Source organism: Panicum virgatum, chromosome 6N, assembly GCF_016808335.1.
Source record: "Panicum virgatum strain AP13 chromosome 6N, P.virgatum_v5, whole genome shotgun sequence".
Classification (NCBI taxonomy): Eukaryota; Viridiplantae; Streptophyta; class Magnoliopsida; order Poales; family Poaceae; genus Panicum; species Panicum virgatum.
This window is the reverse complement of record NC_053150.1, coordinates 20,879,975-20,951,323: the sequence shown is the minus strand read 5'-3', so window position 1 is coordinate 20,951,323 and position 71,349 is coordinate 20,879,975. Positions and strand designations below refer to the sequence as shown.

Genomic DNA, 71,349 nt, shown 5'->3' with positions numbered 1-71,349 from the left:
TAATGTATTTGTGAAATGTTATACTCTCTGGACTCACCTTCGTGTGGATTGCATGTAAGCTTTAGGGTGATGGTTAGCGCACTTGAGCCGGATTAATTTGGGCGGTGCTGCCACAAAGGCCTAGAATAATTTTTATGCATGTCATATCGTCAGGTCCGCCTTAGTTCTTGCTTTTACTCGAGGACGAGCAAAGAACTAAGTGTGGGGGATCTTGTTGATGGTCACTAACGACCCATTTTGACCGTCAACTATCGTGCAAAAGTCGAGCAGCAGAAGAAATGAATGTTAGCATAGGATGATTATTTGACGAATTCCACAGATGCTGGTCTGAGAATATGTGCAGATGAATTTGGGCCAAAACTACAGGTAACGAGCATATTATCCAAGGCATAAATTCTTGGGCCAAGCACAAGCAAGCCCAAAGGCCAAAAGGGTCCACTTGGCAGCTGCACATGAGAGGGAAACTCAGCCCACATGCGTGACACGTCATGGATCTGAGGCAACAACTTCTCGACGAATCAGATGCGTTCACGAGGATCTACGGGCCCACCAGAGCACCAAAACCGACTCAAGACAGGCCCTTACCCATATACATGACATGGGGGCCCACCTAACAGTCTTCTGACCAAAGACCGGGGCGAACGGAGCCAGCCCATGGTCGGCCGACCAGCCAGGTCGGCCGGCCCAGTGGCGACGGCCCACGGGCCCCACCGCCTCTCAAATGACACGTGGCGAGGTGTGGTCGGTCCCCAATGGTGGTTTGGCTCATTTCTCGGGCAAGAGGCTGGTGGCTCCCTCCTATAAATACAAGGGGAGGGGGTGAGAATACAACACACAACACACAACACATCACTCACCTCCAAGTGTAGAGCCTCTCTAGCTTGTGTTTAGTAGGAGTTTAGGAGTAGAGGTACTTAGGAGGAGCACCGGCAACGGCACTCTTCTCCAAATTGTACCTCTACGAGAGTGAGGGAGATAGTCGGGGATGTGCCGGACTTGTCGACGCTCTTCTCCGCTTGTACCTCGACGGATGCTTATTCGGTTGTAAGTGTTCGAGACTTTCCTTACTTATTTAGAATTAGTGTTTAGATCGCAAGTTATCATCTCTGCCTTATATTAGTTGATGTGTATGCTAGCGAGTAGCATTTGACTCTAGAGTTGGGCTTCGGATAAAAAAGGATAACCCTGTACGCCTCTAGAGTTAGTAGGGAAAGGCGTAGATGTGGTGTCTAGGCTGGACTATACCACTCAGTTGTCTGATAGTCTCACGGTTTGTACAGGTAGCCGGCAGGTGGTGACAGCCCTGTTCGAGCCTTTTAGTAATCCTCCACGTTCGGATATTGGATAGAGCACATATTGGAACTATCGGCTTGTTTAAGCCGATCGATACCTTTAGCTCGAAGTATATTGGCGACGTGATCTCTTCTTCTAAACATAGATTCTAGATCTTAGAAAGTCCTCTCTTTCCTATCCTCCTACACCAGTGTGTGTGTCCTTGGACTGCCTGAACCCGTAGGCAGTATACTAACGTTCCCTAGTGGATACGATACCCTGGAATACTCTTGGGTGAAAGCTACAGCGGTATTCGTGCGCTTGCGGATTTTATTGGTGACGTTACAAAATACCAACAGGCACTAGCCCACGTCCTAGTTCGTGGGCATGGCGGGAAGCTATCCCGACTCCGTCCACGACCTCCTGTGTTATGAGGATCCCCAGAGAGACTCCTCTAGCACGTGGGACAACAACCTGGAGGGCGCCTCCACACCGCGTCGAGTGTGCGCCATGGCTGCCGCTCCCAGAGCTGCCGCCAGAGGTGGTGCCGTCACAAGACATGCACACCCCCCAGGATCACCGCGACAAGGCGCTCGCCAACGCGCAGGCCAATGCTGAGGAACTTCATCTTCAGTGCCAGCACACACCCCTGTCAGAGGATCAGCCTCCACGTCCTCACTCCGGGTCAAAAGGGGGAAACCCCACCGGTTCCGCACAGTAGCGCGTGCGCAGAGTCAACCGCGACATCATCAACGACACCCACATGCAACTCCCGCAAGAGTTCCATGTGGGCCAGAACATAGCTGCGGCAGCGATCCATCTGCAGACATTGCCGGAGCCGCAAGACCCCGCACAGAGGGACCTCCACCGCCAGGTAGAAACCTGGTGGAACTCACCGCCGTCCAACAAGCGGCTTGTTCCTTTCTGCACCGCCTTCAGGCCGCTGCCTCATGCCCGGTCGGCGGCGCAAGTCGTCCAGGGCGAAAGCCGTCCGAGGTGCAGTGCGTACCGCCGGCACTACAAGCCGACGTGGGTGGCACGCCGGTCGCGGCGCCAGCATCCACTCCTCTCCTACCAAGGCCACCGATTCACGGTCGCGTCACCCCCAACTACGATGCGCGCAGCGTGATCCAAGGCCGACAATAGGCGCGGCATCACGCTGACGTCGACCGCGCAGCCGCCTGTGCGGAAGACACGCGGGCATACACTCCAAACCCGGAGTGCTCGCCGCTCCGGCGAGGGGGACGCCCCTGCGACCCCGACGCCGACCACGACCGGAGTACGAGCCTGGACCCTGCGAGACTGCGCGCCTTCACCAGGTCGATCCGCAAGGCACTCTTCCCCCAACGTTTTCGGCCACCGGCAAACGTTGCAAAATACCCAGGGAGACAAATCCCGGCGTGTGGCTGGAAGATTACCGGCTCGCGTGCCGAGCCGGAGGAGCGAACGACGGCCAGTTCATCATTCAATATCTCCCAATCTGCTTGGAAGAGAACATCCATGCCTGGCTGGAGTTCTTGCCGCCGACACCATCGGCAGCTGGGCGGTACGTACGTCCAACCCGGCAACTCTTGGGACCTCAAGAGTTGCAAGCAGGAGCCCGGCGAGACCCTGCACGACTACATCCGGCGCTTCTCCAAGCAATACAACTCGCTCGCTGACATCGTCGATGCCGACGTCATCAGCGCGTTCCTCAGCGGGAAGAGCTACAAAATCGTAATTCACAAGCTAGGGTGCCAGAAGCCGCGTACCACTCGCGAGCTTCTGGACATCACCACCAACCATGCCTCCGGTGAGGAGGCGGTGGGAGCCGTCTTTGTGCGGAAGCAACCCGCAGGAAGGCAAAGCGGGACAGCCCCGACGGGCCCTCCACGGGCCGCGAAGGGAGGAAGAACAAGAAGAACCACCGGCCACCCGCCGCCGGCGAAGTCGCGGCGGCCGATCGGCAAGATAAGCGCCCTCCCAGGAACAATCACTTCGACCAGCTCCTGGAGAAGCCATGCACCAACCACGGCTATCCGGTGAGTCACAAGTTCAAGGATTGTGTCATGATGAAGCGCCTTCTCCGCAAGATGGCCAAGTCCGATGGTGATGGCCGCGACAAGCAGCCTCCTCCCAACCAGGACAAGGAGAAGCCGGCGAAGGAATTGTTCCCCTAGGTGGACCAGTGCCTCGTCATCATCGACTGCATGGAAGATGACTGTTCTAGGTGCCAGCAGAAGGTGCGACTTGGTGAAGTCTGCGCCGCCGGAAGCGCCGTCCCCAGGAAGCTGAAATGGGTGTCCACGCCCATCATCTTCGACCAGGACGACCACCCGGTTAGTATCCCTCGACCGGGGAGCTACCCACTTGTCGTTGACCCCATCGTCAGCAACATGCGCCTGTCCAAGGTGCAGATGGACAGGGGCAGCAGCCTCAACATCCTGTACATCGACACTCCTGAGGCCATGGGGATCCCACGGGCCTGCCTGCGGGCCTCTCTCTTCCCCTTCTATGGCATCTTGCCGGGTATGAAAGCATACCCACTCGGCAACCTCGACCTGCCAGTCACGTTTGGCAGCAGGACCAACTACCACACTGAGACCCTCACTTTCGAGGTGGTAGATTGGAAGGGGGCATGTCACGCCATTCTCGGGCGCCCCGCCTACGCCAAGTTCATGGCGGTGCCCCACTACACCTACCTCAAGCTCAAGCTGCCAGGGCCGAACGGTGTCATCACCATGAGCGGCTCCTTCGAGCAAGCCTACGTTAGCAGTCATGAGCACTTCGACCTCGCCACCACTGCTGCGAACTCGGTGGAGCTCAGCCAGCTTCGCGCCACCACCGCCGAGTGTCGCCCTAACCCTGGCAAGCCTAGCCAGGCACTGACCTTCGACTCGACCGAGAAGACCAAGTGTGTCGCGGTCGACGACACAGATCCATCCAAGACGGTACGAGTCGGCTCCCAGCTATCAGCCAAATAGAAACTCGCACTCGTCAACTTCCTCTGCGCCAACAAGGACACTTTTGACTGGAAGCCGTCCGACATGTCGGGCATCCCAAGGGAGGTCGCCGAGCACGAGCTCCGCATTTTGCCAGGATCCAAGCCCGTCCAGCAACGACTGCGCCACTTCAACGATAAGAGGCACAGGGCCATTGGAGATGAGATAGCTAAACTGTTAGCTACAGGCTTCATAAAAGAAGTCTACCACTCCGACTGGCTCTCCAACCCAGTCCTTGTAAAGAAGAAAAATGGTCAATGGAGGATGTGTGTTGATTACACCAGCCTGAACAAGGCGTGCCCCCAAAGACCCTTTTCCTTTGCCTAGGATAGATCAGATAATCGATTCCACTTCCGGATGCGAGATCTTATCTTTTCTAGACGCTTACTCAGGCTACCACCAGACAGCGATGAAGGAATCTGACCAGCTCGCGACATCCTTCATCACCCCATTCGGCTCTTATTGCTATGTCTCTATGCCTATCAGGCTTAAGAACGCGGGCGTGACGTACCAGCGTTGCATGTAGGCCTGCTTCTCCGACCAGATCAATCCGCCAACCGACCCCGAACGAGCAGATCCGCCTAGGGCAATGGTCGCGGTCTACGTCGATGACATCATCGTCAAGTCGCCGCGTGCAGACGACCTGGTCACTACCTTGAGCGCCACATTCACTAACCTCAAGAGGTTTAACATCAAGTTGAACACTGAGAAGTGTACGTTCGGGGTCCCAAAGGCAAACTCCTCGGGTACATGGTGTCCGAGCGTGGCATCGAAGCCAACCGTGACAAAATCGCGGCCATAACCAACATGGATCTAATTCGAGGTGTCAAGGGCGTCCAGAGGTTGACTGGGTGCCTAGCAGCCCTCAGCCGGTTCATCGCCCGACTGGGTGAACGAGGACTACCACTGTAAAAACTCCTCAAGAAGTCCGACACCTTTGAATGGATAGAGGAGGCGCAGGCAGCCCTCGACCGACTGAAGAGTCTCCTATCCTCTGCTCCGGTGCTCATCGCGTCGGACCCTTGCGAGACCCTTCTACTCTACCTAGCCACCACTAACCATGTGTTCAGTGCCGCTTTAGTGGTAGAAAGGGAAGAGCTGTGACATGTCCTCAAAATCCAACGACCCGTGTACTTTGTCAGCGAGGTACTGACCGACACAAAGTCGCGGTACCCACAGACACAGAAATTGCTTTACGCCGTCGTCATGGCAACCAAGAAGTTGCAACACTACTTCATCGAGCACGAGGTGTCGGTCGTCACTTCGTTCCCACTCAGCGAGGTAGTCCACAATCGCGATGCCGTAGGGCGGATCTCCAAATGGGCGGTCGAGCTGATGGGCTATGACATCAAGTTCATGCCACACACGGCAATAAAGTCTCAGACCCTACCCGACTTCATCGCCGAGTGGATGGAAGTCCAAGCCCCGACCCCAGAAATCTCCCATGAGTGCTGGACCCTCTATTTTGATGGGTCGGTCATGGGACCCGGCGCGGGGGCTGGAGTGGTCTTGGTCTCCCCAGAGGGAGGCGAATTCTGGTACGCGGTTCGCCTCTACTTCCTCGCGTCCAACTGCATCGCCGAGTATGAGGCGCTGATCAGCGGCCTTCGTATAGCCATCGACATCGGGGCGACTCGCCTCTACGTCTTCGGCGACTCAAAGCTGGTGGTCGACCAAGTCATGAAGAACTCCAACTGCGAGAGTCCTCTCATGGACGCATACTGCTAGGAAGTCCAAAAACTAGAAGGAAAATTCCAGGGTTTGGAGCTTCACCACATCCCGCGAAAACAAAACCCCAACGCCGATGCTCTAGCAAAGATGGCCGTCGAACGCCAGTTGGTGCCCAGTGGTGCTTTCGTCAATGACCTGAACACGCCATCAGCGCGAGAGAAGCTACCGATTGCGGAAAAGACCCCAGCAGAGAAAACAGAGCTTGCGGAGAAAGCAGAGCACGCTCCCACCGACCCAGCCCCCGACCAAGCACCCGGGGGCCCGCAATGCCCGGCCACCAGTCAGCGTGACCCAGGCCAAGCAGACAACACAGACTGGAGAGCTGACCTACTGGCTTACCTCCTCCAGGAAGTCCTCCTTGAGGATCACAATGCAGCTCACCGGATTGCCCGACGAGCGAAAACATTCGCCGTAATCGACGGCGAACTAAAAAACACAGCCCCTCAGAAACCGGTATTCTCATGAAGTGCTTCTCTATTGCCCAGGGCAAGGAGCTCCTCCTTGAGATACACGCTGGGAACTGTGGACACCATGTTGCACCACGCTCCCTAGTCGGAAAAGCCTTCCGACAAGGCTTCTACTGGCCCATGGCCCTCCGCAACATGGAGGAAATTGTCCGTGCATGCAAGGGCTGCCAGTTCTACGCGAAACAAACCCACCTGCCAGCCCAAGCCCTACAGACCATTCCCATAACATGGCCATTTGCCGTGTGGGGTCTGGACATAGTCGGGCCGCTACGAAAGACACCAGGAGGGTTCACACACTTGCTTGTCGCAATCGAAAAGTTCACCTAATGGATAGAGGCAAAACCAATCACTACGATTGACTCCAAGGAGGCCGTCAAGTTCTTCTTGGACATCATTTACAGGTTTGGCGTGCCCAATTCCATCATCACCGACAACAGAACCAACTTCACGGGCCAATATTTCCAAGATTTTGCGGAAGGATACGGGATCCGGATCGATTGGGCATCGGTCGGACACCCGCGCACAAATTGGCAAGTCGAAAGAGCTAACGGCATAATCCTCCAAGGGCTCAAACCGCGAATTTTTGACCAGCTCAAAAAATTCGTGGGTCGTTGGGTGGACGAACTGCCGGCAGTTCTCTGGAGCTTGCGCACCACGCCTAACCGCTCGACGGGGCTAACCTCCTTCTTCCTAACATATGGTTATGAGGCTGTACTCCCTTCTGACCTGGACTACGGTACACCGAGAGTCAAAGCCTTTGACACAGCAACGGCAGCCGAAGCCCAGAGGGATGCCATTGACCTCTTAGAGGAAGCCCGGTTGGCGACATTAAACCGATCAGCCCGTTACCAACAAACTTTCGCAGGTACCACGAGAGGAGGATACGGGAGAGGACGCTGCAGGTCAGAGGTCAAGTCTTGCGACGAGTCATGTCGATGAAGCACAAGCTCTCACCGCCATAGGAGCGACCCTACACCTGTCGATTTGTGCGGAAGCAACACTTGGAACATAGAGCACTTGGAACCGCAGTGGTCATATGCCCAGGCACCTACAGACTAAAAGACTCCGACGGTAACACTCTGACCAACACTTGGAACATAGAGCAGTTGTGTCGTTTTTTCCCGTAACAGCACAACGGATTGCTCTAGCGTCCCGACCCGGCCACTTCCGGCTCAGAGCGCTCGGGGGCCCGCCACCTGTCGATTTTTTCTCCCCGCACAGCATTGCGGGCTTTTCCGGCGCCACGACCCGGTCACGCCTGGCTCGGAAGCGCTCGGGTGCCGATACCTGCACTTTACTTTTCCCAGCACAAACGCTCTCTGGTTTCTAGCACCCCGACCCAACTGCACTTGGCTCGGAGCGCTCGGGAGCCAGACCATGGTCTTCGACCATCCCACTTTTCACTGTTTTTTGCCTATGTAGCCCCTCGACCTGAGCACTCTCAGGCTAAGGAGCTCGGGGCCCTCACTGGGACGAACTATGCAGCGCATGCACACTATTTCCTCTTGTCACACGCGTACTGTTTCCTCTTGTCACACGACACACACTCGTCCCTACCGCTTCGCACTTCTGTTACACTCAAATGTTTTTCCCGAACTACCCGATCGATCGAATCCGTGTAATGGTCTACGGTGACTAGCGATTGACGCCTCTAGGCCTGCTCCTGGCTACACGTCGCAGCCTATGATCAGCACGCTGTTTCGAAAGAAAGGATGCAGAGGGCAAGAATGTTCACGAGCAAGCAGCAAAGCAAACGGCGGAACTCGTTCGGAAAAACAAAAATAGCATAAGACAGGAAATCGAAATCAAACAAAAACCGAACGAGGATGAAAAACGGGGCAAGAACAAAGTAGCAAACAAAGATATTAACATAAACAGGGCGCTGCACACACGGCGAACACCCTGACTGTTCACCCAAGCCGCATGAATGGCTTGGGGCCCCCACACTTACAACAACTTATATTAAAACAAAATAAAAAGATGGCCTCCAGCCGGCCCTGCGTCCCGCCTCCGCTCCGCCGGTCCGCTATGGGCCATCTAGGCCCGGATCTGCACCACGCTGCAGGAGGTCATCGACGTCCATCTCTGTCGCGACGACTCTCCCGAACCCGATGAAGTTCAGCATGGTCACCCGACGGACCGCCGCGCTGGATGTCGCTGAGAAGCCGGGGTCGATCCCCCCGAGGTGCATCTCGATGCGAAGCTAGACGGAGGCCAGCGCGGCGGCGGCACCGCGACAGGCCCCTAGCCTCACCGCCAAACGGATGATGCCGGGGAGGGCGTGGAGCTGGTCGACCCGCATAGGCGCCTACGGCTCCACCACGCGGAAGACAGCGAGCGTGCCATCCTCCATGGTCTCGCGCTGGTCCTCCACTTCACCGAGGTGGTGCTACAGGTCTGTCACCTCGCGGCAGATGGTGTCCAGCTCTTCCTCCAGCACAGCAGATAAAGATTATGAAATGCAGGAAAGGCAAAGGACTGGAAGCACGATCAAGAACAAAACTCACCAAACGCGCGGGCCTGGGCGTCCTCGGCGGTGTCCCTCGCCGCGCGTTCCTCCTCTTCGGCGGCAACTCGAGCCACCTCGACCACCCGCAGGCTCTCCCGCAGGCGCTCGACCTAGAGCGAGGCGGCCGAGAAGTGGCCGCGTGCCAAGTCACGCTCCCACTGCAGGTCCACTATATCCGGATGGATGTCCGAAGGGTTGGACTCCGAAGATGTGGCGGATGCCGCGAACGAAACCGGTGCGAAGGCGGAAGCAACAGGCGGTGCCGCGTCGACCTGCGCCAGAGGCGCGACGGATGACAAAGCGAAGCCGCCGGCGATGGCGGCGGACGCCCCGGCACCGTCCTGTGCCTGGGGTGCGCCAAACGATGATGAGGAGCTAGAGGCGGCGGCGGCGGCGGCGCCCGACGGCCCGACGCTGCCTCGCGCCGCGATCCATTCACAGGGACCCGTCGATGCCACCCTACCATAACCATCATGCAATAACCATAAGAATCTGACAGGATTGAATGCGGAAGAAGATGAAAGAAAGTGGCGCCGAAGGACACCTCCCCCGGAAGGACTCGTGGCACACCCGCGGCAGACCGCGCGGCGGAGCACTAGACTCCACGTCACGTGGGCGCTTACCGTCAGCCATCGGGAAAGCACGGCGACGACAACGAAGGCGGTTAAGCCCTTCCCTCCTTTCTTCCTCCTCTCATGCCTTACTCTTCTCCCTCTTTCTATTCTTCTGCGAACTGGCAGGCAGTAGTGTTGGCAGAGACGAGGCGGCGGATAGGGGGTTAAATAGGCGCGCGTCATCACTCCGCGGCGGTTCCCGAGTGAAGCAATGCCTCGAAGCATGAGCCAAGACACGCGGCCCTCTCTGCGGCAACCAGCGCGATGCTTCATCTCACGGGTGCGTTCCCCATAATTTCAATTAAATGCCTCGCCGTTCCATTCGTTTCTGATTGCAGGGAAGGCGGCGAACCATTTTGATGCCTCAAACGAATCTTAACCGCATGATTTGATTCAAGGTTCAAAGGCCAGTCCGCTAAGGGCTCCGCGCCACCTTAACTGAAAGAGCCAGGGAAGAAAAACCGAGACGAGCACCTAGCAGCCCAAGCCCGACCTGCCCCGGCAGCAAACGGGTCATCTCAACCTTTCTTGTCCGATCCGGCCTCCAGCGTCCCACAGAATCCCCTCCTGGGGGGAGGCCATCGAGGCCCCCCGAGCCGGCGGATGGCTCGGGCATCTAACTAGGATGCGGGCCATTGAGCAGTGGAGTTCTCCCATCGGGGCTCCGTTGACCCTGTCATCCGTGACGAGGACGGACTTCACTCGGATTGTCCTTAATTGGGCATACCCATTATCAAGCTCACAGAATCCGCCATTAGGGTCATCGAGGTCAAGTGGTAGGGTTCACCTCCTCTGATCCCCAGTGATTGTAGAGGAGTTCACAAACCGTTGAGGCACGAAAATGAAAAAACATTGCGGTAAAACATACAAACAAAATGAGAATGCCTCCGGGCAATTTTACTCATGTTCTTCTCGAGACAGTCGGCCAAAACCATTACAACAAACAAAAGCTAGCTGCTTCCGACTCGGGAGAGCAGTTGGTACGATGGATCAAATCTGTTTACTCCCACAAGGGAGCAACAAAAGCGGGCTAAGGCAGCGGTTGCTACACGATAAGACGGAGGACATGGCCAAAGAACATCGCAAGAGTTCTTCAAGCATTCTCGCAAGCCTTCTTCTAGCACCAGCCGTGCCAAGAGACTCCATGCGGTGAAGGAAATAGGTGGCATCGCCGACGAGCCTTCGGAGCTGATGTTAGCCCGGACTCCTCGCCGATGTGGCTCCCTGTCATCTTCCTCAGGCACTGGAAGACGGGCCAAGATCTCCTTGCCCCAGCCGCTTTGCCTTCCAGTCGCCACTTAGAAAACCGCCCGCCTCCAGCTAGAGACGCGAAGACCCGTCCTGGGTGCAAGACCACCCTGCCAACAGAGAGAGGAACCCTTGACCATCCCCCGCTGCCACAAAGCGCAGTACCAAACTGCGCTGTCTTCCCGATAGAGCTGGAAGATGAGGCAGTGGGTCCATAGCTCTGTGCCAACGGCACGTGATGCACCCACCCAAAGTCTCGGGAGAGCGGCACCAGCAAGTGGGACGGGTAAGGACGACCCCCGTGGTATGTTAGGTCCACCACCACCAGGTCACCGGGCCGATGCCGAGGAGAGATCAAGAAGGCCACCAGCAAAGCTGGGAGCCCCCCATGCCAGTTGGCAAGGGAGCCGGCAGACCAGTGGCCTGGCTTGCCAAACTCAGGCAAGCAGCCTTCGCACTCCTCGGCGCCGGACAGCAGTTGGCGAGATGAACACATTGACGTGCCCCCGCCTGAGGAAGATCCTCCGCCGCTCGCAAGCATTCTTCTAGCACCAGAGACATAGGACGTGCCCGCCCTCGTCTGGAGGACGGGCAAGGGGTGTGAGGAAGAGAACTACCAGAAAGATCTCCATGATCTGTTTCTTGTGTGGAACCTATCGTCCACAACGCCCCTATTTATAGGCGAACGTGGGCACGAACGGACACGGCACCCAACGGACCGGTCAAATGTAGCGTACCAAAAGTCCTCATCAAACAGCACGCCCTTCTACAGTGCTAGAGGACCGGGCCCAGCATGCCGAGCGACTGTTGCGCCACTCGGGGTTACGCCGCCGTACGCCCCACCAATAAGAGGCGACTCCCAGCATAGGAGAAGCCGATACACCCTCAGCGCGGTGTCGGGACGCGCCGGCAGGCCTCGAGATTCCGCGGTGCCAGCAGGCCATTGTTGACGGTCATTAACGACCCATTTTGATCGTCAACTATCGTGCAGAAGTCGATCATCAGAAGGAATAAATGTTAGCATAGGATGATTATTTGACGAATTCCATAGATGCTGGTCTGAGAATGTGTGCAGGTGAATTTGGGCCAAAACAGCATGAAAAAGCATATTATCCAAGGCATAAATTCCTGGGCCAAGCACAAGCAAGCCTAAAGGCTAAAAGGGCCCACTTGGCAGCTGCAGATGAGAGAGAGAAGCAGCCCATAAGCAAGGCGACACGTTATCGATCCGAGGCAACACCTTCTCGACGAATCAGACGCGTTCACGAGGATCCAAGGGCCCATCAGAGCTACCAAACCGACTTAAAACAGGTCCTTACCCATATACATGACATGGGGGCCCACCTAGCAGCCATCTGACCAAAGACCGGGGCAAACGGAGCCAGCCCACGGTCGGCCAGCCCAGTGGTGACGGCCCATGAGCCCCACCACCTCTCAAATGACGCGTGGCGAGGTGTGGCTGGTCCCCAATGGCGGTTTGGGGCGATTCTCGGGCGAATGGCTGGTGGTTCCCTCCTATAAATACAAGGGGAGGGGGTCCAAATGAAGACACTCACACACACAACACACTACACACAACACATCACTCACCTCCAATGGTAGAGCATCTCTAGCTTGTGTTTAGTAGGAGTTTAGGAGTAGAAGTACTTAGGAGGGGCGCCGGTAATGGCGCTCTTCTCCAAACTGTACCTCTACGAGAGTGAGGGAGATAGTCGGGGGATGTGCCGGGCTTGTCGGCGCTCTTCTCCGTTTGTACCTCGACGGATGCTTATTCGGTTGTAAGTGTTCGAGACTTTCTTTGTTTATTTAGAATTAGAGTTTAGATCGCAAGTTATCATCTCTGCCTTATATTAGTTGATGTGTATGCTAGCGAGTAGCATTTGACTCTAGAGTTGGGCTCCGGATAGAAAAGGATAACCCTGTACGCCTCTAGAGTTAGTAGGGAAAGGCGTAGATGTGGTGTCTAGGCTAGACTATACCACTCAGTTGTCTAATAGTCCCATGGTTTGTAGAGGTAGCCGGCAGGTGGTGACAGCCCTGTTCGAGCCTTTTAGTAATCCTCCACGTTCGGATATTGGATAGAGCACATATTGGAACTATCGGCTTGTATAAGTCGGTCGATACCTTTAGCTCGAAGTATAATGGCGACGTGATCTCTTCTTCTATTGTAACGAAAATGGCCTCTCATGCCATATTTCAATATAATGTTTTGGTGATTATAGACAACACAACACTTGGACTAATATGATTGTTAAGATAAACATTCCCAGGCTTTTAGGTTCAAGTGATGACAAAGAGAAGATAGGCCAATTTCTTATCCTTTTTAGAGCTACATCCGTGCATGATATGATCTAAGCTTTCTAGTTTTAACATCTAGTTGTGCACTTGATTTTCACATTATCTTTTTGTGCACATACTTGTGGAAAGCTTAGCTCATGTCATGCTAGTTTCGTGATTTTGTGATCCACCATAGTAAATTCTCAATTGATATCTTCATTTGGTATCATACAATTGGATCATGAGTCATGGAACTTACTCCCTAGGTTACTAATCTTCTTTTGAGCTATATTGTTTTGCAAGATCTTTTTAGGAGGAAGACCTTTTAAGTGAATTGATTCCAAAAAGGGAAAAATGTGGATCAAAGAAAGATATTTTCTCAAGGAGAAGAAGCATATCCCAAAGGGGGAGAAATACCTAAGTGAATCAAGTCATGAGGGAGAATCAAAGGGGGAATCATGGTTTTAGGGGGAGGTCAAGCCATCATTGCATGGTGATAAGCATCCAAGTACGGGGAATTTGGAGGCTTGACAAGGTTTGGGATGCATAAGTAGGGATGCATCATGCAAAGATGAAGTAAAGCCAAGTTGTGGATTAAAGATTAGTAACCCAAATTCCCCTCCCCTACATATGAGGTAATGAGCAAGGTAAAAGGATAATCTCAAATTTCATTTGATATCCTTCATGCATCATTGTAGCTCAATGCCTCTCTAAGAATGCATGTTCTCATCCTTACAATTGGTTTTTACAATTGGTATCTTTTATTTGACATGCCTTCCTAGACTATCATATGGTAGGTTGTTTTGGTACTAACTTCTTATCTAGTGCAACCTACATGGGCGAAAAACCGTTGCTTCACCATGACACATATTTTCGAAAGAAAATACCAAAATCTACAATTGGTATCAATTCTATTTTTGGTATTCATTTGGTGTCATGTTTTTCAAGTTGTAGAGGTTGATCCCCATTATGTGAATTACAAGTGCATATATTTGATTAAGTGATTCAAACACTATTGCACACATTTAGGGGGACCTAACTCTATAGCTTGTGTTTTTGTGACTAACATGCTTTCAAAGTGATATTTGTTGTAGTCACACTTCCTTAGTCCACATGGTAATGCATTCAATCCTTCGATATCAAGATGACGCACGTTGCAATTAACCTTATAAATTGGTATCAATTGATCAAGAAAGATTGGACAAGGGAAGAAGACCAAGCCATAACTCCCAAAGGTTAAAGAGATAAATGATATAGGGAGGCATGGCTAGTCACCTAGAGCTATCTCCATGAGTTCAATTTCTTTTGAACACTACCCCTACAAGTCACAATTGGTATCACAATGGATGTCAAGATAGGAGGTGCCACAAGTTTTGAAAAAGGGGGAGCTTGTTCAAACAAAGGGAGATATGCCGGATTTAGTTGGTATAACACTCTATCACTAGTGAATTTCTTTTTGCTACTAATGCTCTTTGTTGCTAGTGGTGATGAAGCTTTTAGGTGTTTGATGACAAAGGGGGAGAAATGTACCCTAAAAGCAAGCAAATATTTTGGAGTAAAATGATGCCATTAGCAAGGGGTAGGAATGGAAAATGCAATGCAAAAGGATGCATGGTGATAGGGGGAGGTACTTAGTCAATGTGGGGGAGAAGTGCAATTTGATGATCCCACGGACTAAGGTACAAAAATCTTTCATTGCTCATATGGTTCAAACCACACACAAGCCATTGTTCTACAATTTTTTCTACAATTGGTATCAAGGGTTTTTAAAATGAGCATTGAAATGTCATCCAAGCAAGCTAAGTAGTTTCTAACTTTTCAAATTGATATCATTTTCATATTCTTGTAATTCATCTTGCTTGCTTTGGTTGTGTTGTCATCAATCACCAAAAATGGGGAGATTGTAGCGAAAATGGCCTCTCATGCCATATTTCAATATAATGTTTTGGTGATTATAGACAACACAACACTTGGACTAATATAATTGTTAAGATAAACATTCCCAGGCTTTTAGGTTCAAGTGATGACAAAGAGAAGATAGGCGCAACTAGGCTTTTTGCGGGTCTCAGGGCAGCGCCCTGAAACCTCTTCGGTCCAAGGGACAAGAATTGAAGAGACCGTGAAGAAATTCAAGTCAAAACGAACAAGACAGAGACAATTTGCTATCACCGGTTAAACCGATGTTATGCACCGGTTAAACCGATGTTAGGCAAATTGTACTCATCGGTGCAATGGACCCAGAAAGCTGAGACTAGGGTTTTGCGCCGGATGAACCAACGATGCCTGAAGACAACTCGTCGGTGCAATGACTTGAAGTGAAGACAGACTCAGAGACACCGGTTAAACCGACGATAAAGAAAAAGTGAGCGTCGGTGCAGTTGTCCAGAGACTCCATTTTTCGGGGGGTTCTGAACTTTGCACTCACCGGTTAAACCGACGTTAATTTTGAGAGTGTCGGTCGATTGATCAAATAGCCGTTGGAAGTTTGTAATGGCTAGTTGCTGGGAAAATACACTCACCGGTTAAACCGGTGATGACAAGAACTGAGCGTCGGTTTAACCGGCGTTAAGGGTTTTTCGTCAGCCTTTTCCCAACGGCTAGTTTGGGGTGTGTGGGCTATATATATGCCACCCCACGGCTCATTTGAGAGTGCTGGAGACCAAGGAAGTATACAAGAGCCAAAGATCATCTCCAACCACCATAGAGCTTCATTGTACATCATATAGGCTTAAGCACACTTGTTAGAGTGCTTAGTGCTTGATTAGGGATTAGTTCTTGCGAGAGCTCCCTCGAGAGAAGTCTTGCTGCGGCAAGCAAACACTTGTACTCGTCGTGTGACCCTCCTACTTGGTGTGGAGAGGCAACGACACTTTGTGCGGGGAAGGAGACCCCTCTTGGTGAGAAGCTCCGATAGTGAAGACAGTGCCGTGGTGACGCTTCGAGATAGACGGTGGTGGTGACCTCGTCTTGGTGACTTGGTGGCACTTAGCCTTTGCTTGCCGGGTGCCTTGGTGGCCAACGCAAGACGGTGATCAAGCGAAGAGACTCGGCATCACACTTGTTCGTGTTGGACAAGTGGCCGTGGACGTAGGGAGGGACTTTGGTGTCCTAACCGAACCACGTTAAATCGTGTGTCTTGGTGCCTTCACGGGAGTTTGCATATCCTCTCCCTTACTGCTTTACTTACCGCATTACGTTTCCGCATTTACTCTTTCTTGCTTACCTTTACTTTCCTAGTTAGTTTGATTAGGTGTAACACCCGGTTTATAAAAGGACATAAATCGAGCAATCATATACGTGCCAGGATCAAGTCACACGTATATACAACAGAATGAACAATATATCATAGCACATATCACGAATAAGACATAATAAATCGAAATACGAATGTTATTTATTACATTAATGACAAAATGTCTGATACAGCGGAAGCGAAGTACAAATACGATAAAACTCTCCGAAGCTGAGCAGGGCGCCACAGGGACGTCGACTGGGAGACGAACGCCTAGAAGTCCTCATAGTCCTGGTAGCGCTGAGCGAACTCCCTCGTGTCGGCAGGAACTGAGCAGCAGTAGCGTATCCCCAAGAGGAAAAAGAGTAGAGTAGACAAGAGTGAGTACACAACTTGTACTCAACAAGTATAACACAAACGATGAGGCTCTAAGGTTGGCTGACTCAACTGCATTAGCTTTTAAGTCTTGGCAAAATTTTATTAAAGCTAATTACTATAAGTTGGTGAATTACCATAAACCCAGTTACATAATAATTAATCAAAATTTATTTAAGAACTACTGAGAACCAAACCGAACCAAGCCACCCGGGGAAACCTGCCTCGTCAAAGGAAGATAACCCCACTAATCAAAAGGAGGATCTGGACCGCTCATGACCGTGAGCACGGCTAGTATACCAGTTTTACACTCTGCAGAGGTTGTACATCTTTACCCACAAGTCGTGAGCTACGCTAGTTGTTCATCACACTTCCTTAGGTGAGATGGCTAGCAAGCACACTACGAGGCCTTTACAAAGAATCTCGTTGGTAAGGCGTAACCGCGAAGAGTTGGATCGGCGACAATGGGGCCCACCTCCGGGGGTACAAGCACAGGTGTGCAAACCAAGCACAGACCAAGCCGGAGGAGCAGGGACCATTGAAGCTTACCACCCTTTGCCCCGCAGGTAAGTTACTCCAAACCAAAAAGACCTAATTAGTAAGCCAAGACCGTCCCATTCCAGTCTTCTGGTAGCGCTGTTGTCCCAGGTTGTCGCTCTATGAACCGGTCCTTATGGAGAGTGGCCAACCCAGCAGTAACCACTGTGCTGGCCCCCTAAACCATGTTTCTAATAAAAACCAATTTTAACAAGACGTGAGCCCCTCAAACGGGCCACTCTCAGAATTAAGTTGCATATACCATTAATCAAATTAATTAAAAAGGACCAAGTGTGTTATAGCGCGGCACCTAGCACAACTAACCAAAATGCAACCCAAAGGATATATATAAAGGATATAAAGTGGCTAGGAAAGTCCTTATAGGCATACAGTATTAAAATGCAGTATGAAAATGTATTTAAAGTGATAGGTGTTGTTCATGTTATACTTGCCTTCCTCAAAAGTTCTCCTGCTGCTCAAACTGCTACTCCGGGTACTGGTACTGGGGCTCCTCAGATGGATCAGCGTCTACTCACGAACACATGGCCAAAACAATGCACAATAATAAGCATACAAGCAAACACTAACAAAAGCTAAGAAACAGTACATCAATACATAAAAACAGCACACTAAACTAGTCTAAAACTATTCTACGCGTTACAACGATAGCGTGGACATAAAGAACGCCTAAAACGGAGCTAAAACGCATAATCTAGGCCAAAAACAAGTTCTAGGGGCTTATCTGCGATAAAAACTAAGTTCCAGGGGGTTTTTTGCAAAAACCGAGGACTAAAATGTAATTAACCATTAGATCTAAGGGTCAGCGTGCAAAAACACAGGGCCTGGACTGCGGGTACTATTTCTAAAGAGCTCAGGGGGCTATGTGTTAAAAACAGGCCTAAACTGTAATTAATTTTGAAAAGGGCTGGACCGCGGGTTGATTCTAGAAAAACTATGGGGCTCTTTAGCAAAACTCCCGGGCCGAACCGGTACGCGTTGTGTTAGTCGAGTCGTATGTTAAACTCGGCTAAGTCGTGAAAAAAAATTGTCTGCTTGTTATTATGCTACATGTTTGATTTGGATTTTTGAATGATTGCATAGCTTAGTAGTTTAAATTTGTCCAAAGAAAATCACTCTTATATTAAAGTTAACTAATTAATAAAATGAGTTAGATCGTTGGGGGTAAAACAGTCCACTCTATCTTGTCTACTTTATCATGACTGAGTCTTTTTCCGCAAAGAGTTATCATATCCATCTGAATTTATTTCTGCAATATCCTTACTCGTGAAATCTTTTGTCCAAAATCAGATGGTGAACACCAGGCGTGGTTCTGACCAGCAGGGGCAGAACAACCAGGGGCAGAACACCCAGGGGACCGGGATCCCGATGCCTCCGCCTCTGACTCCGGAGCAGTACTTCCAGCTCCAGATGCAGATGATGGCCACCCTAAACAACACTGTTCACGCTCTTCAGCAGGCTCACACTCAGCCTCCGCCTCCTCCACCGCCGCAGCCTCGCGACAGGCGTGCTGAGTTCCTGAGGGGTCACCCACCGACGTTTTCTCACACGTCCGACCCTCTTCAGGCTGACGACTGGCTCCGTGCAGTGGAGCGCCAGCTGGACATCGCCCAGTGCGATGATCGTGAGCGCGTCTTGTACGCAGCAGGACAGCTGCGAGGGGCAGCTTTGGACTGGTGGGAGTCCCACCCAGTTCAGGACCGCGAGGCTCTCACTTGGCTCCAGTTCAGGGAGCGTTTCCGCAGCCACAACGTCCCCGCGGGCGTTATGAAGATGAAGCAGAAGGAGTTCCTTGCACTGAAGCAGGTAATCTTAGACATAATCATTCAGCGGTTTCTTTTGAGCTAATGCCCCTTGTTTTATCCTTATGAATCTTAAGTTAATCTTTCGATATCTATCTGTCTTTGTCACTTCAGGGGACTATGACGGTCACGGAGTATCGTGATCGCTTTCTGCAGCTTGCTCGCTATGCCCCTGTAGATGTTGCGGATGACCGCAAGAAGCAGGAGCACTTCATGGAGGGTCTTGAGGACTACCTCCAGTACGCGCTGCTCAACCTCCGCTTCGACGACTTCAACCATCTGGTTGACAGCGCGCTCAACACGGAGCGCTAGCACTTGGAGATGGAGGACAAGAAGAGGAAGATTGTCCCCGTTGCTTCCGGCAGCAACACTCGTCCTCGCCTCCAGCAGCCCCAGCAGTACCAGCAGCCTCAGTACCGGCCTCCTCAGCAGTACCAGCAGAGGCCACCGCAGCAGTACCCACTTTGAGCAGCAGCAGGAGCAGTACGAGAAAGACAAGTATAACATGAACAACACCTATCACTTTAAATACATTTTCATACTGCATTTTAATACTGTATGCCTATAAGGACTTTCCTAGCCGCTTTATATCCTTTATATATATCCTTTGGGTTGCATTTTGGTTAGTTGTGCTAGGTGCCGCGCTATAACACACTTGGTCCTTTTTAATTAATTTGATTAATGGTATATGCAACTTAATTCTGAGAGTGGCCCGTTTGAGGGGCTCACGTCTCGTTAAAATTGGTTTTTATTAGAAACATGGTTTAGGGGGCCAGCACGGTGCTTACTGCTGGGTTGGCCACTCTCCATAAGGACCGGTTCATAGAGCGACAATCTAGGACAACAGCGCTACCACAAGACTGGAATGGGACGGTCTTGGCTTACTAATTAGGTCTTTTTGGTTTGGAGTAACTTACCTGCGGGGCAAAGGGTGGTAAGCTTCAATGGTCCCTGCTCCTCCGGCTTGGTCTGTGCTTGGTTTGCGCACCTGTGCTTGTACCCCCGGAGGTGGGCCCCATCGTCGCCGATCCAACTCTTCGCGGTTACGCCTTACCAACGAGATTCTTTGTAAAGGCCTCGTAGTGTGCTTGCTAGCCATCTCACCTAAGGAAGTGTGATGAACAACTAGCGTAGCTCACGACTTGTGGGTAAAGATGTGCAACCTCTGCAGAGTGTAAAACTGGTATACTAGCCGTGCTCACGGTCATGAGCGGCCCAGATCCTCCTTTTGATTAGTGGGGTTATCTTCCTTTGACGAGGCAGGTTTCCCCGGGTGGCTTGGTTCGGTTTGGTTCTCAGTAGTTCTTAAATAAATTTTGATTACTTATTATGTAACTGGGTTTATGGTAATTCACCAACTTATAGTAATTAGCTTTAATAAAATTTTGCCAAGACTTAAAAGCTAATGCAGTTGAGTCAGCCAACCTTAGAGCCTCATCGTTTGTGTTATACTTGTTGAGTACAAGTTGTGTACTCACTCTTGCCTACTCTACTCTTTTTCCTCTTGGGGATACGCTACTACTGCTCAGTTCTTGCCGACACGAGGGAGTTCGCTCAGCGCTACCAGGACTACGAGGACTTCTAGGCGTTCGTCTTCCAGTCGACGTCCCTGTGGCGCCCTGCTTAGCTTCGGAGAGTTTTATCGTATTTGTACTTCGCTTCCGCTGTATCAGACATTTTGTCATTAATGTAATAAATAACATTCGTATTTCGATTTATTATGTCTTATTCGTGATATGTGCTATGATATACTGTTCATTCTATTGTATATACGTGTGACTTGATCCTGGCACGTATATGATTGCTCGGTTTATGTCCTTTTGTAAACCGGGTGTTACATTAGGATTGGCTATAGGTTGCAAGGCTTTTGGGGTAAGTAGAGGGTAGCATAGATAAACCATTAATCATAACTAGCATGTGTAGGACGTGTTAGGTTTATCTTATGCAATTAGATTGAGCCCTAGGTTAAAAAGCGATTAGCGACCCTATTCACCCCCTCCCCCTCTAGGGTCGGACACCCCGGTGATCCTTACATCTATACATAGATTCTAGATCTTAGAAAGTCCTCTCTTTCCTATCCTCCTACACCAGTGTGTGTGTCCTTGGACAGCCTTAACCCGTAGGTAGTGTACTCACATTCCCTAGTGGATACGATACCCTAGAATACTCTTGGGTGAAAGCTACAGCGGTAACCGTGCGCTTGCGGATTTTATTCGTGATGTTATAAAATACCAACAGCCATCAAGACCGGCACGCCTCCGTCACGCCAGCGCTACCACCCGCTAAAAGCTGGGCACGCTCACGATTACAAAAATTGCAAAGCCACTCGGGGGGCCTCTGATGGGGGTGTAAACTCGGGGTCCCTAATGGGCCCGCCTCAGACAACATCGGCCCAATAACCCGTTGGGCTCACCGCAGCACAGCCCACCAATCGGTACGGGCGACTGCCTTTCCTCCGCACCCAACATAGCCAAAAGCCAGCCCTCCGGGGACACGTGGAGGCCACCCGACCTAGCGCCCCCGGGTCGGCGCCGTACTGAGCAACCGGGGCCGTGCGCTCCAAGACTGTCGCCCCGTACAACGGGCGTGCCGGTCAAGCCTGGTCCCATGCAAGCTCCCATGACGCCCACCCCTCTCCTCACATCGCGCGGACGTGATCCACAGGACCTCCTGACAGGGGCCCAGTGCAGGCCGTGCAGGCCGCACGACGCAACAGGAGAGAGCGTCAACGAGCACTGCCTCCCACGCCGTAATGATAGCTTACCCTATGCACCACTCCATTACGCCAGCGGGTGTGACCGGACAGCACCGCCTGACCGTGGCAGTTCACCCCTCAGCGGGCGTGCTGTCCTTTAGACAGAAGCTATGCCGGAAGGACGCGCGGCAGTGCTACGGACGGAAGAGCAGGTACGGGCGAACAGGATGGGAGACGACCTCCAAGCGACCGGCCGAGTGGGAAGGCGACCCCGACTGACCGAGGATGGGACAGCACCTAGACAACCCGTTTCCCAAGAAAACCAACCAGGCTCAAGCCTCTCCACTCCCGACTGACCAAGTGGGCCCCAAAGACTGACGAAGACAAAGGACCCCCGGGCGGGACCAAGACACCATGATAGATATATGTAAATAGGGGGCCCCACCTTGAACTATAAAATTAGAAGCCCCCCCCACGTAGGAAAGGGTTGGACTCCTATAGGTTCGACTCCAAGAAAGCACACTGCTTGAAAGGCTTGTAAGCTCCCCTCTGAACTTTGAGCACCCGGGCTCGAGAGCAATAGAGCGAGAACACCACCACCATACTAGACGTAGGGCATTTCCGGCCCGAACCAATCTAAATCCTCGAGTCTTTGCGTGCTAGACCATATCCGATCAAGCGCACAACAAACGAGCAATCGAGTAGTTTAGTAGTCGCCCATTCTCTGCAGCGACAGGATGGTTGAACTTAAATTTAGATTTGACACTAGACATAGAAAAGCCAAATAATCGGTGCATCGACCGGTCTGACCAGTGATCAGACCAGTCTGACCGACATATCCAGCAAGCCTGGAAATTCTTCCAAGTCCAAGAAGAAGATGAGGCCGAGCTTCGAGGAAATTCTAGTTAAATATGAGTAGAAAGAAGTTGTTCATAAGCAAACTAGTCGGCCATATAGCACTAGAGATGCAAATTCACCACCAAGGCATTGAGGGCAGCAAGAATCTCACCAAAAACAAGGTAACTGTGCTGCTGCACCATATTCTTTTGTTGGGTCTTATATGCCATTGTCTCAGTCATATCCTTGTTATGCATCCAGTGGCTATAATAGTATGTACATGCAACCATACACTATTTCATATCCAAATTATGGTGCACTACAACAACCAATTGCTTGCAATAGTAATAGGTTTGAAGATAATGTATGTACTAATGTTAAGCAGTGTGAGAACAACAACAAGCAAGGTTCGAAATATACAAAACCGAGATGGTGTCCCTCTAGCTTAACTCACACTCAAAAGAGGAAGTTGCAATGATTACGTAGGCGAGTATCATTGGAGAATCAATCAGATTCGAAGCCAACACGGTCTGCACCAGTCAGGAAGGAGTGGAGGTCGAAGAAGGCAACTTCAGAATTAACTTGAGCAAAATCAAGATATATGGCCTATGCATAGTTTCATCGCCCTTAGAAGCAATATACGACCGATGCATTATTCATCATCGTCCATAGACACATACACGTGCACTATATGGAGCTTGCTCAGCATTACTTCCTCTGTCCCAAAATATAAGCATTTCTAGGTTTGATCAAATTAAAATTTATTCAACTTTGACCATCAATATTCTTTTGAACGAATTAATTTAGATATGAACACTTATATATTATGATAATTGCTTTTTATAACGAATCTATTAATATTATTTTTATCTTATAGATCTTTATAAATTATTTATTATTAATAGTCAAAATTGAATAAATTTGACTTTGACCAAACCTAGAAAATGCTTATATTCTGGGGTGGAGTAGCACATTACATATATAGTCTACACATATTTTATTGGATAGAATATTTTAAGCTAATCCTAGCTAGCCTAATTAAGCACCCTCCTAATACCCCTCACAAAAGCCATACCATATTAATATATTTGGCCACAATATACTAATACATATCATAGAATATAATGTTTAGGAGAATCTTTGTTTTGTCGTTATTTTATTGTATGCTGGTATCGGAGCCTGGAAAATTGATATGGCTATCAATAATTCAGGTGTGGATGATCCTACCCAATACAAAATTGATATGTCTATCAATTATTCGAGTGTGGAAGACCACCCCAAAAAATTCTAATTCCAAAAATATCACATGCTGCAATTATTCGGGCGTGGAAGACCAGCCTAGAAAAGTTCAGTTCCAAAAATATCACATGTTGTCATCCATCTGTTACTTTAGTGTACAAGTGTTGAAAAATATCAGCATCCATCTGTCACTCCAGTGTACAGGTGTTAGCAAATATCAGCATCCATCTGTCACTCTCTATGCTCAGCTGTTGCAAAATATAAATATTCCAAACTCATATTTATTGTGCCTCAGTACTTGTACAATCAACGCTGCAAAGGGTGCATGACTATAGCAAATTTAAGGCTTAATCTCTGCATGCATGCATGCTCTCCTAATTACATGTACATGATGAATATTATATCATCCGGGCATAGTTGTTAAGTGGCTCCGAGATGTCTCTCAGGCATGAAGATAAATAAAGTGGTGTCCCTCCGCTTGTCTATATAAGCAGGGCTAGACGTCCAGGTGCGAGGGATCGGATCGGGAGCAAGCAAGGAAGACACCACACAACCTTCGAGTTCCTAAGAGCACTCCTCTGTAGTAGTAGTAGCACTCCTCTGTAGTAGTAGTAGTAGTAGTAGCACTCCTCTGTAGTAGTAGTAGTGTTTAGTCAATCCACTATGTAATATAAGAAAACCTTTGTTCTGCCTTTGCTGCAAGGTATGTAGCTGTTTGTGGGGTTTCTCGAAAGGGAAAGCCATATGTAGCATGCTTGTCTTAATGGAGTAGTTTGCCTTTGAAAATCCTTTTGTCTTCTGGTCTATTTGTGTGAGACAAGTTTCTATGCTAGGGACCGTACATGAGAAACCTCTCTGGTATTGTTCTCGTTTTAGCCCCATTTTTGGCATCTGAGAGAATCTCGCGACCGCAGAGAAGTGTTCCCTTCGGTTGGAACTGCCTAGGCAAACAATAGTGCTTATCTTGCATAGGCATGACTTAGGACATATGGGAAAGGTTACCTACTACTTAGGATAGCTTGTGATACATATGACGAATACCGAGTAGGGCAAACACAACTGCTGAGACATCTAGGCTATGCTGATAGTTTCGCCAACCCACAGAATCCCGGAATATAGCTACTCGCTAATATAATCATCCCACTCTAATACCTCAATCAATAGAGATGCAATATTTTATTCAAAGAATATTTTAAGCTAATCTTAGTTAGCCTAATTAATCACCCTCCTAATACCCCTCTCCCAAGAGCCATACCATACGAAATATTTGGCCGCAATATTCTAATACTCTGCCATCATTAGAGAATATATATATTCTAATGACGCTTAGCATAAAATATTTATGAGAATCTTTGTTTTGTCCTTACTTTATTGTTTGATGGTACCAGAGCTTAGAAAATTGATATGGCTATCAATAATTCGGGCGTGGAAGACCACCCCAGAAAAATCCAATTCCAAAAAATTCACATGCATCTATCTGTCACTTTAATGTACATGTGTCAGCAAATATCATTATTCATCTGTCACTCTTTGTGCTCAGGTGTTGCAAAATATATAGATTTGAAAGCATCAAGGACCCTAATTTGTGTTTTGGTAACTAATGACAACATTTATGGACGAATAATTTCATTTGAGATGATGAGTATAGGTTAGTCCATGAATGAATGTGGATTCATTGATGTCATGGAACGATTTGGAGATGATGATCAAGGGATGAGCTCAAGGGAAAGGTATACAATAGGGCTTTTCTATTTTTGCCAATCAAAAGGAGATTAGTGGATGAAAATGACCGGATTAATAGAATAAATAGTTGTACTATCAAGAGGGTCCTTGTACCTTTGCTTGAATGTTCTCTAGTGCCATTTTGCTCAAATATCCTTGTTGCATGCATGAAGGCTAACAACGTTTTGAGAAAATGAAAACTCGGTTTCATATGTTGAGCTGACTGACTATGGCGGACAGTTCGGCCCAAATGGGTGGACGGTTCACAGCTCTGTGGAAAACTTGGCCAGAGACATGTTTGTCTCTGGTGGGCGAAAATCTTGTAGGGAGGATGGTCCGGCCCTGTTGGGCGGACGGTCCGCCCCTTATTATCAAGTTTTGTCCAGAGACGTTCTGACTCAGTTTGGATCAATAATGCCAACGGCGGACGGTCCGGCCCTTGTGGGCGGATGGTCCAACCCTCTAATTTGAATCTTTACAGAGGGATTTGTGGCTCTGTGTGCGTTGAGAGTTTGAACAGCGGAAGGTCTGCCCCTGGGGTGCGGACGGTCCGTCGGTCACTTGAGAAAAACGTCCAGAGATGATTTCGTCTATGGTGGTCTGAGTGTTTGTACTGCAGGCGGTCCACACCTAGGATGCGGACGGTCCGCCAGGGCTCCAACGGTCATCTCTAACACACAATCATTGCACTTTGACTCACAGATTTTGAACGACGGACTGTCCGATTTTTGAACTGCGGACGGTCCGCGAATACTCAGTTTCACTAGTTTAGAGTGTAACGACTAGATTTTGAGGTGAAGCCTATATATATCCCATACCCGGGCTTCATAGCTCTCTCTTGGCCACTTTGAAAGCTTCCTTGACACAGTTGAGCTGGTCTTCCCCTCTCTCTCTCTCACTCTTTGCTTAGGGATTGCATTCTTGTGAGGGTGAGAGCTTCCTAGTGCATTGCATCAAGGGTTTGAACTTTGTGGCACTAGAAAATCTTCAAGCAAGCGTCATCGACTTGTTACTCTTGGGAGTTGCCGCTCCCTAGATGGCTTGGAGAAGGTGATTCCGTGGAGCCCTCCAAGGAGATTGTTGAGGTGCCCCGAAATTGGTTGTGAGAGGTCCTTGTGCTCACCTCGCCAGAGTGGTGAAGAGCAACTCTAGTGAAATCGAGGTTTGGAGAGGTTCATTGATTCAAGCCGGCTCAAGATCAAGAGGTTTCTTGATAGAGGAGCGGTTGACCCTTTGGATCCACCTCAATGTGGATTAGGGGTGACCGGCAAGTCATCGACACCACGGGAAAAATTTCTTGTGTCAAGCTTGGTTACTTCTCTAGCTCATTCCATTTATTGCAATTTACTTGAGCTTTTTACTTTACTAGAACTTGATTTGTGACTCTTCATCATAGGTTGCAAACCGAACTAGTGATAGTTGTAGCTTGACATAGGAGCTCTCTTGTGTTACTAATTAAATTTCTCTAGTATTTGTGATTTTAGTTTTAAACTGCCTATTCTCCTCCCCCCCTCTAGTCGATGTTATTGATCCTACAAGATTCCAAACTCATTTAATGATTGTGCCTCGGTACATATGTATACATGTATATACTATAAAGTCTCTTCAATGTATCCTACTTGAACAAGTGATGGTATTATGTTCGCTTTCCCCATGCACCCAAGCTAACTAGATTTATTCGTGGTTTACGAAATACTTGCACCTCACTTGGCATTTGTGGGCATTGGCGTCTACGAGCACCCAACCTAGTGGTGATGTTGGTAGATGCAAACAAGCATTTTTAGTGCCGTTGCCAGGGATGGATTATATGTCCGTACTTGGTGATCGTGCTACAAAATGTCAACAATAGCCCTTTCCATCTCTCGTAGTCCACCATGTTCGAGTGCTTTCATATTAGGTTGCCATTGGACTCACACCCCTTTGTGAAGTCCTTCATCTTCCAGACGTTGTAGCAAATCAAGTTAGAATTCTATGCTTGCGGATTAGTTCATATAGGTAAGGAGTTACACCGTCTAGCCTCTTGCCTCTTCTCTCCTGGTGGGTCCGGCTGAATGTTCTAGGTCTGGTCACGGTTATCATTCCTCTGATTCGATATTCCAGGTATACTTCTTGGTGAAAAATACATCGGTATCCGTACGCTTGCGGATTAGTTCGTATAGGCTAAGGAGTGCCAAGAATCGGCATGCATGGGTTCTCAAAACATCAATTTGTGTTAGAATTAGGTGGGCTTTAGATGGGTTTATATTTGGATCAAAACATTATAGCCTATGAAATAAATTAGTTAGAATTTATTTCACAAACTATACAAATGAATTAAATTATTTTCAAGAATTGGATTAACAAAATTAATTTAATTCAAAGAGCCGGAGAAATGAGCCATAATTCAGGTATCGAATTCCCAGAGAGCTCAGAATTGAGAAGGTTAGTGTAGTTAGCAGATCGTTGAGCTGGGTGATCAGTATAGTTAGAGGGCCGGGTTAATGTTAGACTGTAAGTTAGAGGTTAGGTTAGTTCAAGCTTTAGATTTTATATTTAATCGCAATTCAAATAGAATCATACACAAAGAATCAGTTGAAAACCAAATAAAATCCAAATCACACTAGCATTTAAATAAACGTAACAACTAAAATTTAAACTTTTGAATTTAAATCTACGAATTGGGGATGTTCACATAAGACAATTTTGTAGTTATCTAGCTAATTATACATATTGCATCAAAAATTGATACCCACAATTTTCAAATAAATAAAAATAACACTCCAAAAAAAAAGTTCAGGATCTTACGGTTAAGACCTCATCCTATATATATAAAAGGCCATGGCTGATTGAGACACATGCAATCAAACAAATCTACTATCGATATAATTTTAACCTTCAAAACCTTAAATTTCTCTTCCAACCTCTCTTGCTATTCATCTTCTTATCTTCACGACCATAGATGGCATCCTAGGCTTGATGGTCGACCTAGGGCACGCTGGTGCCGTCTACGCCCTAACGAGATCCCTCTTTGGTGAGAGCATCAACGATCTTTGCTAGTTGCTCATAAAGTAGTCGTTCTCCGTCACATAAGTGCGTTGGTTATCCTTTGCTGGCCGGTTTATTGGTAAACTTATTAGCCATCCTCTATCATGTAAGTGTGGTCGTTATCCTCCTCGGGTGATGGATTACAAGGAAATCCGAGGGAACCGACCTAACTGGTCCTTGGAACCAATTTGACCAGTTGTCGCGATTCACAGCTATCAGATCCTTTTACGATCCATGTGTTCTAGTGCATTCCATATGTTGATCAGATTTCGTATCAACAATATTGTATAACATATGCAAGTCTTCTACATATACATGTAATAAGCCACATCCATAACGGATGGTGAATAGTCTATTGCCCAAAGTCCAAACTTATGCCGAAGCATCGAACTAATAAATTGTTCAACATATAAACAGCTCAGGGTTCACCGATTCACCCAAAAAGGAGTCTGTTCAATCGGTTCGCACGGTTTAATTGCATAGCCTCATTTAGCTAAACTTGAACCGAAAGGCCGCCAGTTCACGGTTTTTCTGGTCCAACTAGTGAGCCAGTCGGTGTTTTATTTTATATGGTTATGGAAGATGCGAGGACGAGTTTGCTGTTCTCCAAGCTAAAGGGTGATCGGCTGGTCTGGACAAAAAGTGGTGTGTGGCGTTCTTCTATTTTCTACTATCCTAATTTGAGGTTATGTATCGAGGCCTGAAACACTGGGAGCTGGTGTGCTCTTGTGAAGTCTTGAACCTGAATTGAATAACTGCATACTGTCTTGATGTAATGCAACATGTTGCACCACTCTTCACATATTTTTTCATTTGATTCCTGTGAAAACAGACGAGGCAATTACTTGCCAAGGGGCCAAGCCTCCAAGCACTGCAATCCTCTGTTGAACTTGTAAATAGTGCTGCTGCAAACTGCGATGGCAGTAACCAGTTCACCATAGTGCAGCCTTGTGACTGAGTTCCCATGGTTTGACCATAACAATGCTTCCTGAAGCTCCCCTTCATCCCAGCATAGGTTGACAGTCACATCACCCCGAGCCCTGAGCCCCTTGACACAGCCTCTGGGCCACTTATCGCGTGGCAGGGCAGGGAGCAGGTACAGATCATTCTGTGTGCTCTGAAGCAGCATCTCAGCAATAGCAGCTGTGAATCTGCAATTAAGAAGATGTCCATGTAAGCTCTGAATATCTTGAGCTCAGAAGAAGAGGCTAGACCAAATGTTTTTGTACCCAAAATTTGCATCGATCTGGAATGGTGGGTGTGCAGTCCACAGATTGTTGTACAGTCCTCCTTCGAAGTCAACCTTTTCACCAGGAGGAACCACAGTGATCAATTTTAAGACCATTCTGTACGCGTTCTCACTGTTGAAAAGGCGTGCCCATAGGGCCATCTTCCATGTTGTCGACCATCCTGGACCATCTTCACCTAAAAAGGAAATGGGTGGTTTCTTTTTTTCTGGTGATCAAACTACTCGGTCATAAAATTAAAACAGCTTATTTATGTTTTTCAAACCTCTTTTATAAAGGCTGTTCGCTGCAGCTTCACAAACATCAGCGTTTTTCTCCAAGGTTATAGTATGTCCAGGGTAAAGTCCAAAGAGATGTGACAAGTGCCTATGATGGATTTCTGGGTCCTGGAAATCTAGTGCCTGCATAAACATATTTCGAAAATCATTTTATAATGCAGGAAAATTTGCAAATGAACCCTGTGATCTAAAAGACACACCCACTCCATGATAGTACGATCTCTTGCAATCTGTATGGGAGGGAGCCTTGGGAGTGCTTTCTTGATGTTCTTCACCAAATCAGTATCAGATTTCCCTAAGACCTACAATAGGTCAAATATAATCATTATTTTGGAATGGCATAAACGATTGTGTCACTTAAATAATTACCTCTGCAGATAGAAGGACAGCCGAGAAAACCTCCCTAATGATCATGATGTCCATTGTTGTTGAGTAGCTCACACTTGCTGGCTGACCATCTGGAGTTAGAAAAGCATGCTCTGGAGATGTTGAGGGATTTGTTTCAAGATAACCTCCGTGTCCATCAATCAACCAGTCAACCAGAAAGGTGGCGCAACCTTCCAGCAATGGATATGCCTTATTCTCCAAAAAGTCCTTAGATATGTCTCAGATTCTCAGTGTCTTCCAATATATTAAATATTTAATAGCTATGAACTATTACATAACATCTCTAAAAGGAACTCCAATTATCCTGGCATGTTTCGCTTATTTCAGTTTTGCGATCATCAGACTATTCATATCTGTTTTCCTTAAGTTCATTATGGGATACCCGTTGTTGATTATATGGTTTCAATTCTGGAGCCTTCCAGGATTTCTGGGTACTAGTATATCTAAGCAGAAGATAGCTGGGAAATGTTTTCATTCTTGTAGCCTTAAAAACGACTACATGATGGCATTTTCACTATATGAAATGTTGTGAAATCAGATCAGTCATATCTGGTGAAAGTACAGCATTAGACAAAAATATGATAGTAACACCAGGACTGGTTCTTACTTTGTCCAGTGAAAACTGGTAGTGCTCCCACAGATGTATGCAAAGCCATGCACCTCCCATTGGCCACACTGCATGCTTCGGATTCTTAAGGAAGGCTGAAGACTTCGCCCATATATCTGTGACATGATGCGTTACCCACCCACTTGACTGGTAATTGACCTATCACAGTCAGATAGTTTTCCCAATAAGTTGCAAACTAGACCAGGCTTAAGTATAATTTAAGGTTGCTGTTAAGACTATATATTCCTATGAGTCTCTCTATATTCCTAGAGACTCTTTATATTCCTAAATGGCTCTATATAATACATGGCCTTCTCTACTGATAATCATCTTCTCAATCCTCCAAGGTTAGTAACATGGAATCAGAGCAAGGATTAGGGTTAGGATTAGACTGATTAATCCACCCAAGATCCATTTTTTTTTCGACCTTGGATTTCTACCTCTGCAGCCGAACGTCTGCGGCTCGTGCCCATTTTCGGGCTGTGCGGGTGCGGCCCGTCACCGCCCCGTTTCTTCTTCCGGCGGCCGTCGCCGCCCAGGAGCTCCGCGCCGTCTGCGTGGATCTCCGCCATCGCGGCCTCTCTCCGCCGCCGTCTGCGCGGATCTCCGCCGTCGCGGATCCGCCGTCTTGGAGCCGCCTGCTCGTCGGCCGCCACGGCCCTCTGCTGCGTCCGTCCGCCCATCTCCGCCGCCCGTCGCGGCTTCCCAGCTCCGTTCCGTCGTCGCGGCTCTCTATTTGCCGCCCGGTGCGGCGGTCCGTCTGCTGCCCGTCCGCCCGCCCGCTCCGTGCGGCTGTCGTGCGGCCGCATCTTGCTGCTTCGCCCCCACCATCTGGCCTGCAGATCGAGGTCTGCCTGGCCTGAAAGAAAACAGAGGAAGACGTCCGCATCAACATTGTGTTGCTGGTTGCCTGAAGGAAACAGAGGAAGCACGTGTTGCTGTCCCCATCTGCCATCTACTGCTGCTGGTCTGCAATTTCTGTCAAGGCATCCCTACATCCTCATGGTGATATCTCCTCTGTTCCTGTTTTTTTTTCCTGCTGTTGGTCATATTCTGGTAGTCTCAACCATGGCACAGATTAATGCAATTGTCATCAATATCACTCTAGATGGGCAGAATTACCCAGAGTGGGCTTTTTTGTGTTGAGACTGCATTGAGGAGTCATGGTCTGTACTTCTATTTAACTGATGATCCTCCTACTGTAGTGGCTGATCCTAGCAATGCTAATGCAGTCCAAACTTGGGAAATCAATGATGGGAAAGTCATGGCTGCTATGGTTAATAGTGTTAAGCAATCTATGCTTATGAGCCTTAGGAAGTTTAGAACAGCCAAGGCTATTTGGTCTCATTTGAAGGAACGGTATGTTCAAGATAGTGGTGCCCTTTTGCATACCCTCATGCAGCAAACACATGCAATTGAGCATAATGACATGACCATCGATGAGTATTACTCTGCTTTTGATCGTCTTGTGGGCTCTTTGACTTCTATGATAGGTGATTGTACAGCAGATAACTGTCCAGCACATCAATTTATCAAGAAGTTTTTTGTGTATCGTTTTGTCATGGGAGTCAGGGAAGAGTTTGATTCCATTCGTAAACGGCTGCTTCATGATTCATCAGATTTGACCATGACTCGTGCTTTGTCCGATCTTCTTGCTGAGGAGACTCGTCTTCGGTCCATGTATGCACCTCCTATGTCTATGTCTCACACGGTATTGGCAGCTTCTCAGAGGTACAGTGCATCACCTAAAGGAACATCTTCATAACCATGTAAGCATTGTGGCAAGAAAAATCATAGTTCAGAGAACTGCTTCTCTCAGCATCCAGAGAAATTGGCTGATTTTCGTGCACGTCGGGCTGCTCGTGCCGTTAGAGGTCGTGGTACTGGTTCTACTCCTAGAGGCTCAGTGTCTATTGCTGCCACTTCACCTATCAGTGCTCCTCAGTCTTCTTGGGTTCTTGATTCAGGGGCTTCGTTTCATGTGACCTCTGACCAATCCCAGCTTGTTGCTAGCAAGCAAGCTCCTGATGGTGCTTCTATTCAGACAGCAGATGGTACATCTTGCTATATCACTCATCAGGGTTCTCTTTGTACTTCTAATTTTTCTATGCCTAATGTCTCTTTTGTACCTCAGCTGTCCATGAGTCTTCTTTCAGTTGGACAAATAACAGATCAAAATTGCTTTGTTGGATTTGACGACTCATCTTGTTTTGTTCAGGATCGTCGAACCGGGGCTGTGATTGGGACTGGCCATCGCCATAGACATTCCCCTTGCCTCTATGTTCTCGACACCCTGCATCTTCCACAGTCATCTGCTCACGTGTCATCCACTGCTTCGTCGTCCACCTCGTCCTTCGCCAAGTGGCATCATCGTCTTTGTCATCTTTGTGGATCTTGGTTGTCTACTTTAAAATAAAGGATGTTTAGGTCACACATCTGTCCAGTCCAGTTTTCATTGTAAGGGTTGCAAACTTGGAAAACAAATACAACTCCCATATTCATCTAGTGTTTCTCATTCTGCTAGACCTTTTGATCTTATTTATTCAGATGTATGGGGCTCTACACCCTTTGCTACAAAGGGTGGTCACAAATATTATGTCATTTTTATTGATGATCATTCCCGTTATACTGGATTTATTTTATGAAATATTATTCTCAACTGTGTTCCATTTACCAGTCTTTTGTTTGCATGGTTCACACACAGTTTTCTACTCCTATTAGAATTTTTCGTTCCGACTCTGGTGGTGAGTATCTGTCCTCTGGTGGTGAGTATCTGTCTGATGTTTTTCGCTAGTTTTTGTTCTCTGAGGGTACTCTTGCTCAGCTCTCTTATCCTGGCGCTCATGCTCAAAATGGTGTTGCTGAACGCAAACATCGCCATATTATAGAGACAGCTCGCACACTTTTGATTTCATCTTTTGTTCCTTCTCATTTTTGGGGTGAAGCTGTCTCTACTGCTGTATATCTCATAAATAGGCAACCCTCATCTAAGCTGTCTGAGAAATGTCCTGGTAAGGTACTTTTTGGCACTCCTCCTAACTATGACCATCTCCGAGTTTTTGGATGTACATGTTATGTTTTGCTTGCTCCTCGTGAACGTACCAAGTTGTCTGCACAATCTGTTAAATGTGTTTTCCTGGGTTATAGTCCTGAGCATAAGATTATCGCTGTTATGATCCTTCTTCTCGTCGCATCCGTATCTCTCGTGATGTGATCTTTGTTGAGGATCGTTCTTTCTTTTATAACCCCTCTACACAGTCCTCATCTTCACTCACAGAGTCCACATCTTTTATGTGTCTTCCTCCTATTTCCATCTCACCTCCTATACCACCACCTGCACATGCGCCGCCGACACCTCCTCCATCACCTTCATATGCGCCACCTACACCTCCACCACATGCACATTCACCGCCTCCACCACCACCCCCACCTCATCCTTGTTCAAAACCACCTATCACACGTGTTTTCAGTCGTCGTCCGAAAACTTCCACTAAACTTCCTTCTAGTTCTACCACCTCGGCCAGTCCTGATGCGCCTGTTGTAGATGATTCCAATAATATTGATGAGTCCCATATTGTTTCTGATGAGACACAGGCTGGTCCAAGATATAATCTACGAGATGGCAATACTCTTCATCCTGAAGACAAATATGGTTTTCCCTGTGTGAATGCTGTTGCTGGTGAACCAGTCACTCATCAGGAAGCTGCATGCATTCCAGAATGGCAGCTTGCTATGACAAAGGAACTTGCTGCCCTTGATCGTACGGGAACTTGGGATCTTGTTCCATTACCATCACATGTTGTGCCTATCACATCTAAGTGGGTATTCAAAATTAAGACTAAGTCATATGGTTCCATTGAGAGATATAAAGCTCGTCTTGTTGCAAGAGGTTTTCAGCAGACTCAGGGACGAGACTATGATGAGACATTTGCTCTAGTTGCTCATGTGACTACTGTACGGACTTTGATTGCGGTGGCTGCCACTTCTTCATGGACTATCTCGCAAATGGATGTTAAGAATGCTTTTCTTCATGGTGATTTGCATGAGGAAGTTTATATGCAACCACCCCCAGGTGTTGATGCTCTTCCAGGATATGTTTGTCGTCTTCGACGTGCTTTATATGGTCTTAAACAGGTTCCTCGTGCCTGGTTTGAGCATTTCGCCTCTGTAATACAGGCTGCTGGTTTTACACCTAGTGTAACACCCCGGTGTTAATTTTATGCTTAATTTGCTAATTATGATCCTAATTGGGTCATTAGTGTTAATTAAGCATGCGTAGTATACTTCGGTTTAGCTGAGTTCGATCCAGTTTTTCTCCCTCATCTGAGCCTCAAATCAAGTTTCGCCTAAAATCAAAGTTGTAGACCTTCTCTTCCTCTACAACTTCTATTTTGGCCAAATTCCAAGTTCCCATATGAAATTTTGAGTTATGGATGGTCAAAATCGGGTCAAAACTTTTCAAACGTGGGCACTATGCTACCCTGTTCTTTCCTGTGCCCGTACACGCGTGCCCATGCCGCGACCCCGTGTCGTCGCCGGCGACTCCACGCGTCGCCACGCCGGCGATCCTCGCCCTCCGCGCTGCGTGTCCTTATCCCGAGCACGAGCCTCATCCATTTAACCCTCCCCTTCTCCCTTCTCTAGCTCGGGTCGAGCTCGTCGAACAGAGCTCATCGCCGGCGTCGATTCCGGCCGCCCCTCGCCATCCCGCCCCGATTTCCATGCGCCCAAAGCCGCTCCGCCTCGCCCCGAACCTCCTCCGCCCCTCCACGAGCTCGGCCGAGACCCACCCCCGCCCGAATCGACTAGTGGCGCTGCGGCCGCCATTACCACTCCGCCCAAGGTTTGCCCCGCCATCGATCTCCTACCTGCGGCCTCCGTTTTCTTCGAGTGTCCACTCAAATCGACTGTATGTGATCCAGGGAAGCTCATGCTCCCCTTTGTTTCGTGCGTTCGGTGAGTTTCCACGCGTGTTCCCAGCCATGCCGCCGCGCTTGCCGCCGTCGCACACCACGGGCTGCCCTTGCGTGGCCCTGGGCCGAGCCTCCACGCACGTCGACACCGGCTGGCCACGCTGGTGCTCACCCCGCTCCACAGCGCCGCCGCTTGGTCCTGTGCTGGCCAGAGCCACAGTGCCGCCGCCGCACGCCATGGCTGCCGCCGCCCCTAGGCCGCTGTCGAGATCCCTCCTCCAGTCTCTCTCCGCCCCAACCGACCTTGCAGCAAGCTTCCCTTAGCCCTAGTGAAGCTCCACGGCCCGGCGCCGTTCGCCTAGCCTCGCCGGAGCTCGCCTGGCGCTGCCGCATTGCGCCGCCCGCCCCTGCTCGCCGCGGGCAAGCCGCGTCCAGCTGTCTCCAACCCCGATTTGACCCACCACGAGGTAGCTCTCTACCTCCTCAAGCTATTTCCCTACTTCCCCCTCGCCGCCGGCGAGCCTAGTGGCCAGAAACCAGCCGGCGCCGCCCTCCCTGTGCCCCTCCCCTGTTTTTGGCCGGCCAAGGGCCGAATTGCAAGGCCCCAAATAATTCCAGGGTCCCTGGTGCAAGTTTCCAGGGGCCTGTTTGCAAAGTTATTTTTCCTTTTCTTTTTCAAAAACAGTGAGCTTGTAAATTCAGTTACAAATTGTAGAAAAACCATAAAATAGCAAACGAAAATGTTTTGGAATCCTTGTAAGTAGATCTACGCAGTGGAATCATAATATGATGGGTGTTAGTTGAAAATGTTTACTATAAAAATAGATTATGCTTGTTAAGGTTTTAAATGCTAGTGTTGCTTGTCTTTTTCGTAACTGAAGTTCTAGTGCTCCAAATGATGTAAAAATTTGGTGGTAGGCTATTGTTGTGATGTGTGTGATGTGGTAAAAATTTCAAGTTCATTGAGTGCAGTATGACCGAGTTATTGACTTAACTCGTTGAATGCTGAGTAAATGGTTTATAAATAACAGAATTATATATATATATAATGAGTTTCCTCTGCCCTTGGATGGTATTCGTATGCCTTCTAAACATTTAGCATGGCCATGTGCTTACAGAAAATGTTGAGTTTTGTCTTTATCTTGCTCTCATATGTTTAAGTTCAATTAAAACTTGTTTTGTGGGTGCTAATTAAGTTATAAATCCTGAGCATGCAATATTTATATAATAGCCTCGTATTTGCATGTGTATTTCACTGTAAATTCCTAGGCTCATAATCTGTATGCATGTTTTTAGATCTTTCTTTTTCAACTTGTCTTGCTAGCTTTTGCATTGTTTAGTTCCGGCTATAGTTTTCTTTTTATGTTGTTAAGTAAATCCTTTTTCTGTGTGTGTACTTTTCATAAATGTATTTTGTTCAGTTGTAGATCTTTCCAACTCTATTATGATCAGTTTGTAGGTTGCTTTTGTTGGGCTTGCTGAAGTTGCTTGCTAGTGAAATAAATTGTTCTATTTGTTCTTTCTTGCTTTATATATTTGCTTAGCCTTTTCTAAACAAGCTGGTAATGCTTTTTAGTAGGAAACACTTCAGGCTAAAATAAATTGAATGAACTCTCGTATTGTAGCACCAACCCGTTTTTGCCTTTTAAGCTTGTTTGTCGTATTTACTCGATAAATGATTGCTCAGTCATGTTTTTCTTCTTAATCGTATTGCCTTGCATTACATCATGAACTCCCATGCATCAGGGTTGTTTTCCTGAAGTTCATGTACTTGCATTGTTGCCTATCATTTAGGTACGATAGACGTACAATGTGTGGACAGGAAGCACGTGCTGACGGAACCGAACTACAAGACGGTGTTGGGTGGACGCGTCCTGAAAAGTGAAGGACCCGCTGGAGCAACCGAAGACCCGGCTCAAAGTTGGAAGGGCCCAAGACCTTGTTAGTACTAACACTAGTTTAGTGTTACTCCCAGGCAAGCCCCGGAGCATAATCCTTAATTTTAGTATTCAATGCTATTATTTAAGTATTGTGCATTTACGTTGCTAAAAGTTGTATGAAACCCTAGTATGCATGTTTCTCCCTAGGTACCTATGAGTCTCTACTAGTATACAGGTGTCGTTAGAAATGCTTTGCTAAGTAGGAACTCGGTAGAAGTCGAGTGATTCCTGTCACTCGCGAGATATAGGTCTTGTTACTTATGGAAAAGTTGCTGGAGAATGAATCAGTGAGGAAAGAAAATGGAGACTAGGCGGAGATGAATTTGGTTATGGATATGGAATGAATAGAAAGTGAGCCTCCGCCTGTGTCGATTGAGGACCGTACCATTGTTGGAACTACTGATCGAGGATTGAATAGTACTAACCACATGTCGGAAGTAGGAGGTAGTCGAAACCGGTAAGCTAATTACCTAAATTGCGTCGGAATCTGATTCTCGACCTGCAGTGCTGGGCAAGGGTTGACGGATGGGATAGTCGTCCACGGGTTCACGCGGTGTTCACACGTGTGGGGCTCCTCATTCGGGTGCTGGCGGGCTTGATTCAGGCTTCGGGTTAATCGTGGGAACGGTTGCTCGGTGTGACTCGACGGGGTCGCACTTGGCGTGTGAGTTAGGTCCACCTTGCAAGGTTAAATCGGATCGATTCGCCATGACTCGCGGATATGAGAACCTTGATCTCTCTGTCACATCGTAGTAAAAGATGGAATTGGGAATGGAAAGTTGGGAATATGAGGTATGACTGTGGTACTCTGAAAAGATAATGTGATCAACCATGCGTGCTCTAGATGTTCAGCCAAGCCTAGTTGGTATTTGTGTAATAAACTTGAGCTAAAATACTGAAAGTAAGAATTCACTGTTAGTAGTTTTTCAGCAAAATAACTCCAGAGTCAAACAGCTTTGCATATCTAGGAGTCGGCAAGTATATACCACTAGTCGGGTAAGTCTTGCTGAGTATTAGTATACTCAGGGTTTGTTGTTATCCTATTTTCAGGTAACTGCTGCTGGTTGAAACTAACCAGGATTCACATCGGTGGGCTCGATGTGACGTCCTCACGACTACGTAGATAACATTGTTTTCAAACCGAGCTTTTATTTAATTTCCACTGCATTTTGAACTCTGATACATTACATAAACTAATTTTGTTAAGCTCTGTTTTGTAATTTAAAATTTAAGAAACTTCTGTCTGCTTGTAATCATTTGTGCTCGCCTTCGGGTGAGACTTCCAGTGTTTTCGATCCTTAACCCAACAGGCTGCCGGATTACACCGTTTTAAGTGTGCGGTGACTTGATTAACACTTAAGATGATAGTTAGCGCACTTAAGCTGGTTTAATTTAGGCGGTTCTGTCACACCTAGTGATCATGATCCTACCTTATTTATTCATCTCTCTCCACGTGGTCATACTTTGCTACTTCTGTACGTGGATGATATGTTGATTACGGGTGATGATGTGGAACATATTTCTGTTTTGAAGAAGCAACTTGGTGAGCAATTTCAGATGTCAGATTTGGGTCCTCTGAGTTATTTCTTAGGGATTCAGGTTCACCATTCTCCAAAGGGATACTTTCTCTCTCAGTCTAAATACATAGAGGATCTTATTGGTTGTTCAGGCATCAGCGATAATCGGACAGCTGCTACGCCTAGGATTTACACCTACAACTTCGTCCCACTGATGATACACCTCTTGAGAATCCATCTAGATATCGTTATATTGTGAGCAGTCTTGTTTATCTTACTGTCACCAGACCTGATATTGCTCATGCTGTCCATATTTTGAGTCCGTTTGTGAGTGCTCCTACATCTGTTCATTTTGGACATTTACTTCGTGTGCTGAGATACTTAAGGGGGACCTCATCTCAGTGTTTGTTCTATGCTTGTGATAGTCCGCTTCAACTTCATGCTTACTCGGACTCCACTTGGGCGAGTGACCCAACGGATTGTCGTTCCATCACAGGATACTGCATTCTTCTTGGTTCATCTCCTCTTGCATGGAAGTCTAAGAAGCAAGCAGTTGTATCTCGATCTAGTACAGAGGCAGAACTTCGAGCATTGGCTACTACTACTTCAGAAATTGTATGGCTTCGATGGTTGTTGGCTGATTTTGGTATTCCATGTGATGCCCCCACACCTCTTCTCTGTGATAATACAGGAGCCATACAAATTGCCAATGATCCAATGAAGCATGAACTTACAAAGCATATTGGAGTTGATGCCTTCTTTACTCGGTCTCATTGTCATCAGAAAACTATTGCTCTGCAGTATGTGCCCTCTGAGTTGCTGTTAGCAGATTTCTTTACTAAAGCACAAACTCGAGAGCAGCATCGGCTTCACCTACTCAAACTCAATGCTTCAGATCCTCCACTTCCACCTTGAGTTTGAAGGGGGGTGTTAAGACTCTATATATTCCTATGAGTCTCTCTGTATTCCTAGAGACTCTTTATATTCCTAAATGGCTCTATATAATACATGGCCTTCTCTACTGATAATCATCTTCTCAATCCTCCAAGGTTAGTAACAGTTGCTACATGATAGGCTTAGTTTCCTGGAATGGAATTTCATTTTAAAGGCTTACTAAAAGTTCATTGAAGATTAACATGTAGGTAATAGCCTCTACAATTAGTAAAATCACTCTTTGTGCTGCATCCAACTTCACTACTCATAGAAAACAGAGAAGTCTGTGACTTTTCACTAGCAAATTTAGTCAAAAATCACTAGAAAACTATAAAGGGAAATGGAAGTAATTTTTTTAACATAATAACCTTGTGGCTTCTGGATTTTCAGGTACCAATAACTGTTTATGAAGCCTACACTATAAGATGTTGTGATATATGAAATGATGTAATCATTGTAATGATTTTGCAACAATACTAAACCGATCAGAGGGCTAGAACTTACTTTTGCTGTCTTGCTACCATTAACTGCAAGAGATGCAAGGAAGTCAAATAATGGTTCCTGGCATTCACTAAGGTTGCAAGGCAGCGCTGGCCAGTAATTCATCTGAAGATTGATGTTAAGATGAGGAGCTGCACTGAAAAGCGAAGTTGTATGAATTTTGGATTGCATAAATAGATCAGGAATTCGTAGTGTCAATGGCATCTGGAGGCTCCTACAGTGAGCACTATTAGCATGCTGCTTATTTACATGGAATCTTCTCCTCATCAGTGCGCATTTATGGCAGGCGTATAAAATTAGTTTCTTATAGTGGACCACTTTAAATATTATAATAATGGTCTTGGTACCTAATCCAAATTCTTGTGATGGAAGTCACTACTGAGTGTAGTAGAACATTTATGAGAAGTTGATTGGAGTAAAAAATATAAAAAAATTCATATGTACTATGCATTCTTTATAGCCAAGTTGAATGGATTTGTTACCATGCATGTGATGAGTACAGAAATTCAAAAATTCAAATTTGACCATTCTAAGCTATGAAAAATGCAGAAGCAGCATTACTGGGTTTGACTTCTACTGTATTTTGTTGTTTAGAAAATAAAGATTTGGTATCATTAGATTCCTCAAATGATACAAAATCGAGGTAATAACAATTGGTGATGAAGGTCCATTGATCAAACCAGAACAAAAATAACAAGAAACAGATTAAACAATAACGAAAATAACAAGAAACAAAAGAATCTTACTCCCATGCAGGAGCAACTTCTTGGTTCCATATTCCCTGCAGATTAGAAACCTGAGTCCCTGGCCTGGAGCATGAAATTAAAAGGTATCGCCCATATTGGAACAACAGCTCAACAAGAGAAGGATCCTCATCAATGCTAAAACTCTTGACCCTGTCTGCCGATGTTCTGATTTCTCCACCAACTTCTTCATTAAGTCTGTCCTTTTCAGTTGACAAACTATGCGTGTCCTTCAATCCTCGTGAAAGCTGTATGGTAAGACGGTAAAAGAGGTGCTGATAATCATCCAAATGGGCAGCTTTGAGCTGGTCATATGTTAAATTCCTAGTGAGGTTCAATGTATTTAGTGCAATTGATGTGGGATCTAATTTAGAGTCTGCCGGATTCACAAATGGACCGTTAAAGGACGAAGAAGCTGCAACAACTAAGACAACCCAATCTGCGTTGTCAAGCCTCAATTGCTGATCATTCACAACTGTAGCTTTTCCAGTGTTCCCACCAATCTGCAATCCAACAACGGCTGCAAATTTAATTCCAGTTACATCATTAGAGTTACCTTTTCTCAGACTAGGCCTCTGACTTGGGCAGATACCTTCCATGACCAACTCATTAGCATTGGTGACAGTCACATTATTTTTTAACCGGCTGCTCAAAGACATTGTGCAGGAGACCTGTCCCGGTATGTTTGCAGAGATCATGGTGACAATGACTTGATGCGGATTTGAGCAGAAGTGCTCCCTCATGTACCGCACCTCTCCGATGTTGTAGGTGACAAGCACAGTAGCAGTATGTAAATCTAACTCCCTTTTGTAGGAATCATAAGCCTGATGGGTAGCACCAAACTCCAGATTTATGTCACCGAGAGGTTGGTAGACCTTGTGATATATATAGAAAGAGAATTCAATAATCAAAAAGAGATGTAAATTTGGAAATTAATAATACCACAATTGATGACATCTATGTTTTTAGATAGACATTATGTGTTGATACTGCTCCAAGCGAAACAAGAACGAAGCCATATTGTAGGCTTACTTCTGATTGGCCACCGAAGAGGCGCCTGGCGGCCTCAGTGGCATCAGCGAATCGTCCTTGGTTGACAAGTTCCCTCACCACCGCGAGAGCAGCCGGCGCCTCCGGGTCAGTATAGTTCCCTGGTGCACCGGTCCATAGGGTGTCATCTGCAACAACAGTCGGTCACAGCACACCGTTATTCACTTCTTGCAGTTCGACACGAAATCTTAGAAACACAAACATTTTTTTTTGATGGAACAGGAGTAAATCCCGTATGATTATATATTAAGTAAAAGGAAACAAAGTTCCAACGCTCAAACATTTTGTAGAGAAAAGAAAACACACTCAAACGCCACACCATCTTGATTCGCGAAGACACACTGAAACCGTGGGATGGGATTACCGGACATCCGCCGACCGCCGCCTCAAAAGTCCAGCTAGCTAGAGCGTAGCGCTGGTCATGCATTTCGTCAGGCACCGTCCGGGCGCGGATACGGTCGCCTGGGCTATGCATAATCTTGCGGTGGCAGGGATGCAATCGGGACAGGGCACATGGCTCCCCTCCGATAGAACCCGTCGTTTTGCATTTGCCAGGGATGACCAGACGGATCAAGGGGCCCAGACTTGAGAAATGACCCAAGAGCTGTGCTCAACTCTCCCTCATCTCTTAGCCCGATCCTCGAGTCCCGCGTCTCCCCTATCGCGCGAGCCGCGAGCCGCGAGCCGCGCCCGTGTTGGTACACCCGATTACCCTAGTTGGCGAGCATTCGCTGGTTGACAACGAACATGCATCGGGGGTTGGCAGCAGCGAACGCGCGTAGCCAATAGCTGGCAGCGAATCGCTACTGTCGTGTTCAGCTGCAAAAAAGGTTAAGGCTATCCGCTTGTGTGCATGCAAAAAGGGCTAAACTATTCTAAAAAAAAGCTAAACCTATCCGTACTCGATCTACTCTAAATTCATTCTCTAAAAATATATTTTATCTTAATTATTAAAAAAATTATCTTAATTTCTCTACATCCATTCATCCTCCAAATTCTATCCTATATCAACTACCATGCGACCCATCCGTCTGATTTGTTTACCCCTCGATATAGTTTTCCATCTGGCCCGAGGCCCGTGGGCCGGCCCAAAGCACGAGAATTGGGCCCGGTACGTGGCCCGGCCCGGCACGAAGTTAAGCGGGCCCATGCCGGCCCGGCACGAACGTCGTGCCGTGCTTGGGCCGCGCCTCAGGCATGTGGGCCGGGCCGGCACTTTTAGCGGCCGGCCCGCGAGCACGAAGCCCACGTAGCCCGCCAGCCCAAGCCGGCCGGCCATATATAAGGGGGAGGGGGCGGGCGCGGGGTGCGGTAACCATAGCCCCATCCATTCCCCGCCCGGCCGCCCGTATGGCCGCCTCCTCGTCTCCTCCCGACTCCCATCCTCCGCCTCCCCCGCTCCTCGCCAGATCCGCTCCACCCCGACCTCCACCCCACCTCGCCGGCATAGATCCGCCACTACCCTCACTTTCTCCGCCTCTCGTCGGCTAGATCCGCCGCTCTCCGATCTCCTCCGCCTCTCCTCGGCCAGATCCGCCGCTCCAGTGAACCTCCTCCGACTCTGCTCAGCCAGATCCGCCGCTCCCCTCAGGCCCTCACCTCCTCCCCCTCTCCTCGGCCAGATCTGGCGACCTGTCATGACAGGTGACGAGGATTTTTGAGGAAGAAGGAGGGAAAAGGTGAGGGCGACGACGTGAGGCAGAGGTGCTGGACTGTTGCTAGGTTTGGTTGCCTCCCGCCCAACCTGGCTCCCTCCATAGTCCCTTCTTTTGCTTGTTCTGTTTCTCTTTTAGTTGTTGCATTCTCGCCTTTCTTCTCCTTCTTCCTCACGAATCCTCCTCTCCCCTCTTTGCGAGTCTGTGTGGCCTGCAACTCCGGTGAGGGCGTCGACGGCAACTTCGGTCTTCGGTGCTCCATCCAAAGGTAAGTCAGAACTCGCCTTTCTTCTCCTTCTTTCTCATGAATCCCCCTCACAGATGTTCCTTCTTGTGCAGGCCGTGAGGGACCGAAGACCGGCGATGGCCGCCGCCGACTCCTATAACAATGAGTTGCAGTCGATGGGCTTTTCGCGGAGATGATGAGGATGACCTGGCTGCAGATGCCGCTGAGCTGTTTGGCAGCAATGCTGCCATCGACCTAGATCCAGAAGGTCTTCCTTAGGGGACTCCTGGATCTGGATCTGGCACTGCGAGCGCGAGCACCGCTGCTGCCACTGCTTCTGGCGCGACCAGGAAGAGGAGGGCGTCCACCTCCAAGGTCTGGAAAGACTTTGATGACATCTATGAGGTAATTGATGGTAAGGAACGTCGAACTGGTGCTCGATGCAAGCATTGCAAGAAAAACCTCACTGGTAGATCAACCCATGGTACTGGTCACTTGAAGCAGCACATTCCTATATGCCCTGTTTTGAAAGGTCGTAATGACATGGCTCAATCTCAACTTAAGTTTAATTCTGATGGCTCTGTGCACCTTTGGGAGTACAAACCAGAAGTAGCTCGTACTCAGTTGTGTAGGTTAATTGCTCGTCTTGACCTACCTATTTGCATTGGTGAGTGATGCTTTTGAAGAGTACATTACTACCGCTCATAATCCTAGATTTGCTAAGGTGTCTAGGCAAACAACCACTAGAGATTTTGCTAAGTACTTTACTGAATGTCGTGCTGAGCTTGTTGAGTGTTTGAAGTCTATATCCTCTGTTGCTCTTATTTCTGATATCTGGTCTGGCAATGCTAAGGAGGATTACCTTAGTGTGGTTGCTCATTTTGTGAATGCTGATTGGTAACTAGAGAAAAGGATCTTAGGTCTCAGGTTGATTGATATGTCTCACAATGCTGAGAATATTGCTAAGCGTATTGCTTCTGTTATTGCGGATTATGGGTTAACTGATAAAATCTTTGCTGTTACACTGGACAATGTTGCTGCTAACACTAGGGCTATTAATCAACTTAATCATGTTTTGTCTGGTTATGTTGGTAGTTTGTTCCTGCATCAAAGATGTGCTTGTCATATCATCAATCTTATTGTTAAGGCTGGCCTTGAAGTGTTTAAGCCAATGCTTGGTGCATTTAGATCTGCTATATCATTTCTAAACTTATCTAACCAGCGCATTGCTGCATACAAGTCATATTGCATTGCTGTTGGTGAAAGACCTCGCAAGTTTGGCTTGGATATGGATGTGAGATGGAATTCTACTTATCTTATGTTAAAACATCTCCTGCCCCATAAGGCCACATTCTCTGTTTTCATCACTACTCAGCATCCTTTAGTTGATGGTCAGCCACTCCTGACAGACTAGCACTGGTATGTTGCTGAATTTTTTTTTTTGAATTCCTTGAACAGTTCTATGATTCCACTGTTGTTCTGTCTGGTGTTTATTACCCCACATCTCCATTAATATTGCATCATGTTCTTGAGATTGCTAGCCATCTAAATAATTATGAAAATGATAGAGAATTAAGATCAGTTGTGGTTCCTATGAAAGATAAGTTCTTGCAATACTGGTGTGACATACCCATGCTCTACTCCTTTGCATTTATACTGGACCCTAGGGCTAAGCTGAAAGGTTTCACCAATGTTCTTATACTTCTATCTCATCTTAATGATAATGATTACTCATGCTACTTGACTGAGGTAAGGGCTGAGTTGTCTGTTATTTTTGCTAAGTATGTGAGAAGTTTGGTGGTGTAAGGTTGCAAAGGGCTGCCCAACCAGACCCTACAGGTAAGAAAAAAACTGCTTGGGGAAGAATCTTTGGTGGTGAGTCTTCTTCTTCTGGTTTCTAGTTTGTCTGGTACTACTCTTGATTCTGGTACTAGTCTTGGTTCTGGTTCTACTTCCTCCTTGCATAGAAGAACCTCTGCTAGTGCTCTGTTGCAAGCTGCAACTTCTGGTGCTTCTCTAGCATCTGGTTCTGAATTGTCTGCCTACCTAGACAGTGATACTGTTAACCAGTTTGATGATGATTTCAATATCTTGCACTGGTGGCATGAGCATAAGCTATCATATCCTATTCTTTCAATTCTAGCTAGAGATGTAATGACTGTACCTGTTTCTACAATATCATCAGAATATGCATTTAGTATGACTGGCAGGATTATCGAGGAGCGACAACGGCGTCTGGGCTCTGAGGTCGTGGAGATGTTGGCTCTGATCAAGGACTGGGAGCAAGACGATGCAAGACTTCAGCATCTCATAGAGGATGAAGAACTTGAAGAATCATTTGAAAACTTATATCTAGATGCTGAATCTGTATAACTGTATAGTGTGTAATGTGGACTGTGGACATGTGGTCCAAGACTTGAACTTGTGATGACCATTTGAACATTTAGAGCTGGCTGTACTCTTTTACTTTGTAGGGTTTTGTCCTCACGAGGTGTGGGGTTTTACCTACAAAGGTTTTTAACGAGGCAGCACCCAAAACAGCTCAATTAAATAAATTTCTTATTATGAATGTGCTTCTGTTCTGTGATATGTATCTGTGATTCAGTGTGTATTTGTGATTTTGTCAATATGTGATTGCATTTGTGAATTTGAATGTTAGATTTGAAATCCTGATTTCATTCTGAGTTGATAGAGTGGAGGCCTGGTGGAGATGCCTAGGCGGGCTCGGGCTGGCATGGCCCACGAAGCCCGGCTGGGATATTGGGCTGGCCCGGCACGCCAAACAGGCCATCGTGCTATGCTCGTGCACAGTGCTCGGCACGTGGGCCGGCCCGGCCGGGCACGATTAGTTATCCGGGCTAATCGTGCCGGGCCTAATCGTGTCAAGCCGGATCGGGCCTGTGCCGGGTCGGGCCGGGCTGGGCCCGTTGGACATATACCCCTCGGCGTCCTCTCTCCTCTCTCTCCCATTCTCCCCCGCGCCCTCCCTCTCTCCCCTCTCTGTTTCTCTCTCGCCGGCGCCCCGCCTCCCTCTCCTCCAGCCTCGATCCGTGCCTCCCTCTCCGGCGAAGCAGCCCCTCCGCGGAGGCTCGGAGGCTTGGCCTCCCTGCCGAGCCGGCCACCACCGCGGCTCTAACAGCGTGCTCCGCCTCCTTGGAGAGCCGGCCCCTGCCATGACAACGAGCTGCTGCGCTTCCACTGTTTCGGGGGTTCCGGCGGACGGTGCATCTGGGGGCCATCCCGGTGCAGGTGGACGGAGCCGACGGCACTCGACCACCCGCGTCCTCCATGCGGAGGACCAGATGCCGGAGCTTCCCTGCTCCTCCCTCCCCGCCGGCCCTTCTCCCTCCTCCCTCCCTCACTGGCGCGCGGCCGTGCAGCGGCCGCGGCGGGGTGGAGGAACAGCGGTGCGCGTGGTCGGGGCGAGGTGGAGGGCAGCGGCACGTGGCGGCCGTGCCGTGGCCGCGGCGGGGCAGAGGAGCAGCGGCGCTTGCGGCTGTGGCAGGGCGGGGCGGAGGGGCCGAGGCGCGTGGCGGCCGTGTTGGGGCAGCAGCGAGGTGGTGGGTAGCAGCACGCGCGGCCGCGGGCTCTCTCTCTCTCTCTCGGATTTGCGCGCCGCCGACCTGTTCCAAGCACCGCCGGCCGAGCCCTCTCTCGAGGTCCAAGGTGCCCATGGTGGCGCGGTGGGGGACGACCCCGCGGCGGCGGAGGCAGCGAGCTCCGCCGAGCTCCTCGAGTCTGCGCGCGGCGGGGCCTCCTCCCTCCCTGCCCAGCCCCTGTGCGCCGGCCGAGGCTCCCTCCGCTCACGCGCGGGGCGGTCGCGGCGGCGGAGGTCGAGCTCGCGCGCGTTGGCCACCGCTCCCTCCGGCCGCTCGCGCGTCGGTGTCCTCATGCGCATGTGCTCCCTACGCCGGTGTCCTCATGCTGGTCGGTGCGCGTCGTCGTGTGCGCCCTGGCCCCCTCTGCTCACGCTCGCCGCCACCGGCAGTGCTCTCTCTCTCTCTCTCTCTCCCCCCTCCCTCCCTCTTTCTCCACGCCTCCCTCGCGGCAGGGCAGCGGGCGAGCAGGGGCGGCCTGCGGTGGCGGCGCGGCGGGGCAGAACGGCAGAGTGCTGCCCGGCGTGGGAGGTGGCGGGGGAGCAACGGCCGAAAGGCAGGGCCCGTGCCATGTCGTCACGTAGCGGACACCCGCTACCGCCCTAGATTTGGCGTGCCTTCGCCCCGTCCACAAGTCCGCAAGGATACCGGGCCGTTTAGAGTACCTGCTGCAGACCAAAAAAAATGTGAACACGTACTGCAGGAGCGGTGGTGGACGGGATAGGGTTCCCAGTGTGGCCTGTCTAAATACTGAAGTGGAGGAGAGAGGAGAGGAGTAGTTTGGAGCCGGTTTCGACACAAGAATCAAGAAATGTTGTAAGAGAAACAAGTGGGGTCTTATATTAATAGTGAAGGGCTAACTACTATATAAATATATAAGTGAACTGAGAGGCAAGCTACAAGAATTCTTACGGCCATCAGCTCGCTGAATTATTAACTTGCTCTTATTGAATCGCATTAATATTTTGGCGCCCTTTTATGGGACAGCGGATGTCAGGGGAATGGAATGGGGGAGGGGGTGTATATTTTCATATAAATATAGAAGTAGAAGCAAATGCTAAAATATATTTTCTGATATGGTTATGAAAACATTGGTCATAAAAAAACTATATCGCTACATTCAAAAATTTCGTATTGCACAATAGAAACTTTATACAAAAATATGAAATACTTAATAATACAATCTTACCTAGTGCATATCAAAACATTTCTACTTCAATGTTGAATAACTTGGAAGTTCATATGGAAACATTTAAAACAAAAATTTGAAAACTTTTAAATGGCACATACAAATCTTGCTATATCAAAACTTTCATATCAAATATCAGAACCTTTCTACTTGAATGTTGGAAACCTCCTAATTATGTATATAAAACTTTAGTTCCTGCATTCAAATTATATATATAATTTTTTCTAACAGAAGTGACAATAACTTTTGTCCCAACACTTGGAAACTTTAATTTGAGCTAGAAATCTAAAACTTTTGACGCTAAGCCATTGTGAAAATTTTGCACCCAAATGTAGAAACTTTGAAAGAAAAACTTTTACTAGCACAGTTTGAACCGTGAACTCCTAGATTATAAATTTGAACTAGAATTTTTTTTCAAAAATACTCTAGATCAAATTGCACTCCATGAATTTAAAAACTTTGAACTATAACATTATAAATTGTGTACTTCCAGCTACAGGAACTTGAATATACTGAAATCTTTATACTTGTAGTTTAAAAACTTCATATTTCATTTTCTTTTATGCCATATATTTTAAATTTTGCACTTTAGTTTAAAATATTTTAAATGGTGCACACTTTCTACATCCAAAACTATTAGATCACATATAACAATCTACCTACCTGAATATAGTGTCCTGATGTGCAATATAGTGCATCTCTTTGATTAAAACAAAGGTACTACTAATATCAACTGTGAAATAAAAAACAATAATTCAATTATGCACTTAGCTAACATAAGTTTAAGAAAAGGTGTTACGGAAAGCAAGGAAAGTAGATAGCTAATTACGGTTGAGCTGGAGCTTCTCGGTGGCGACGCCGCCCCAGACCATGCCGCCGAGGCTGCCGTTGCCGATGGGTGCCGCGTCCGTGAAGTACTCTGCCGGCGACGCGAACACCACCTTGAGCGGTCGCTCCTCCTCCTCCATCTCTGTCGCTGCTGCCGACGGTGATTTCTGCTGCTCTGCTGCCGCTGCCGCCACGGCCTCAGCCTGTGTCGGAAGTCGCACCCAGACCCACTCGCCACCGTCGTTGCCGCTGCATTCCATCGGGGAGATGGAAGCAAGGAAAATATTTGGACCGAGCGGAGGATAAGGAGGAATCCGCGGAGGGTGCTTGTGCTGTACTTTCGGTTTCCTCGTGGCTTGTCGCCAAGCCAAAAGACAAACACATGCCGGCGCCGGCAGGGCCCCGTTGGTCTTTCCTATGTTTTGTTTACGAGTCCTTTACGTATATATCTTTATGAAATATGGTCGTTATGTATATACTCTCTTTATGAAATATGGTCGTTATCTTATATACTCTTGAAAAGTTCAATCGCACGCGTATACCCCGCTCAAATTTTTATTACCTCCATACCCTTTCGTCAATGTTTCGTTAAAAAAAAAACAGTACATGAGGCCTGACAGATGGGACCGACCATTGGAAATGACCCTATTGCCCTTTCCATCTCTTCATCCCTTCACGGTTACGCGTTCGTCTCTGCTCCCGGTACCCTGCTCGCCTCCGTAACCCAAGCGCCCCCGGAAGGCCCTGCGCGCGCCGCCCCCGGAAGCCCTGCGCGCCGCCCGCCGCCGCCTGGAGAGCGCGCCGCCCGCCGCCGCCGGAAGCCGGAGGTTGGAGGGGGTCGCGCCGCCCGCCGCCGCAGGGGTCGCAGGGCGCCGCGATGCCTGCGTCCGCTGGGCGCGCAGGGGCCGCGCGGCCGCGGAGGCCCGCGCTCGCCGGGGGCGCGCAGGGGCCACACGCGCGCGGGAAGCTCTGTCCGCCGACCGCACGCAGGGGCTTGGCGCTCGCAGGGATCGCGCCGAGCCCTGACCGCATCGAGCTCTCAGCGCAAGGGATCCAGCGGCATCTTCAGCAGCTCGCCATTCAGGTCGTCCTCCAGTTTGACAAGGTGAAGATTTAGGAGTGATTTAGTATCTCTGCATGTTGATTGTGTAAATCAAGTAGATTTTGCTAATTCCATACTTTGCTATGGCTATGCTTTGCAGGGTGGTAATTTTACTGGCCAGCGAACTCCGGGATCCCTTGAGTGTGTGCAGCAAGTTGAGCAGCAGGTAGCTCTTTGTCCTTGTAGAAATTCACGGTTAATGTTTAATTTGATTATAGTAAACGTATTTTCTTAAATATTTGACTAGACTGCATTGTTGTTCATCTGTAGGATGGACGATAATAGTCGCTTTAATCTAGAAATTCGGATTGTTGCTCACAATTACCGTGATAGTTGCTACATCTTGGACAAAGTGGTGGATGCTGACTTGACCAACTTCAAAGATTTGGTTGATGAAATTGTTGACAAGTATCCTCTAAGTTTCGGTGACTTAGTGAAAGTATTTTACTTATGCATGGATACAAAAGCTAACATTCAAGTCTGCTCTGATCAAGATTTGGTTGAAATGTTTTCAAAACATAAGACTTCAAAGTGCTGCTATTTGACTTTCTGTTACCATAGCCCTGCTACTGAGCCTCATGAGATTCCTCTATGGGATGTTAGTAGTACTGGTCAGTCAATTGAAGCTCCATTCACCCCTTCAGTTTCATGTCCTAGTATAGCTGAACCCAGTCTTGAAACTCATACTCAATATGCTGAAATAGAAAAAATGCCGAACCCAACCCCAGGCAATGAGCATGTGGGTATTGATGACGAGGGATTGTATATTGACCTTGGTGTCCAACATCCTAAACCTGCAAATCGTGAAGCATCCCCATCAGACACATGCTATGATTCAGATGGCGTTGATGAATCTACCTCGGATGAGAAATATGAAATAGAGGACATAGATGAGGTTGTCAAAGATAGAGAGCCCGCACAGAAGCCTGAATTGAATTATGACAAGAATGCAGACACCAAGGAAGAAACGAGCCGTCATGAAGAAGCTTACACCAATGAGGGCTGCAGTTCAAACAGAAATTCCATCCAGCCCTGCTTCAAATACTAGAAGCAAAAAGAAACTCCTGCTTGAATAAAATGTCATTTCTGAGTGTTATTTTGAGAGTAGTTTTTGCTATGTGATGAAGCATCATTTTATTTTGGCATGTATGGTCTGGAGGAGCTACTTCTTTTGCTTTGATGCTTCATGCCATGATCATGTAATTTAAGGCACTTGTGGTTTGGATGCCAAATACTTATGTGATGAAAACTAGTCAATTTATTAGCTTAAATGTTGCTGAAATGAACAAGTACTTGTTCCTGTTATTTGTTGTTTTTATTACTGAATGAAAAATGGTGTGGTCATATTGCTGTTCTAAATTATATTGCTGTTGTAAATTATATATGTTTAGGCTGTATTGTTGATTTTTCTATTGTCAACTTAATTGTTTTTTCCTTAATTGACACAATAGTCAATTTTATCTGCTCCCAGACTTTTGTCATGTGCCATGTTTCTTTTTTAAAAAATATTATTTTTCTTGCTTTTCATCAGATTTGAAATAGAAAATGACATAAAAATGACATATGCGGGCAAGGGTATAGACGAGCAAATGAATTTTCTAAGGGCATGGGGGTAACGAGCAATTTGCATAAGGGTATACGGGTAAAGAACACAGAAAGACAAAATGGTCTTTGTCCAAGCCCAGTTAACACCGTTAGTCTGAATTCCGTCCAAAAGGGTATGGAGGTAATTAAAAGTTTGGGCGGGAATATACACGTGTGATTGAACTTTTCAGGGGTATGTAGTTAACGACGATCTTTCATAAGAGTATACATGTAAAGTAATGAACTTTTCAGGGGTATGTAGGTAACGACGATCTTTCATAAGGGTATACAGGTAAAGTACTCTTTATTTATCACACGGGTAGCGAACCAGCAATAAGCACGTAAAAATGATTTGTAGGAATCGTACTATTTTTTATGTAGGAACAGGTTAAAGGTAACCCACTTCTGTAAGAGACAGTGGAGGTACTGTAACGTGGCAGAACTGCACAAATTAAACCGATTTAAGTGTGCTAAAAATAATTGTAATAGTTAATCAGGTTAAACAATGTAATCTGGCAGTCCGTAAATGCTGATTAACCACCGTGATTATGGATCATAATATACACGGGAAGTCTCGCCACGAAGACAAGCATAAATGGTACAAGCACACAGACATTTTTAGAATTAATTTACAGTGCAGAGTTATACAAATTGATTTTAAAGTAAATTAACAGAGTTCAGCATGATGTGGAATTTACATAAAAGTTTAGTTTAAAAACAATGATAACTACGAAGATGTGAAGATGCCACATCGAGCACACTGATGTGAATCCTTGTTAGCTCCAACTAGTAGCAGCTACACGTGAAACAGGGTCAAGAACAAACCTCAGTGTAATAATACTCAGCATGTCTTATCCGACTATGATTAACCGACTCCTAGTATGCAAGGTTTTTTTGCTCTGGAGTTTATTTTACTGAAAAGCTACTAATAGTGGATTCTTACTTTTAATACTTTAGGTCAAGTTTAATGTACAAATACCAACTAGTCCTGCATAAACATTTAGAGCGAGTATGGCATCCAGATTAATCCTCCAAGAATATCATAAACATGTATAAGATCATTACATTTCTATTCTCATTCTACTTCTTTATTACAATATGACACAATGACAAAGACTCATACTCGCGAGTCACAACAAATCTATCCGTTTTAACCTTGCAAGGTGGACCTAACTACACATGCACACCGCACAGGACCACTCGTGGCATGTTTCCCTCATCACCCCGACATCTGAACCACGCCTGCCAAAACATAAATAAAGAGCCCCACACGGCAAACACCCAGTGAACCCCGAATGTGACATACAACACCCGCCATCATCCCACTCCTAGAGCAGCATGTCGCTTTCAAAGTATCTTTTTCAAATCAGGTATATTAGTTTACTACTTCCAGCATATGGTTAGTACTGTTCAATCCTCAATCAATAATACTAACAACGGTACATTCCTCAATCGCAGATAACAAAAGAATAACACCCAAACGGGATGTTACATATAGCAACCGATCCCACCTTGAAAATGGCGCCCACCAAAATAATATTTGTAGGGGAGGTCACTTCTTTACCTGCCCCAGAAAATGCCCGATAAAAATAGCAGCTCACCCTTCTTCTTCCTCATGAAAGCGTATTGTTTGCCCGGGAAGGTGCTCGTGTTCTGCTCAGGCATCAGCGTGCGAGGGAGGCGGTGCTCACGGGGCAGCACACGACGCGCACAGGCGCGTGTGTCGGCGCTCAGTCATTCGCGGCGCGTACGGCAGGCTCGCCTTGCTGAAGCGTCCCCTCATAAGAGAAAATTTAAATATGATATAAATATCAGTCACAGGAGGCTGATGACACATTTATTATATCATATGGTTCATCACCATATAACTCTACGCGGTAGTGAGCAGAGAAGCGCCACTATCGCGAGGATTACAACCCACACCCACACAACGATATTAGAAATAAAAAGAGGGTCATCAGAGTCTTGTGCCATGCGGTATCTCCTGCAGGTGACCCTAATCCATAGGCAAGGCTGGGTGCAAGACGGTACCTACTCAACGTCCTCTGGAACGAAGTCTGGGTCTTCCTCTGTAAAAATTAAGTATTGGGTGAGTACAAATGTACTCAGTAAGTCCAATCACACCTACGGAGGGGGAATAAACAGAGTATAATGCACAGGGTAATTCAAGGATAAGGTTAAGGTTTATTTTTGCGGAAAGCAATATTTTATGTAAGGGTTCATTTGAAAGCAAGCATTTCCAAAACCAGTTTTCTTGTACCGAGTAACACGAGGGGTTGATCCACACAGGATCCAAGTTTTAAGCTGCTACCGGACTCCTCGTCCGCCGTAGCACACGGCACAACTGCCGGTCACATTTCCAAAAATACTCACTCCAACCCATCCCAAAATAAACACTAGTTATGTGACCACACCGTAACTCGCCCAGTACTGTGGGCACGGCTATTCGAATAGGTTTTAACTCTGCAGAGGTGTGCAACTTTACCCACAAGTGGGATACCGCAACTCGATCACCTTAGTGTCGGTGCAGATCCCAACAAAGCCCTTACCCACCTTAGCTAGACCTGACTAGCCATCACGGGATGCACCAAGGGGTTATCTACCTATCACAGAGGTTCTAACCGGGGCATAAGTCACACAGAGCTAATCCCTTCTCCTTGATCACCCGTTGCTCTCAGCTCTCCTGATGGCTATCAGACTAACTAGTGGGTAAGGCTGGATATCAAGCCGGCTCGGCTCGGCTCGGCTCAGCTCGAGCTGACTCGGTATGCTAACGAGCTAGCTCGGCTCGGCTTGATACCAGAGCGAGCTAAAACTTTGGCTCGGCTCGGCTCGTTTACCAGCTCGAGCCGGTTCGTTTAGCTCGTGAGTTAGCTTGAGGACAGGAGCCGCACGCGGGCTTGGGTGCAGGAGCGGCGCGCTAGCCGCCGGCTGCGGTGCGGAGCTTGGGGGCGGGGCGCGCGGCGCTCGGCAAAGGCGGCCGCTTGCCCTCCTGAAGCGCTGGAGGCGACGAGGATTGGGGCGGGGACGCTGGCCGCGGTGCCGAGCGGGGGGGGGGGGGGGACGCTGGCCGCGGTACGGCGCTTCGTGCGCGCTGGGGTGCCTGCCGGCCGCCGGCCAGGGAGTGCAGGAGGCGTGGAGTTTTGGATCTGGGGCCCCTGGGGTGCGAGCAGCGCCATGCGCCTGTGCAGAGCCGGAAGGGAGGGTGGGGAGATGAGCGACGGGTGGTGTGCAGTGGCCAGGGTGAGACCACGGGTCCAGGGGCATCACGGGAGGGAGATGAGGGCGGTGACAGACCGAGAGAGCTAGACCGAGACAGAGAGCTAGGGAGAACTACAGCTCGTTTGGGCTCGCCAGCCAGCTCGAGCTGGCTCGCGAGCTGGCTCGTTAATGAGCCGAGCTAAATACTTGGCTCAGCTCGCTAATATTTTCTAACGAGTCGAGTCGAGCCGAGCCACTAACGAGCCGAGTCGAGCGAGCTACCGAGCCACGAGTTTTTCGTCCAGCCTTACTAGTGGGGTTTATGCTAAGCCGTTGCTCATTCAACGGTCGAGTGGTTTGCACGATAGTGGAGTTAGGTGAGATGACACACCAACTCGGTCCTTAGTGGTGACAAGATGGATATCTCCCTTCCTTGCCCTGCCACACAGGCATGAGCACACCAATCGGCAAATCACACAGAAATGCCATCCATCCCGTCTAGACTTATCTTTCGAAAATTCCACTTTTATCCCTTACCACACACGCACACCTTTTCTTTATAAAACAAGTTGTATTGTGTATAAGATCCTAAGCGTTCTAGCAGCGATTAACGTCCAAGCAAAATCAGACATTAATCTAGGTGGTCAAGGAATGGTTATAACAAATCAAGGGGTGGCTATCCAACCGTGTTTTCAGCAGGCAAAACATATGCAATTTTGTAAAACAGGCCAATAGGTTGTGTTTATAAAAACTGGGATAAAACATGGATCAAAGGGCGGGATTGAACTTGCCGTCTTCGAAGCCTTCGGGGAGGTCCCGGTCGAAGCACTATCCTTCGGGCTCGGGGTCGCGGAACTGCTCCTCATTCACCTGCTCGCAGTACTGCTCATCGACGGGCTCTCCTTCGTTCACACCGTCGTCTACGACGCATACAAACAAACACACAATCAAGAAAAAGAAATAAAAGCTTTATCGTTGAGCTCGAGTCGGAAATAATCTAGATGTGGAGATAGGAGTAATATTTTTGGGCGGTTTCCTAATGTCATGGCAAAAAACTATGTTAGGAAAGGCATGGTAAAGTTTCAAATCGATCGGAGGTTGTTTGGCACATAAAATGATAGGTTATAGGGAGGTTTAGGGGTTGAACGGGGTTTTAAGGGCCTTTTTGTAAATATCTTTGAGGGGTAGGGGTTTGGTTGTGATTTTAGAAAATAACCGGGTTACTCTGAAGATGTCAGGGGCTCAATTAGAATTAAGTTTATATTGAAAAGGGTTCATTTGGGTATATAACAAAAGGAAGGTTTAAATTGCAAAAGGGCTTAAGAGGTGGGGGTTCTTTAATAAAATGGGAGGAGAGGGGGGGCCTAAAGGCAAAATGGCCACTCATCCCCTTCCTCTCGACGCAGAACAGGGGAGGTGGCGCTGGGCGTCGGCGACGGCCGATTCCGGCGGCTTGGGCGATGGCGGCGGCCGGGAGGAGAGGGAAAGGGAGAGGAGAAGAAGGAGATCTGATTCCCCTACCTAGCTCGAGCTAGGGTGGAGCGAGGCGGCGGGTTCACCCGGGCCGGCGGTGGCGGGTGGAAGTGACTGCGGCGGCGGCGTTGCGGGCTAGGAAGGGAAGCTAGGGCCGGCGGGTGAGATTGTGGCGAGGGTGAGCCGCGCTGGGGACCTATTTAAAGGCGAAGTAAGGCGGTGGAGGTTGCGGGGTCGGTGGCGTGGCCGGCGAGCGGCGCGGGGCGCCTTAATGGCGTCTGCGTCGCGACGCGGCGGCGCGGACGGCGAGGCCGGGGCGAAGCGATAGCTTGGCAGGCATGCGGGCACGTGGGGGGGCGCTGTGTGGCACAGGCACGAGCGGCAAGAGTGGGGCGCCAGCGACGGGCGGCACGGCTAGCGCGCGCAGGGGGCCGAGGCGGTGCGGGTGCGCGTGTCGTGGCACGGGCAGGCGCGCACATGGGCCAAGCAGGGCAGGAGGGTGCGCGAGGGCGTGCGCGCGGCCGGCGCCGAGCGCAGCGGTGAGCGTGTGCGCGCAGCGGCGGCCTGCATGGCGAGGCAGAGGGCGGCAGCAGCGAGCGGCGCGACGTGCAGCGTGGCCACGCGGTGCGCGTACGCGCGTTCGTGGGCGATAGCGTGGCGGTGAGCGGCTTGGCAGCTTGCGGGGCGCGGCGAGAGGCACGGCGGCGTCGCAGAACGCGTGCACGGGGTGCGTGTGTGGGCGGGCGGAGGCGGCCGGGGGTGAGCGCGCGCGGGCGTGCGGGCGGTGCAGGGCTGGTGCGTGAGCAGGCCGAGCGGGGCGCTTGCGCAGTGGCGGGGTGCTCGGCCAGGGAAGGCACGCGCTGTCAGGAGGCGGCGGCCGAGCGGCGTTCGGGGCGTGCGGCAGGGAGGAGGGAAGGAAGGAGAGAGGGGGAGGGAAAAGAAAAGAAAAGGAAAAATGAAAAAAAAGAAAGGAAGAAAAGGAGAAAAGAAAAAGAAAAAAGGGGAAAAAGGGAGAGAAAACGAGCGCATGCCGGCGGGATTCGCGGCGGCCGCTGTGACCTGGTCGGCCACACTCAACGTCGCGTGCGCGCGCGGATGAGGCCACTGGGAAAAGGTCCGGGTTTAGGAGGATTTTGAGCTCAACGATGAGAAGTTTTGCAAATAATTATTTTAGTGCATTATTTAATTTTGATGGATTTTCGGGATGTCACAAACCTACCCCACTTAAAAATGAATCTCGTCCTCGAAATTCGGCTGGTTCCTAAAGAGGTGGGGAAACTCCTTCTTCAGAGCGTCTTCGCGTTCCCACGTAGCTTCTTCTACTCCGTGTCTGCTCCACTGAACTCTGCAGATCCGTACCTCGGAGTTTCTGGTCCTTCTGGTGACAGTGTCCAAAATCTTGACCGGTACTTCCTGGTATCGCAGGTCTGGTTGCAGATCTATCGTTTCTACTGGTACGTGTTCTATCTCGGGTACCCTCAAACACCTTCTTAGTTGCGAGACGTGGAATACTGGGTGTATATCCGACATTTCTTCTGGTAGCTCTAGACGGTACGCTACTGCTCCAACTTTCTTCAGGACTTGGTATGGTCCGATGTATCGGGGGGCCAACTTCCCTTGTACCTGAAATCTTCGGGTTCCTCGAATGGGTGACACCTTGAGATAAACGAAATCTCCTGGGTTGAAACTTATTTCCCGTCTTTTCTTGTCCGCGTAGCTCTTTTGTCTTGACTGGGCTGCTTTCAGTTTTTCTCTAATCTCGGCAACTCTTTCTTCCGCTTCCTTTATAAGTGCGGGCCCGACTAGGGCATGTTCTCCAACTTCTGACCACATCAGGGGAGTTCTGCATTTTCTCCCGTAGAGAGCTTCGAACGGTGACATGCCCAAGCTTGCTTGATAGCCGTTGTTGTATGAAAATTCTGCATAAGGTAAACTCTGTTCCCAATCCTTGCCATAGGTAAGGGCACATGCTCTCAGCATATCCTCCATGATCTGATTCACCCTTTCTGTCTGGCCATCTGTTTGCGGATGATAAGCGGAGCTGAAATCCAATTTGATGCCCATGGCTTTATGCAAACTCTTCCAAAATCTAGAGGTGAACTGGGTCCCTCTATCTGAAACAATTATGCTAGGCACACCATGCAACTTTACTATGTTTTCCAAATAAAGCTTTGCTAGCTTTTCTCCACCGTAATTTGTCTGTACGGGTATTAAATGGGCCGATTTAGTGAGTCGGTCCACTATTACCCATATGGAGTCATGTCCTTTCTGGGTCCTGGGCAAACCCACTACAAAATCCATTCCTATCTCGTCCCACTTCCAAACCGGGATGGGTAGGGGTTGCAACAGCCCTGTAGGCTTCTGATGTTCGGCCTTGATCCTTTGACAAGTATCACAACAGGCGACAAACCGTGCAATATCCGCCTTCATTCCTTTCCACCAATATTTTTTTATGTCCATATACATCTTGGTGGATCCTGGGTGGATGGAATATGCTGAGTTATGAGCCTCGTCCATAATTATTTGTCGGAAGTCTCCTTTCCGGGGCACACAAATTCTATCTTTATACCATAAGGTTCCTTTATTATCCACTCTAAAATCTGGTACCTTATTTTCTCCAGTCTGCCTCCGGATTTCCATCAGCCCCTTGTCCGAACTTTGTGCCTTTCTGATTTTGTCCTCTTGGATTGGACGTTCAGCACTTGGCTGGAGCCTCGAGGAACGATGTGCACATTTAATCGTGCCATTTCCTCGCGCAGGTGATCGTCCTTGGGCCCATAGGATTTCCGGTTTAGGGCATCGGCTACCACGTTTGCTTTTCCGGGGTGGTAATGGATTTCCAAATTATAATCCTTAACCAATTCCAACCATCTTCTTTGCCTTAAGTTCAAATCCGGCAGGGTGAAGATATACTTCAGGCTCTTATGGTCGGTATAGATCTCGTACTTATTTTCAATCAAATAATGTCTCCAAATTTTAAGGGCGTGCACTACGGCTGCAAGTTCCAGATCATGAGTTGGATAATTCTGCTCATGAGGCCTGAGCTGGCGGGAAGCATATGCAACAACTTTCCCGTCTTGCATCAGTACACAACCCAATCCTTGTCGGGATGCATCACAATAGATGACAAAATCCCGATGAATATCCGGTAGGGTTAGTACTGGAGCGGTTGTCAATCTTTGCTTTAACTCCTGAAAACTCCTCTCACATGACTCTGTCCAGGTGAATTTCTTCTCCTTCTTGAGCAGCTCTGTCATGGGCCGGGCTATCTTGGAAAATCCTTCAATGAATCTCCGATAATACCCAGCTAATCCGAGAAACTTCTGATCTCACTGACGTTGGTCGGTTGCTGCCAGTTGGAGACTGCTTCGACCTTCTCAGGGTCCACTGCTACTCCTTCCGTGGTCAGAATATGACCAAGGAAAGCTACTTTCTCCAGCCAGAATTCACATTTGCTGAACTTGGCATATAGCCTATGTACTCTTAATTTTTCCAAAACTACCCTCAGATGTTGCTCGTGCTCCTGAACACTCTTCGAGTAAATAAGTATGTCGTCGATGAAGACTATGACAAACTTATCTAACTCATCCATAAACACTTTGTTCATGAGGTTCATGAAGTATGCAGGTCCTTTGGTGAGTCCAAAAGACATCACGGTGAACTCAAACTGTCCGTAGCGGGTGACAAAAGCTATCTTTGGAATATCGCTTTCTCTGATCTTAAGCTGAAAATATCCTGACCTTAGATCAATCTTGGAGAAGTACTTGGCTCCTTTTAGTTGATCAAAAAGGTCATCAATCCTGGGAAGGGGGTACTTATTCTTGATGGTGACTTCCTTCAGCGCCCGGTAGTCTACACACAACCTCATACTCCCATCTTTCTTCTTGACAAACAGGACTAGGGCTCCCCAAGGCGACGAGCTTGGTCTGATGAAGCCAATTCATTGCAATTCTTCTAGTTGTTTCTTTAATTCTGCTAATTCGGAGGCTGCCATCCTATAGGGTCTCTTGGCTATAGGGGCAGTCCCTGGGACAAGGTCGATGACGAACTCTATATCCCTATCTGGTGGCATTCCAGGGAGTTCCTCCGGGAAAACATCTGGGTACTCATTTACTACTGGGACTTCTTCTAAGTACTTGGCTTCCATGCTAAACACCATTGGGTCTGATCCACTTACCCGGGTATGGCAGGTTACTCGTACTCCTTCCGGGTTTGTTAGGTGTACCACCTTGTCAGTACAACTTATGAGACCATTATGTCGGCTTAACCAGTCCATTCCAAGGATCACGTCTATTCCCTTAGACTTGAGTACTACTAAGTCTGCTAAAAATTCTACCCCACTTAAATTGATCCTTACCCGTAGACAACCTAGATGACTCTTGATGTCACCTCCAGGCGTCCGGGTTAATAGGGGTGTTTTTAGTAGTACTGTAGGTATATTGTGCTTTTCCACAAAACTCGAGGATATGAACTAGTGTGATGCTCCAGAATCAAATAGTACTGTTGTAAGAGCTGAGCTGACTAGGTACTCACCGAGCACTACGCCCTGAGCTCCTTGAGCCTCCTGCGCGTGGATGTGGTTGACGCAGGCTCGTCCAAATGACTGCTGGGGCTGCCTCATCTGCTGACTGTTGTTGGTGGTGTTGTTGTTGTTGCGGATGGGCACTCGGTTGGCACCTGACAGAACTGGCCTTGGTCCATTCTCTGTATTGGAGAAGGCTGATGTAGCAGGCTTGTTCTTGGCATATGGGCAGTTGGCAATGAAATGCCCTGTTTCTCGGCAGTTGAAACAGACCCTAGCATTGCTGTTGTTGGTGGTGACCTGGCTTGCATTGCCCTGCGGGGCCTTCATGGTGTTCTGGCTCCGGAACTGCGTGTTAGAGTCATGTGGGCCTATCACTTGAGATTGAGTCCTATACTGCATTGGAGCCTGATACCTTGGTGCAGTATAGATGAAGCTTCTTGGTTTCTGGAAGCGATCCTGCTGGCGGGACTTGATTTCCAGAAACTTGCGCTTGTTATCTTTCCTTTCATCAATTTTGGCCCTTTCGGTAAGAATCGCCTTGTTCATCAGGGTGTTGAAGTCTGGATAGATCTACGGAGTAAGCAAGGTCCGGAGCTCTGGGTTTAATCCTTTCTTGAACATATCATGCTTCTTCTCATCGTCATTCACTTCTTCTGGTGCATACCGGGCCAGCTCCATGAACTGATGGGTGTACTCTTCCACCGACATGCTTCCTTGCTATAGTGCGCAGAACTCATCCGCCTTGCGCTTCATGGTGGCCGAGGGGATATGATATCGGCGGAATTCCTTCACAAACTCCTTCCATGTGATGGTGGAGGCATCTTCGGCGGCAGCGCAGTAATTCTCCCACCAGGCTAAGGCAGTCCCGGTGAGTTGGTGTGCTGCCAGAAGGACTTTGTCTCGGTCCTGACACTCGAACAGCTCGAGCTTCCTCTGAATTACACGTAGCCAGTCATCTGCATCCAAGGGGTTGCTAGATCCGGCAAATGTGGGCGGCTTGGTCCTCAGAAAAGCTGTCAGCTTGTTATTCATGGTTTGCTCTCGAGGCCGCTTGTTTACGAGGGCATTAGCTAGTGTTTCCAGTATGAGGGTCTGGTTGTGGATTATTTGTGCTAGGTCCCCAAGGGGGGGGGTGGTGGCAGTGGCTTCTCCTTGATTCTCTCGTCGGTTCTGACTCACTTCCTCTTCATCCTGGGGAGAGTTCTGTCCATTAGGCTGCACTCTCGTACCAGCGACTACAGGGTTCCGAATGCGGGATGCCCTCGTAACGCTTCGGGAAGCCATCTGTAAATTGGGTAGAGTTTTTGTGAGATTGGGATTAAGTGATGTTTAAGTTGTTTAATTCGTATTTTTGAAAAGGCAGAATCTACCTTCCGCCGATAAGCACACAACTAACCAGCACACAAACATAGAAAACAACAAGCACACACAACTTTATTATTGCAAGGGAGGGTACAACATGGGGCAAGGCTAAAATGCGTACTACACTTCCGGGTACAGGTTCAGACTTCAGGGTACAACTTAAGCCAATGGGGCTCGGGAGGGTGCAACACTAGGATGGCGTCGGGCATTCTACTCGCGGGGCGAGCCTTCTTCCGGGGCGGAGTGTGCGAGTAGTCCTTGCTCGCCGTCCTCTAGGTTTCCGTTCTCCAGGGGTTGCGTAGCAGCTTCTCTTTCACTGACGGCAGTAGACCCTTCGGGGTTCTCGGGTGGGGCTTGTGGGGTTATCACGAGTGGCCCCCATCCTATGATGGGTGTCCCGAGTAGAACATGGTTTTCCCCAATTGCCGGGACTGGGGTTCCACTTCTGGTCCATTCTTGCATACGCCGGTCTCGGGCTTGCCTGAGGCTCTCCTGAGCAACTGCTTCACTGCTGACCGCGGCTGTGGCTCTTGCCTCGGCTTGGGCTGCTCGTACCTGTTGTAGTCTTACCGCGAGCTCTGCTTGCTCGGCTTGATGGGTCTGCTCCCTCAGAATGTTGGCTTGCTCATCAAAGAGCTGATCCAAGGCGGCTAGGTAAGTAGCCACTTGGTACGGAGGATCTTCTTCATGGCGGCGCCGTTTCATACTCCTCATTCGAGCTTCTCAAACTGGGGTTCTGATGGCCGGCGGAAAGAACCTCATTGGCATGGGGGCTAGGTGTTCTTCGAAAATCCGGCACAGGTAACGGAGTGCCTTTCTGATGGCCAAGGGATAGGTGTCTTGGTGCCTAAATCCTGTAGCGGTCACTCGCCATGGCTGGATGTCGGGGTAGCGATCACTCCTGGCGATGACTAGGATCACCCTGCAGCGGAGGGTACCATGGTGATCGTACTCTCTGCTGTAGTACCTTGGGCGTTCCGTAACACCAAGGCTTTCCAGGGCGTTGATCAACAGGCTGGGGAAGCCAGGTGCAGCTTGGCAATTTCCCTGGGTCCAACCTTCCTCAGCCATCTAAAAACAAAGATAGGGTGAATAAACTTGCACAATTATTTGGGGTACACAAAGAGAGTATTTATTATTGCAACATGGTGGGATACATACTTCATGGATACACGATTATTAGGACAGAGGTTCTAGCTTAGGGTGCTACTCCTATCATGGGGACTCTTCCTCGATCCGGATAGGGCGCTTCTTCAGTGGAAGACACTGATCCATCACGTCATCTTCCGTCTGAGTACCTTTATCCCAGTGGGTTTCTTCGGATTCTTCCTCTTCAGTCTGAGTGCCTATGTCCCAATGGGTTTCTTCGGGTTCTTCTTCTTCAGTCTGAGTGCCTACATCCCATTGGGCTTCTTCAGGTTCTTCTTCTTCTTCCTCTATCCACCCACCTATTCCTCAGCGAGCCTCGTATTCTTGCATTCAGGTTTGTAGAGCGGGTAGGGAATTCTCGGTGTGTGCGGCTCTTGTCCGTTGTTCCTCCAGTTCTGTCTCACATTCTTGCATTTGGGCTTGAAGAGCTGCTAGGGAGTACTCGGCGCGTGCGGCTCTTGTCCGTTGTTCGTCCAGCTCTTGGGTTGCCTTTTCTGCTCTGTGGACTTGATGCTTCAGTTGTGCCGCTTGTTCGCAGTAGAGCTCATCCAGGCTGGTGAGATAGATGGATAGGTGGGAGACCGTATCTTCTAGGTCCTCTTCTTCTCTTCCAAGTCCTCTCATCCGGGAAATCCATGTGCGTCCTCTTCCTTCAGTGGGCAGGAAAAATCCCATAGGAGTCTGCTGAAGATGGTGCTTGTAGATCACACGCAGACGTCGGAGGGCTTTACGGGCGGCTTTCCGGTAGGTGTCAGGGAAACAAAATCCAGTGGTGGAGATGAACCAGGGATCCACATCAGGGTAGCGGGTGCTCTTTCCCACGAAAACCATTACGTCGCACCGAAGAATGCCCCTGGAGTCGTACTCCCAGTAGACGTACTCTGGTGGGTCCACCTCTCCAATGCGTTCCAGGCTGAGTATCAATAACTTAGGAAGGCCGGGCTCTGCGTGACAGATTCCGCCAATCCATCCATTGTCAGCCATCTGGAACAGGGCAAGAACCAGTAGTGAGTGTTTGTGTGAAAGAAGGATTAAGGCAAGAAAAGTCCTAGTGTGAAAGGGCCAGAAAAAGGGTTTCCCTCCTAGGGTCACGTCCTACGGCCAACCTACGGGTCCGATACCACCTGAAGCGTCCCCTCATAAGAGAAGACTTAAATGTGATACAAACATCAGTCCCAGGAGGCTGATGACACATTTATTACATCTGATGGTTCATCACCGTACAACTCTACGCGGTAGTGAGCAGAGAAGCGCCACTATCACGAGGATTACAACCCACACCCACACAACGATATTAAATATAAAAAGAGGGTCATCAGAGTCTTGCGCCATGCGGTACCTCCTGCGGGTGACTCTAATCCACAGGCAAGGCTGGGTGCAGGATGGTACCCTACTCAATGTCCTCTGGAACGAAGTCTGGGTCTTCCTCTATAAAAATTAAGAATGGGGTGAGTACAAACGTACTCAGCAAGTCCAATCACACCTATGGAGGGAAAATAAAGAGTATAATGCACAGGGTAATTCAAGGATAAGGTTAAGGTTTACTTTTGCGGAAAGCAATATTTTATGTAAGGGTTCATTTGAAAGCAAGCATTTCCAAAACCAGTTTTCTTGTACCGAGTAACACGAGGGATTGATCCACACAGGATCCAAGTTTTAAGCTGCTACCGGACTCCTCGTCCGCCGTAGCACACGACACAACTGCCGGACACATTTCCAAAAAAACTCACTCCAACCCATCCCAAAATAAACACTAGTTATGTGACCACACCGTAACTTGCCCAGTACCGTGGTCACGGCTATTCGAATAGGTTTTAACTCTGCAGAGGTGTGCAACTTTACCCACTAGTGGGGTACCGCAACTCGATCACCTTAGTGTCGGTGCAGATCCCAACAAAGCCCTTACCCACCTTAGCTAGACCTGACTAGCCATCACGGGATGCACCAAGGGGTTATCGACCTATCACAGAGATTCTAACCGGGGCATAAGTCACACAGAGCTAATCCCTTCTCCTTGATCACCCGTTGCTCTCAGCTCTCCTGATGGCTATCAGACTAACTAGTGGGGTTTATGCTAAGCCGTTGCTCATTCAACGGTCGAGTGGTTTGCACGATAGTGGAGTTAGGTGAGATGACACACCAACTCGGTCCTTAGTGGTGAGAAGATGGATATCTCCCTTCCTTGCCCTGCCACACAGGCACGAGCACACCTATCGGCAAATCACACAGAAATGCCATCCATCCCGTGTAGACTTATCTTTCAAAAATTCCACTTTTATCCCTTCCCACACACGCACACCTTTTCTTTATAAAATAAGTTGTATTGTGTATAAGATCCTAAGCGTTCTAGCAGCGATTAACGTCCAAGCAAAATCAGACATTAATCTAGGTGGTCAAGGAATGGTTATAACAAATCAAGGGGTGGCTATCCAACCGTGTTTTCAGCAGGCAAAACATATGCAATTTTGTAAAACAGGCCAATAGGTTGTGTTTAAAAAAACTGGGACAAAACGTGCATCAAAGGGCGGGATTGAACTTGCCGTCTTCGAAGCCTTCGGGGAGGTCCTGGTCGAAGCATTGTCCTTCGGGCTCAGGGTCGCGAAACTGGTCCTCGTTCACCTGCTCGCGGTACTGCTCGTCGACGGGCTCTCCTTCGTTCACACCGTGGTCTACGACGCATACAATCAAACACACAATCAAGAAAAAGAAATAAAAGCTTTATCATTGAGCTCGAGTCGGAATTAATCTAGATATGGAGATAGGAGTAATATTTTTTGGCGGTTTCCTAATGGCATGGCAAAAAACTATGTTAGGAAAGGCGTGGTAAAGTTTCAGATTGATCAGAGGTTGTTTGGTGCATAAAATGATAGGTTACAGAGAGGTTCAAGGGTTGAACGTGGTTTTAAGGACCTTTTTGTAAATATCTTTGAGGGGTAGGGGCTTGGTTGTGATTTTAGAAAATACCCAGGTTACTCTGAAGATGTCAGGGGCTCAATTAGAATTATGTTTATATTGAAAAGGGTACGTTTGGGAATATAACAAAAGGAAGGTTTAAATTGCAAAAGGGCTTAAGAGGGTGGGGGTTCTTTAATAAAATGGGAGGAGAGGGGGGCCTAAAGGCAAAATGGCCACTCATCCCCTTCCTCTCGACGCAGAACAGGGGAGGTGGCGCTGGGCGTCGGCGGCGGCCGATTTCGGCGGCCTGGGCGATGGCGGCGGCTGGGAGGGGAGGGGAAAGGGAGAGGAGAAGAAGGAGATCCGATTCCCCTACCTAGCTCGAGCTAGGGTGGAGCGAGGCGGCGGGTTCACGCGGGCCGGCGGTGGCAGGTGGAAGTGACTGCGGCGGCGGCGCTGCGGGCTAGGAAGGGAAAGCTAGGGCCGACGGGTGAGATTGTGGGGAGGGTGAGCCGCGCTGGAGACCTATTTAAAGGCGAAGTAAGGCGATGGAGGGTGTGGGGTCGGTGGCGAGGCCGGCGAGCGGCGCGGGGCGCCTTAATGGCGTCTGCGTCGCGACGCGGCGGCGCGGACGGCGAGGCCGGGGCGAAGCGATGGCTTGGCAGGCATGCGGGGGGGTGCTGTGTGGCACAGGTGCGAACAGCGAGAGCGGGGCGCCAGCAGCGGGCGGCACGGCGAGCGCGCGCAGGGGGCCGAGGCGGTGCGGGTGCGCGTGTCGCGGCGCGGGTAGGCGCGCACGTGGGCCAAGCAGGGGAGGAGGGTGGGCGAGCGCGTGCGCGAGCGCGTGCGCGAGCGCGGCGCCTAGCGGAGCGGTGAACGCGTGCGCACAGCGGCGGCCTGCGCGGCGAGGCAGAGGGCGGCAGCTGCGAGCGGCGTGGCGTGCAGCGTGGCCACGCGGTGCGCGTGTGAGTGTTCGTGGGCGATAGCACGGAGGCGAGCGGCTTGGCAGCTTGCGGGGCGCGGCGAGAGGCACGGCGGCATCGCGGAACGCGTGCGTGGGCGGGCGGAGGCGGCCGGGGGTGAGCGCGCGCGGGCGTGCGGGCGGTGCAGGGCCGGTGCGTGAGCAGGCCGAGCGGGGCGCTTGCGCAGTGGCGGGGTGCTCGGCCAGGGAAGGCACGCGCGGTCAGGCGGCGGCCAAGCGGCGTTCGGGGCGCGCGGCAGGGAGGAGGGAAGGAAGGAGAGAGGCGGAGGGAAAAGAAAAGAAAAGGAAAAATGAAAAAAAGAAAGAAAGAAAAGGAGAAAAGAAAAAGAAAAAAAGGGGAAAGGGAGAGAAAACGAGCGCACGCCGGCGGGATTCGCGGCGGCCGCTGTGACCTGGTCGGCCACGCGCAACATCGCGTGGGCGCGCGGATGAGGCCACAGGGAAAAGGTCGGGGTTGGAAATCGGACGTTTGGAACAGAGGGAGATTCCGGGAAATGGGGTTCAGGGTTTAGGAGGATTTTGAGCTCAATGATGAGAAGTTTTGCAAATAATTATTTTAGCGTGTTATTTAATTTTGATGGATTTTCGGGATGTCACACTTGCGGAGGCACGCGGCGGCAAGAGGGCGTGGTCACATGTCACAAGAGGGCGACAATATGTACAACCATCACCTGAAAATCCTTCTCGACGTGCAACTAATTAATCTTATTTGTTTGGATGTCAAATTATTTGTTCGTTTGTAGATTAAATTGTTCGACAATATTGACTCGTTTATTCCGTATATTTATTTTTTATTTTTTATTTATGCAATCAAAAGTTCATTACCTTTAATATTTTATTCATCGTACATTATTATTTGTTCATTTTTTATTGGAAAAAGTATGTGTTAGTGGTGTTAAAATATTTATTTTCAGTATCCAAAAGCAATTATTTAGTATTAAAGAAAATGATTTTAAAAGAAATTATGCAAATATAAGCTGAGTGTGGTATTGTTTTGAAGATGTTCTCATGAAAAAATGATGGTGTAACTCAAATCCAATATTGTTGCTTGATTTAATATTTATAGCTTTTTCTAATCCCGAATATGTGTGCATCAGCATCATCATCCTTTTGTGAATGCCCTTTTGATTAGCTGGCAACATACAACACAATAGTAAACTAATAACAGAATTACCCACGTGCTGCTTCAGTACCCGAAGTGATGCATAGTCGCACCCGCTATCAACTTTTAAAGCTCATTTTGGTTCAATTAGTTGTTGCAACATATTCAACATTTTGATAAAATTAACTCAATATTTTCTTAAATAATTTCAATGTTCGACTTTCAAAATGTTCAAACCGGAAAGATGAGATGTTGAAATTGGAAGCATGAAATGTTGAAAATACTAAAATTAAAAGGTTGAATAGGTGTTTCTTCTCTGGTGAGATGGACGTTTCGTCTCTGGCGAGCTGGTGCGTGGCGGCAGCGTGCAGGAGCAGTGGCAGCGGGCACAGGCAGTGCAAGCAGGAGGCGGCGTGTGTAGGCGGTGTGGGGCGGGCAGCGCCGGGGCGGTACAGACGCGCACAGAGAGAGGAGAGCGAGATTGAGGAGAGAGGAAACTAGGGTTTAGAGGCATCCAAGAGTTATGGTTCGTTGCACGAATCTCAAATAGTAGAAAGTGGGGAAGAAAATATTTTATAAAAATGTATAGGTGGGAGCAGTGTGGCGGAGCGCCCAGGGGCCAGCGGGCCATACCCCACGTGTTGAAATTAGAGATGGCAATGGATCTAAATCCATCGGATTTTGAGGCCAGCAGGCCGAGGTGGGCGCTGCACAGGCCAGCAGCAGGAAGGCCACGTGCGTGGCTGAAGCGAACAGGCCGGGAGGCTCAGCTTTTTTTTTAGAAAACCGGAATTATATTTCATACAGAATTCTGATGGTTTATATTCCCACACTTACAAAGACACCCTTGAGAAACAAGAAAATTACAACCAAGTCCTTGCAAGCTTCTCCCAGTTGAGCTCGTCGCCGACGACCGGAACAATCTCATTGCAGCCGACCATTCTCCCGACGAAGACACAGATTTTGAGCGGCACCCAGAGCAGCACACCGGCAACACCGACGCACATTTTACTCGTTGAATGTGTAGGCCTAACAAGATGGCTAACGACCATCACATCGCCGGAGAACCGACAGTCTGACGCCACAACCGTCGACGGTCCCAAATCGCCGGACGAAGATACACCCCGGAGGGAAAAGAAACCAATAGAAAAGGTGGGAGATGAAGACCAGCCCGATTCTACAAGCTGGTAAAACTTACCTCCCGAGCTTCCCGCCGGAGAATCCAACATCACCGATGCCGACACCGACGGAGAAGAGGGAGGGATAGGAGAAGAGCCGCCTAGATTTGGAGCACCCACCAGGGCTCCAGATTCGACAAAACTCATACCTTATTCTCCGTGGACCATGGCCAGAGGAAGAAGCTTCAGCTTTGACAAACCCAACGCCAAATCAGCCTCCACCGCAACCTCCGACAACGCTCCAGAGGAGCAAAACAGCCGGCGGCCAACTAACAGGCTCCACCGGAAACCCAAACCCTACTATATAGCTACCTATAGCTACCTATATATAGGGGAAAGCCAATCCGCCGCCGATTCAACCAGTCCCCCTCCTCCTCCGACGCCCGCGAGGACGACGGAGGTGAGGACAACGGCGAACCGGCGGAGGAACAACGAAATCGCCTGTGAGTCGCCGCTCTCTACTGTTTCACTCTGGAAGGAACGAGAGAGCCCCGCCCCACAGCTCGTTCTGCTGAATTGAATCGGCCGGGAGGCTCAGCTAGCAGCTGGTCCTTCGCCGAGGCAGACACACGCGCACGGCCCGGTAGGGGCGTGCGGCCCTGCATG

General features: G+C 48.7%; 2 protein-coding genes across 4 annotated transcripts; one reads left to right on the top strand and one right to left on the bottom strand.

Annotated features, from left to right (window-relative positions):
- Positions 1-28,819: 28,819 nt before the first annotated feature.
- LOC120678370 (alpha-L-fucosidase 2-like) lies at positions 28,820-50,533 on the bottom strand. Of its 3 annotated transcripts, none has more exons than XM_039959517.1 (10): positions 50,192-50,526; positions 42,679-42,824; positions 41,650-42,521; positions 40,907-41,039; positions 31,100-31,258; positions 30,475-30,699; positions 30,306-30,407; positions 30,093-30,228; positions 29,810-30,005; positions 28,820-29,731 (listed from the first exon to the last, which is right to left on the bottom strand). In XM_039959517.1, exons 1-10 carry the CDS (start codon positions 50,448-50,450, stop codon positions 29,422-29,424), a joined length of 2,538 nt encoding a protein of 845 aa, XP_039815451.1. In that variant the 5' UTR covers positions 50,451-50,526; the 3' UTR covers positions 28,820-29,421. The 3 variants fall into 3 exon arrangements, with proteins under 3 accessions (XP_039815451.1, XP_039815452.1, XP_039815453.1); XM_039959518.1 differs by lacking the exon at positions 50,192-50,526 and adding an exon at positions 43,061-43,355; XM_039959519.1 differs by lacking the exons at positions 28,820-29,731; positions 29,810-30,005 and having other exon boundaries at positions 30,310-30,407; positions 50,192-50,533.
- Positions 50,534-50,887: 354 nt separating this feature from the next.
- On the top strand, positions 50,888-52,636 carry LOC120679626. The gene is made up of 3 exons (XM_039961262.1): positions 50,888-51,295; positions 51,393-51,458; positions 51,540-52,636. Exons 1-3 carry the CDS (start codon positions 51,068-51,070, stop codon positions 52,338-52,340), a joined length of 1,095 nt encoding a protein of 364 aa, XP_039817196.1. The 5' UTR covers positions 50,888-51,067; the 3' UTR covers positions 52,341-52,636.
- The last annotated feature ends 18,713 nt before the right edge of the window (positions 52,637-71,349 follow it).

Coding starts and splice junctions, on each gene's coding strand:
- LOC120678370 (XM_039959517.1), bottom strand. CDS start 50,450: ATGGAATGCAGCGGCAACGACGGTGGCGAGTGGGTCTGGGTGCGACTT. Junction 30,229..30,305: donor ATCGTACTATCATGGAGTGG/GTGTGTCTTTTA, acceptor ATGTTTATGCAG/GCACTAGATTTCCAGGACCC. Junction 29,732..29,809: donor CAGATCGATGCAAATTTTGG/GTACAAAAACAT, acceptor TCTTAATTGCAG/ATTCACAGCTGCTATTGCTG.
- LOC120679626 (XM_039961262.1), top strand. CDS start 51,068: ATGCCTGCGTCCGCTGGGCGCGCAGGGGCCGCGCGGCCGCGGAGGCCC. Junction 51,296..51,392: donor TCGTCCTCCAGTTTGACAAG/GTGAAGATTTAG, acceptor TATGCTTTGCAG/GGTGGTAATTTTACTGGCCA. Junction 51,459..51,539: donor TGCAGCAAGTTGAGCAGCAG/GTAGCTCTTTGT, acceptor ATATTTGACTAG/ACTGCATTGTTGTTCATCTG.